Below are 72,089 nucleotides of genomic sequence, written 5' to 3'. Positions count from 1 at the left end.
CCAGGCTAAACTTTGCCAGCCCTTCCCTGCTCCAACCTGATCTGACTGCTCTGTAATGCTAAAAAGCTTCTGTGTATTATACATTAGACACACTGGAAAATCTAAATAGCAAAAAAATGGTGCAACTGCGCTCTCTGGGCTATAACAAAATTGTGTAGAGATTTCTGGATATTAATTTCAATAATGTTATAATACAACGTATAAAACATCCAATAAAACATAAACATCAATTGTCATATGAGCTCATATAGTCTAAAAACCATTTATCGAAATTATCCAAATGACCCAAACACATGATGTGCAAATATAAGTCAGAGCAAACAAACCTCTACTACATGTACTGTAATATATTAACCACTTCAATGCTTCTATTTAGTCAGTGTCCATCTGACTCAAAGCTTGGGGGAAATCTGTGTTTTCAAGTTCAATCCGTAATTGTTTCCAAATGTTGAATATTGATCCACAGAAAAATATTGTTTCACATTGCTGATAACAAATAAGAAAATGGTCCCTAGGGGACTTAGATTATTCAAAACGTTCTTGTTTTATGTTACTGAAGTTGGAGATTATTTACACTGCCAAATCTGCCTGTCTTCAGCCATTGAAGTTAATTAGAATAATATCATTTCATTTGTGCAAGGATTGAAGCTCTTTACTGCGGATACCCTGCATCCTTATCCGCTCATCATACGGGTTCTTGCCACACAATTTCATGCACATATGGGGCCTGATTATGTTACTTGCCCTATGTGGACAGACACAACAGACTACTGGATAGGCAGATGCATATGTGCAAAATATAAAGTCCCTTCGAGAATGCATGCATGCAAAAAAAAAAAAAGTTTAATAAAATAAATTTACAACTATTAATACTATTATCTTTAATAAAATTATATGTAAAAAATGATTATTTTTTTCAATTTTTTTTTTTTATGTGAAATCCATAAATCAGGATGTTCTTAATGCGTACTGTACATAAAATGCATTTTTATAGCTTTCTTACTTAAAACATATGTTATGGCAGTTTGCACTGACACCTGCCCTCTAGCTGGTGCAAATTATACAGCTACAAAACTCGCACCAAAGAGATGCCCAGAGCTCAAAGCGGATGAATGTGTGTGTGCTCAACCTCAGTACGCCCTTACTGTACATTGTCTATGTGCCTTCCACCTCTTCACACCCCCGTTACACCCTTCAAGTCGTAGGCAGATGGAAATGTAATTTGCATTTGAACTTGAATTGGATGCATTTGCGTTCACTGGCGTAAAGTCCATTTCTAAATTTCTGAGCATGTTCAGAGCAATTTCATGCAAGATACGACAGGCAACGGGAAGGTGAATCACATCCATTGTGTATAATACATGCTCTGTGCAGAGAAATAGACATATGAAATCATTATCGAAAGAATATATATTCAATTGCTCACAATCCTTTCTTCCTTTATGTGATTGACCCCGGAATGACACTGTCTGCTATAAGAAAATAGATTTCAGCCAAGGAATGTTTTCTTTACATCCTAATAATGAAATAAAGCCCTATTTCTACTCCTGTTTATCTTCATATAACAACTGACATCCTATGCAAGAACCCATTATGTTCCGGATGTATCCCTTATATCAGTAGTGTGGTAAAGTGCAGAAAACGTGTTTATTATTTTGTTATTCTGGTAAAGTAATGGCTGAACTTTCAGCTGTGACAACGTGGACTCTTGATAAATGACCAGAATATGTTACTTCTAACATGTGTGTGTTTGTGTTTAGCCTGGAAAATTGGGCATGAAAGCCTGCTTTTAAAAACTTTTAAAATACTGCTTTTAAAATACCTCTTACATCTGGTAAAGGAATGCATCATTTAGCACAAGTTTCCGGCCTGTAAAGACAAGTGCTGTAGAGGTAAAAATAAATTGAATAATATTTTTTATGTAGCTTTATTTGTGGGGTGCAGTAAGTGTATATTATCTGGTGTATACCTCTGGATAACTTCCTAGTTGAAGTGGCTAGTTACAAGGATAGGTGATTCTACTATTCCATTTTTATACTCCCCTTTTTGTGTAGTCATTTTCCTCACATTTACCCTAAAGCTGCTACCATCTAGGTTTAGTGCATGTCCTCACATTCTTATATTACTGTTTCTCTGTAGAATGCACCCATCATGTTCCTTGTTAAACCTTTCATATATTTGAGAGCTTCTTTCATATATCCTCTACCCTTTCTCAGCTGCAAGCTATAAAGCGTGTTGACATTTAGCCTTTCCTGGTAAGTTTTGTGGTTTAGACAATTTTAGTTACCCTTCTTTGTGCAATCTCAAATTTATTTATATCCTCCTGGAGATATGGCCTCCCTTTCCTCCACAGTAGTTGAGATTTTTGCACCATTAATACTATATTCAGCCTATGTGTAAATTTGCAATTTTTCAAATTATAGTTCCATAATCTTGACTATTTCTCTAGTCTACCTAGAGCATCAATTATTTTTTTTTACCCTGCTGCATATCTATGTATCATCAAAAGACAGACTTAACTTTCAAAACCATTAATTAACTGCTTTACCATTTACAAACCTGTGTTGCAGCTGCCTTGTCAAAAAAGCCTGGAAACTACAACTTTTGGGTTTGGTGAATGCTGGGGTTCCCATTAGCCTCCATGCCCATGGTTAGCTAGCAGCATCGCATTATAACAAACCTTGTGTACCCACCAAACCATTAACTGTACTCCTCTCTGTCTCCTTTGCATGCTCTTGATTCTGTTCTCTTATGACCCTGACTTTGGCTTGTTATACATTTCTGAACCATTTCTACCTAATGGGTTCCCATTAGACTATGCGACTGATCCAATCAGTAGCAGCCCCTTGGGTCCATTCGAGTGGAGATGCAGCAAAATTAATTAGACCCAATAATCTATTTTCTGTGGGCACGTCACGCCCAATTCTTCTTGTATGGTACTAATTCAGTTTCTGCATCCGCCTTACCTAATGCTGCATCAGCTGCAGTCAACTTGTGGATTTATTTGCCTCCTGGCTTCAGTGGAGATCCACAGGTCTGTACAGGCTTTTCAAATAAGTGGTCTATTTACTTATGCCTGGAAATGTTGTTTCTAAATGTACCAAATTAGTGTGCAAAATATCCTTGCTTTATTGTGAGGCCCTTGCTTGTTTTTGTTAGGGAATTTAGACCTTAAGCCCCAATGAGGCAGGGACTGATGTGAGTGAGTTCTCTGTACAGTGCTGCAGAATTAGTGGTGCTATATAAACAAATGGTAATAATAATAATAAATAATAATATTTAAGCTAGGATGTAGCCCCACATTGGCATTTGTCTAAAAATGGGATTGCAATTCTTGCAGGAGACAGCACTTACCCTATGATGCCATGTGTTCTCACTTCTCTCCAGCAGCCACAGAGCAAAAATTTGCATACAGTTCAGCACATGTCTCCACTAGATTGTTTGTAGAACAACCATTTGGTTTGCTTAAAGCCTGTTTTTGGTGCCTTAATTGGTCTGGTGGACCCCTCATGTAAGCACCTAAAGTAGTGTGTGTCCTACCTGCTCTGTCTGCGATTTTTCATAACATCTTTAGGGGGGTATTCAATTGTCCGTGGGTTCGAGCGCAGAAAAAATATTACCGTTAATACGGTAATCTCTTGCTGGATTTCAGCTCGCAGCTCTCTGAGCTGTTAGCTGAAATCCAGCGAGTAAATTACCGTATTAACGTTTTTTCCGCACAGGATTACTCCTGCGCGGGCCGTGGGATATTCGGCAATCCCGCGGACAATTGAATATGCCCCTTATTATGAAAATGGTGCCTTTATAGGAGAATATAGAGATCGTGTTGAGGGAATCAAGAGATCATGATCCTGAACGCTCACCCATAGAAGAAGGCCAGAGTTATCCAACAATATTTCTCTTGTACAGTACAGGAATGCTCACCAGTTTATAGTAAAAACATCATCCTGCTGAGACCATAGTATCATATGTAGCAATACAAGGAGAAACAATGTGAAAAATAACAAATAAAACACATAACCCATAAAATGAATGCTACCTACAGAAACTGCTCCGTTGTTCTTTGTTACTTAACAGCTTAATAGATTTAGATGACTCCACCTTCCAAAGTTTTAAAGGACACCCCAAATTTTGCTCCCTATACCTTTAATTCAATATGTACTCTATACCTTTTTTTTTAAAATTTAACCAGACATTTTTTGGCTTTACAAAGTTTTTTTGAAAAAAAAGAAATGCAATACATTTGTGTCTTTGGCTCTTTATGATAGTAAGCTAATAAATTCCCACAGAAAAAATTAGAATCTTAATGTTCCTTTTAAAACGGCTGTGAACTACCACGACAAGGTAAGCACAAATAGATGGATACCAACAGGAATTTTATCTGGAAACTGAATTGTTAGTGTAGGTAATCGGACCCCCTCGTCATAGAAGACGAACAGTAAAAACACTTTTTTCAAATGGGCACTAGGAGCTTCTTGTTTTATTATTAAATAGCAGTATTCCAGAGTCTAAAACAGAAATAGATGTGTATTGTAATTAGTATCACTTTAGCTTCCAAAGCGTGCCTTGCCATTCTTGTTCCACATAAAGGGTTTAATATTACAAAATACTACCAAAAAAATCAAAAAACACATATGACACAAAAAGTATATGGTCATGAATTATGTATCACAGAACAGGTTCCCCAAAGGAGGAGAAACCAGCCCCGGCTTTGGTAAAGTCAGCCCTGTTGATTTCAGTGCAGGAGGAGTCAGCACTGACTCTGGGGGAAGGAGGAAAAGCCAGGCTGAAAGTTTGGAGCATGTCCACCAAGGCCAATATTCTATATTCTGTATAACAAAAAAAGATAAATGTTAGATATTACGAGAATGACACCGCATGCATATAGTGGCATGATGTTGCCCACTATGTCTAACATCAGACATTATCTAGTGTGTTATAGTTTCTTGGATACACAGTAATTTCAAAAGGATTTGACTTGGGAGGAAAAAAAAGTCAACCAAGTAATTTGAACAGTTGGCATCTTAAGATTCATGCAGGTTTGCACCAGTAGCATATGTGTGTTGTTTACCAGGTACAGACACCTCTGTACACATTGGCTATTAGGCATTAATAAAACTTTAAAATCCTCTCTAATACACGAGAAGCAACTCCCCATCTTGTATCCAAAAATTTCTCAGGTAACACAAACATGGATGCTAAACAACGTCTGGCATACATCACAAGATAGGGTTCACCCTGGCAAAAACTATGTACATTAAATATCTGTCTATATATATAGATAGATAGATAGATAGATAGATAGATAGATATAGATATAGATATATGTATAGATATATATGTGTATATATAGATATATATATCTATATATATATCTATAACAATTTACCGCTGATCCCACTTTTTTACAAGTGAATATATATTTATTGTCTTGTTAAAATAAAGATTTATGGTTATTTAAAACTGCTTGTTTTATTGTACTTAGATTACTAGATGTCAGGCACCGTCCCCGCAGTCTTCTTTCTGCTCTGGGATGGCCGTCTGTCTATTCCGTCTCACAGGAACGTGTTTTGGCTCTATTCTGCTTCATTGGTTTTGACCTTGGCCCGTCTGACTATCCTCTGGTTCTGATTTGGTACTGTATTCTTCGGCTGGTATCGATCCAGGCTCATCTGACTACTCTCATGTTCACTACGCTTAGCCGGTGACTGGTTTGGAGAACCGCGACCTGCGTGTCTATAGCAGCTACGACCAAACCTCCTTGTGGGGTCCCTGGTGAAGACCAGGGGCGCATTAGACTCTGCACCTCCAAGTTCAGCAGAGCTAACCCCGGCAAGTGTACTCCATCCTATACCCGACCGTGACAGTAAAAGATGTACTTAAATCTCCTAAAAGATCCTTTCAACAGAGAAGAAAGAACCCATTTGTGATTGTGTTCTCCTTCTGGAGGAAAGGAAAAACATTTTGGAGGTGACATCTCACCCCACCACCATCTATTCTGACCAGATAGTTAACTGTACCTTCAAACCGCTCAATGACTGAATCTTCATCAAGCCAACTGGGCAATCTTTTTGTCTCACTTTGACTTTTTGCTGGTGTTTCATCCTGGGTCCGATTCAAAATCTGCCTGCACCTTCCATCTCTCCTCTTAAATACCTTTGTGTCTCAACACCTTCATCATAGATTGCTCTGTTTGGTCCATGACTCTAAACAGGAGTAAAGACAACTTGGAAGGTTTCCTTCTGGTGGCCTGGTCATGGTAATTATGTGAAGGAGTTTGTTTCAGCTATATGTGCACAACATAAAAACTTTTGTTAGTCACCTACAACCTTCTTGCAGCTCCTTTGTGTGCCCACAAAACCATGAACTCATATTTCAATGCATATTGTTCTAAAGGCTTTACTACCATATGGGTAATAGTAAAAAAAGTCCAACTTTATTGGACTTTATATTTAAAAAATATTGTTTTTTAACATGGCTTACCCCTTGTGATTGTTTAGTTTTGTGATGTGCAATTTTTGGAGATGTTTTTGCAAGAGAATTGGAGTGAAATATAATTTGTCTTCCAATGGACAATCTAATGAACCAGATCTGGATATGTTCTCCTGGGCAGATGGACATTAGGATTAGATTTAGGATAGAATGTTTTGACTCCACTTATTTGCTTCACCTAATTTGTAAATCAGGAGGAGATTAAAAAAACATACTGCTAAATTAATTGGCTTGATGAAGAAATTAACCTTGGTGTGTGTACATATGAGTGTGTGTGCATTTGTGTGGTAGATAAATTAGATTGGAAACTGAGACAGGGACTGATGTATATAAATATTCATTCTCTATAATATGTTGGTGCTATATAAATAAAGGATATTAATAATAATAATAATAATAATAATAATAATAATAATAATAGCAGCAATTGTATCTAAGGGTGAGATTATTTGATTGCTACTTTTTGTAGTAGTTTGCAGGTAGCATGCATGGCATAGTCTAAATTCAGTGTTTCAATAGATTATTTTTATTATTATTTGAATTGTTTGGTGGTCAATTAGATGTTAACAGGTGGGCTTTGTTTGCATATGTGTTGTCCTTATAGTGCTGAGAACATAACCTGCATAAACAGGGCTGATCTGAAAGGTCCGCTTCCTCTATCACATTCTGGTCACCATGTGGCTTGGTTTAGACTTTGCTATTATATGATTAAACTTCACTGCAGCAGGTGGTAAGTTGGTGGTTTTCGCCTCAGGCACGCATACAAATGTAAGACTGAGACAAGGCTACATTTATTGACTTTTTTTTAAAAATATAATTAATTATTTCAAAACCTAACTAGGTCACTAATATATTAATTAACAAAAATGGTGACATGTACAACAAAATATACTGCATTTTGAGAATAAAAAATCCTTTTTAACTGTTTGCAAAAAATGTCTGAATCAAGCAAAAAAGCCTTACCATAGCCACCGTAGCTCTAACACAAGTAATATCTAGAGAAGGTACTTGGTAAGTCATGGGAATTAGGTTGAGTGAAGTTCTGTGGTCTGGGCATGGCTACCTGTGCTTTATTGTAAGTGGCACTTCACAACATAATTACATAAACATTTAGGAAACTCCAAAAACATATTTATAGTTTAAACATTTTAAAAATAAAAAATTTTTTTTTAGTATTGACGTAAGGGAAAAAGAAGAAAACAAATGGTAAATTGTATTTCTAAATGTGCACTAAGGACCTCATTTAGAGTTGGGCAAATTAATTCAGCACAGGTACCTGCATTAAGAATATAAGTGGAAAGTTGAAGAGCAGAGCATTTAGCACTGAGTGATCATGTGGGAGTGTCTGTAGTGGTATAATTAGGATTGTGATAAGTGAAATAGAGGCTGGGGGAGAGAAGACAGAGGGGTGGATGGCAAGTCTCACAATAACTCATGCTAAACATCATATATCCTTCTAAAATATATATTTTTCTTATTCTTATTAGTACTTTTAATAAGTATAGTACTACTTTTTTTTGCTTAACTAAATTGAAGAAAAATGTAAGGCTATCTGGTCTCAGTGTGGTGTTCCCCAATCATAATGTGCTAGAGCATCTGCCTGTTCGGCATGGGGTAGAACCCCCTCCCAGGGACTCAGGCCAGTAATGTGTGCGTCCCTCTCAGATGAAACCAGCCCTCGCTGAATAACACTCAGGCTGTTTCCGCCCACTCTTCGCTGTGGGGGCTGGGGTAATGTGTAACATGTAGAGAATATTAGGTTTAGAACTATGAGCACTAGTATGCCCAAAAAGTTAATCTCTCGGAATGTCCGGGAGACTCCGGAATTCCGGATAGGTCTCGCAGACTCCTGGCAGAATAGGGCATTCTCCCACATCTTCCTAGTGAAGTGGGCGGAATTAAAGTTGCAATGATGCGATTCTCAGGGAATCGCGTCATATTGGCCCCATCCCCTGATGTAAAATGTCACATGTGCGTCATTACGTCACGGGAGTGGGGTCTAAATGATGTGATTCATCAAGCCCCGCCCCCTTTTCCCATAACCCCTCTGGGAACTCTGGGATGGGCATTTAAAAAGTTGACAAATATGTTGTATTGTGTGCAAAATTACCAAGCTAAACTGCATTTACCCTTCTAAAATATGCATTCTCATTATCATTATTATCATTATTATTATTACTTTTAATAGGTATAAATGTTTTAACGTTACGGTGTGCCTATATACATATATCCATATCTATATCTATAAATATATATATATATATCACAGAATAGCCTACACCTAGTAGGACAACCAACAAGGGAACGGATGACACCACAACTTTGCAAGAAATATGCTTTAAACTAGGTCACAGTGCTGAAGGGCTTGGGCTGCTGATACCAGTTTATAAGATGTGAATACAATAAACCACTGCTGTCTAAAAATAGTCTCATCAGTTCTCATCTGCACTCTGAGCCTGTGTCTTTGTCTATTCTTTACTGGCTGTCATTCAGCGTACACCTGTAAGAGTTCTTTTAACAATGATCAATGCACGTTTGTGACCTAATTTTTTACCATAGGTCATTTTAGCGGCGCACCACAGCTCTGTACTGCACACCGGCTCTGTACACCGGCTCCACACTGCTTAAACATCCTAGCACAGGATTCACAAAAATACTGTCTTAATAATGCCTTAATAATGTACATTTAAACCCATTATAACCAGAAGAATGCTATTGTTATGCATTTATATATTTGTCTTGGTGTTATGACATTAGTAGAATCTATGAGTTGCTCTAGGAATAATTTTTTGTTTTTTATGTGAATTTTATGTTGCTGTTCTGAGACGAATTGGGCTTGTTATTGGTTGTACATTGAAATAAATAGAATTGTAAACATATATGGGAAAGAAACAGCAGAAATTAGCATACATTGCAATTTATCAGGATTCGTGTCTTTGTTATTTTTATTGCCTTAATTGTTTTCTATGTACTATGTTAGATCTGTGATTTGGTGTTGGACTAGTATAATATGAGTGTATGTGTGTTATTTTTTTATTAAACTTATTGGAGCATATTCAATTGTCGGCGGAAATGCCGAAAATCTCGTGCTCCGAAAAACGTTATTATGTTAGTTTTCTCACTGGATTTCAGCTCATAGCTCCGTGGGCCGCGAGCTGAAATCCGACTAACTACTACCGTAATAACGAATATTTTATTTTTTAACCATTAAGAGATTTGAAAATGAGATGACTACCACTAATTTACACTTCTGCATCATGAAAATTGTCATTTTTAAATTAATTACCTTCATTTTGCTGTCTCCTTAGGTTCCCTCTCATAGACACACCCCTGCTGGTTAGTTGGAATTAGAAGACTTGATAGAGAGGATAAATTAAAAATTATAAACTAGTTCCTGTAGTTTTAACAATGAAAGATTATTTTTGATTTCCTTTACTGTTTTACAATAGATGGAAACAAAAACTTGGTGGTAACACAACCCGAGGTCCACAAAGCTGCAGCTGGAGAGTCAGTGACCATCACCTGCTCCTTTGTGACTAGTTATCTCTCTTATACTGTGAGATGGACTTTAGGCTGTGATAATAGAGTGTTTGTCAGCGATCAACCATATTACAGAAACAGAATTCGTGTATCCTCTCTGGAATCTAACCAGACAAAGCATGGCTTGGGCATGTCAGAGGTGTGGACTATTATCACTATTTCCAACCTGACAGAGAACGACTCAGGAACGTTCTGTTGTCATGTGGAGCTTGCTCGAGGGGAGAAGGGAACTGGAAATGGAACCCTACTGGAAGTGACTCCGACTTCATGTCCTGCAGGTATTGTATTACAAATTACTTTTTTATAACCAAAACAGGGATATAGAAATAACTTCTATAATGTCCTTCCATTTTACTATTGACCACCTAGGGGTAAATGTATCAAGCTCAGAGTTTTCCAGCGGATTTGAAAAGTGGAGATATTGTCTATAGCAACCAATCAGATTCTAGCTGTCATTCTGTAGAATGTACTAAATAAATGATAGCTAGAATCTGATTGGTTTTTCAAACCCGCCGAAAAACTCTCAGCTTGATACATTCACCCCCTAATAATTACATCTATTTGACTTCATTGCTTCCTCCACATTCTTTTACTTCTACTGGATTTTACTTCTCAAAAGTCACCTAGAATGAGACATAACCGGCCACATTTATACATGTATGAAGAAATTGTCAATATTATATTTAATGTTGAAAAATATATTCATCTGAACTAACCCATGAAGTTCACATATACATCCTGGATATCTTTGTCTATATTTTTGTTTTTAGAGCTTTATATTTTCTCTGTTTTACTTACAGACCCAAGTCGAGATAAGGAACTGTTTATTCGCTATGCCATTGTAGGGATTGAAACTTGTCTTATAATGATCCTGTTTGCAATGGTTATTAAGTATCGCCACTAAGGTGCGTATCTGTCTCTGGATTTAGTTCAAACCTTAGTAGCCGTGTGATGACCACCTAATAAGACATTGACTGACCTCTGTTCTATGCTATGGGTGGCAACTGGATTTCCAGTTTCACTCAAAACTCCATAGATTAAGTTCTGTAAATGATATTAGTTAAATAACAAATTAGTAATTTTTTTAGGACCCATCAATTGGTAATATTGCAATATAAATTGTCTTCATTCACTTTGAAACCAGCCGCACAAGACCATCGTCGTCTGTTTATAATTTTCAAGTTTTAAACTCTAAAACATGCAGCAGTGTTGCCAGTGATATTAGAGATTGGCCTGATATAGCTGCAAATGTGGATTTAAAGCTGAAATACCACCTAATATCTAAATGTCCTCCATTTCTGTAACATTAAACTGTCAACACTTTAAGGATTACCTCTTTAAAATGTGGAGAGGAGGGGTTGAGCAGGATGGCCAATCAGAAGCCGCAATCTCTATAATTGCGAGATTTTTATTGAGTTCTATTTTAAAAAAAACATGGTGGCCGATAATGATCTAATATACAGTATATCTAATATAAAATTAATAAACACACGTTGAGTGCATTATTTATTTATAAATGTCCAGGAACCAGCGTAAAATTTTATGCTCATTGTCGAATTTATTTCTCTCTCAGGATTTATTTCTGATTATATTGAAATACGTAATACAATCGTCATCATCATCATCATTTATTTATATAGCGCCACTAATTCCACAGCGCTGTACAGAGAACTCATTCACATCAGTCCCTGCCCCATTGGAGCTTACAATCTAAATCCCCTAACATACACACACACAACACACAGACAGAGAGACTAGGGTCAATTTTGATAGCAACCAATTAACCTACTAGAATGTTTTTGGAGTGTGGGAGGAGGAAACCCACGCTAACACAAGGAGAACATACAAATTCCACACAGATAAGGCCATGGTCGGGGATTGAACTCATGACCCCAGTGCTGAGTGGCAGAAGTGCTAACCACTAAGTCACCGATACATAATACAATGAAGCTCCTGCAATTGTGTACCCACAGTTTTCTAACATTCTAGAACCTTTTTCTGCATTCCCCTGTGAGTCCAATGCGTTTCTATGGAATTATTTATTGCAGATTGCAATGTGCACCACAAAGGTTAGATGTCCTTAGAGCCCATTTCAGCTCTGAAATCACAGTAACTGCAAACCTTGACCTCTATAAAGTGGATCAACTTGTCGTTCCCGAATCTTCAACCTGTTCCTGGATGGCTGCTTACAAAGCCAGAGATGATAGGCCAATTACTGCATCTGCCACACACTTTGTCCAAATAGGAATGCTCGGCTGGTGGCTCAATCTGTGTGTACATATATAGGTTTAATGCACTTTCCCACAAGCATTTTCAGTCTGGTGAAAAGTCTTCTATAGAATTTTATTTCTGAGATAGTTGATATAGCTGACATAGAATAAATAGACCTTTCTAACATCAAACATTTTATAAGTATATTTGCAGAAGTCATTCTACATTAACAGGAAACCTCCAAACTTAAGATGGGTAAACACTACAGATTTTTAATCCAATTATTGTACCAGTCCCACAATAAACAACTGTTCGGTCTGATAACGCATTAGTGTGTACGCTCCCACGATCATGTTTTGTAGTATCAAAGTACATCGTGAGGTTTGATTAGATTTTATAAACTGACTAAAAATCACTATCAATTATGAAACAATGTCGGCAAATGTGGAAGTGTGTACTCACTCACAACCAGCAGTGTAGATAGATCTCTATAGAGTTTACAGAGTCGTGATTTTTTCAGCAGACGGTTATGTCAGATGAAGAGGATGGATCTGAAAATAAATCGTTTATAGTGTGTACACATGAATCTGCATGCTCATCGGGACTTTCAGTCGTTGGTAAAATCGTTACAGATATCGCATTGGGAGAAATTTTCTGTACTGTGCACCCAGTTTTCAATGTTTCTGTGTCCATGATGACAACATTTGGAATGTATATCACCATTTAAAAACATTATTTGTATCATTTTATCAAGAGAAAAATGAGGGCAATCCATGAAGCAACAGCTTCAATTCCATTTTGTTACAATGGGCAATCCATTGTTTATTAATCCAGATAAAATTACAATTTCCTTATCTCATCCAATTTCCTCATCTCATCACATTTATTACTCACATATATAGTGGGTAACTGTATTTGTATAATACTGTGCTTCTTCTCAGCAATCTATTACAGCCCTTACATAATACTTTTGATTTGTGACTCTCTGACATTACAGGACAATGAAGAAACAATGCAACCTGAATTTAGAGTTCTCTGCGCAGAGATCTGTAAGACGAGTCAGTCTCAACATCCAATGGATAAAGAACAGAATCACCTACGCACCCTACAGGATGCAACAATCAGCACATCTGCTTTAATGCTTTTTTGTTTAATAAAGGAATATAAACATTTAAAATATAATTGACCAAAGTACTTAGTACTGAATACGCATGTATCAAATACTATTCTTGTTACCTGTAAATATTCTACGTATGAACTATTGCATTTGGGTTTTTACTCATCTGATTCTTGTATATTATGTCTTATCTGTTTAACAAAATTATAATAAAGATACACGGAATTATGACTATATTAAAATTGTGGTCAAAATAAAACAGAAAAATCTTCTACCTGTGCAGTAACTTAGATGTTAGTGCTATCAAATGTTCCATAGAAATAGGTACATGCTTTCTAAATGTTGCACAATACTCCAGGGATTATGGGCCAGGTTTCTCTATGATATTACGGGTAGCTCATACTAATAGCCATGTCCTAGCCTACAGAGAGCCAGAGGAGGCAGCTGCCTAAGGAGCACCTGCTTCTACCATGTACACTGGTATAACATGCTCCTTCGCTCCAAGCTGTTTCCACCTCTTCCATTGTTTAAGATCTCACACTCAAGGATAGTCTGAGCACCCTAATCAGCTATGTTTCCTCCCCTGTAATGAACACTCAAAGCCAATCAGTGTTCAGTACTGGACATGAAACGCAGTCTGTTTTATTGTTAACAGGAGTTTTCTGTCCTATGTTGAACTGTGATTGTATTTTATAGTTCAATACAGGAGAGCAAATTGTGCTACTATCAGCCAATGGGCTGGTAACAACTCTGTAATCCAACAGGCTCACTTGTCAGTACAGGCTTAATGTTTGGATCTGCCACAGGACCCATTCCTTGACCCAATAGTTTGTTTCACAGTTATTGAAAGACTCTGCCCCCCTTAAAAGTTTGTATCTTCTTGGGACTGCTGAGTTGGACGTATACACAGTTGCATAGTGTAAAATCTGCAAATTATATAATCCACAAATTTGTTTTCTGCATGCCCATAAAACAAGCTGAACAGCGAGTATGAAGATATTCTCCCACGTGACACTGTCTGTGACTGGAGAGATGGGACAGGGAAGGGAAGGGGTGGTCTAAGTACAGATAGGGTGCGTTTACTTAATTGGAGTTGCAGACCTACAATAAGACACACATATCTGTCAGTAGCCATATCAATCGTGGTTGCCTGAGTGCAGGTGCAAATACACAGCAACACTAGCTAGCCAATTCTGATTGGCTGATTGCGGATTCATGTTCTTTATTGATTGTACATATATTTAATGATTTATTTCTTTTTTATTAGTATATGTTGCATATCTGTGAAATTGAGTTTCTTTTTAACACGTCTTGCATCTGTGTTTTTTGTGCAGAAATGTGTTAAAACTCAGCATCAGTCCCCATAGTTTCAGTATCTGTTCCTGTTATTTAGTACTGACCCTGGCTTGTTGGATTACCTACACTGGGTTCAGAATCTCCCGACTGGCTGATTTTGCACTAACTTCTAACTTTGGCTGTCACTAATCTCCATCTTTCACACTGCAGCTACAAGTTATGTGTGTTGCTCCTTAAAACCAGCTACAATTTATATTCTCCAGCTGCTTGTCAATGACTTTGCATTCATTTTCTTCAGTGTGCTTTTCCCTCACCGTATTAATTAAATATTACTACAATTTGTAAGTGCTGCTTCTGGGTGCCTCACACAAATCCTAAATACAAAACAAAACCAACCAAATAAAATCACAAATGCATACATTTAGGGGTAAATATAAGAGTAAACTGTGAAATTCTTTCCTAGTAGGATACCTGTAAAGGGCAGGGGTCCAGAGACCGGCATACACTTTACCCACGGCTTTAGTGTGTCAAGGTGCAGGAACAGGAAAAACAGCAACACAGGAGTGAAGAGTGTTAGATATATACAAGTAGACGTTACCCAGAGATGAGGGTAGAATAGAGTGAGCTATCAGACTACACTTCTTTATCTTAGTAGGCGACTTTACACTGAGCCTATTTGGTCTTATAAAGAGTATACACTGGGCCAGTGTGAGAAAGGGGTGGAGCATTCCTATAATTTTGGAGAAATTAACCCCTTCCTCATATGTGACAGACCTCCACCCTTCCACAAGCCTAACTTATTTTGAGGATGTTCTCGGACCAGCCAAGGAGGAAGCCTGCCACTCCAACCCTGTACAGACACAAAATCTGAATTGAGGTACAGGCATCCAGAATGAAGATGAATCTCAAAAGGTAAGGGCTGGAGCACCAGAAACCCCTTTGTCAGGCATGGTTTGGCATCCTGCATGGAGTACAACTATCTTAGAGGTGCATGGACATTGACGACAACAAAATGAAACCCTCAAGTTAGTAATGGAGTATTTTGACTGCACCTTAGAAGCAAGGTATTTCTTCTCCATAGAGAAGTGTGAAGATTCATGGGTCAGAGTTTGCACCTTATATACAACACCCGGTACTCTACTGTCCTGACACAAGACTGTCCAAAGCCACACCTCAGTGGCAGCCTTTTGAAGAAATTCAGGAACCAAAGATAGATTCCTCATAGAGTACCTTGCATAGTACCTCACAGTGATCTTGAAAATCGCTGCCCAACACTATGGAGTCTATTGAATGAGGTTAGGGGTTGAGTCTTTTTTAAACAAACCTGTTAGTGGGACTTCAAAGAGGAAAAACTGGGTATAAATATCCTATAATATTCAGCCAATTTCATAAATTAATGCATTCCCTTTTTCATTTGGAGCATTGTGCCTTGATCAAAGCAGGGAGCTTATTAATAAATAGCTTAAGACAGTTGTTTCCTACCATGTACGCTAGATACTTTGTTTTATATTTCTCCAAGGCATATTTCTTCATGTTGACATTAAAGTCTGTATTACAAATGGACTGGAGGATTTCACATTTTTTAGTAAGATGAGCTCACCAATGGACATTAAATATGGCTAGCAGGTATGCTACTAAATGATTTTCGTGAGGATAAGGCACTGGATCCATGAGATATTAGAAGGATGCAGAGGCTCCATGAAGTCCATAGGCCATTGATATGAATTATTACAGCCCCTTGGGAATAGCAAATGCAGTTTTGTGCTTTGTCTTCGCAGCCATCTTGATCTTCCAATAGCCCCTTGTGAGATCCATGGTGGAAATATGTCATGGAGATGTGAGACAGTCGAGGAGTTCAGCCATCCATGGTATAGGATATGCATCAAATGTGGAAATATTGTTCATCTTGCAAAAATTCACAAAGTGGGTACATCTGTTCGGTTTTGGGACAAGTACACTGAGGCTATATTATTTGCTAGACTCCGTAATGACTCTTAGCGTATCTTGAAATACTCTGATTACTACCTCCTTTTTCCCTTCAGGAAGTCTACGAGAGAGTTTTAGCTTAACAATATTATGCGTACCACGTAGATTCTTCCAGGTGCTATTGCCAGGTTTTACCAAGCAACCTGAAGAAAACAATTGTAAGTCAGAGATCCAAATATGAGCTTCTTTATTCAGGCGTGGAATCATGGGTGCAGTACTCTGACAAGAGTCTGAACAACAATTGCATCTACACAGTATATATATATATATATATATATATATATATATATATATATATATATATATATACCTTTCTAAGTGCTGGGCAGATTTTACTTACACACCCTCTCTGGGACTTCCCCAATACAGGGTTTGATCTTGCAGGGGTCCACATTTCATGGGGTTCCCTTGTAACTTCATACAACCAGGTACAAGAATGTGTCTTATCTCCCTGTTAGCTAGACATCAGCTTGAGGAGACTATTCCTCTGCAGACTATTAATATATTAACTTTTATTAACTATTTAAGCATAAGCATATGTACACACTTATTATTTGAATTCATCCAAGTTCCATAAACACTGCATTTAAAACACATTCTACTCAGAGGTAAGGGATGGCTCATAATGTTTCCTGGGTTCTGATAATAAGGTAACCTGAGGACCAAGATAAATGTCACCTACAAGTGTCTGTACAAATAAAGGTCCATGGATACCCCAAATCCTTCTGCCATATAGCAGCTCATACAGCAAAAAGCCAGTTGAAGCCTGGGGACCACAGCAGAAGGAGTTTTTCTCTATTTGAACAAATGTTATTAATATGGCCTTTAACATATAATTAAACAGTTCTACTAGATAGTCAGCCTGCAGACTTTAGATCACATCCCTAACTGAGAGAACTTTCAGTAGCTTTAGAACCTCTTGCACTAGGAAAGACATAAAGTTTTTTCCTGGGTCCATGAGGACAACTTTCATCAGACCTTCTCTGGAAAACAAATTCTATTAATTTGTTGGCCACTTGCCTGTCTTGTAACAGAAAGTCCCCTGGGTATCTGGTGGCATAATCTACACCTACCAGTATGAATTTGTATCCCTTATAAGAAGGTTCTATCCGACTCACCAAATCTACTCCTATCTTTTTAAAAGGAACCATTAATGTAAGAAGGTGAACAAGAGGAGCTGAAGGCTGGTGCTGGGCTGTTATCATCTGATAGTCAAGATACAAAGTGCATTAGATTGTTAGATTGTTGGTTATATAACTAAGCTGAATTGGAACTAAGGATCATCAATATCACAAAGTGCCTAAATAGTCTTAATAAATCTATATTGCCTTAAATGGACTGTCTTATATGCACTATGTAAGATGCTCCGTGATGTCTAGTTCAGATATCAAGCCCTAAGATGGTCGTTATATATTCTGGTTCCTACACTAGCTCATGCTCTCATGGTGAAGAGTCAAGATTTCCCTGTCTATCTCCTCTCTTATCTATAAGTTATAAGCTTCCCTAATAGTGAATAAAGTATTTAGAGAGACAGCAGCGCAGAAACGCCGATGCGCGTTTCGCTACTGAGCTTAATCAAAAGCCTTTTGACAATAGAGTGTATATAATGTTATAAAAAATCCACCATGTCTCAAACTTTGTTTGTATCCTTAAAAAAAATAATAGTAGAGACATACGGTGATGTGTTTTTTTCACTAATAAATTGTTACAATGAGATCGGCAGAGTTCAGGCAGAGATGGAATCTTTAAAGGTTCCTTCGGTATAGAGAGAACAAAAAGGCCTTGGCCTTCAAACTGACCAGAAACACAAAGTCACCCATTTTAAGGCCAATGACACATTGGCAGTGGTAAGACCAGTGATTTAGCATACAAGGAGCGAAAGAGTCGCTACTATCAGCAGGAAAGAGGAGAGAAGGAAGGAAGCAAAAGCACAGGCCTGGGAACGAGATTTGAGGACTTACAAAAATATTAACCTATAGCAACAAGAACACAGCTTTATACAAACCCACTGAATTGTGCTTACAAAATATAGAAAAAATGGCCCTTAATCGGAGGTATAGAAAGTATCTCACTTGTAGTTAATAATAATATATACATCTATTTTATTCTAATCATCATTGAGTTGGTCATAAGGTTCCATAAGAAAACAACAACCATACCTATTTATACAGGTAGTTAAATTAGATAACATTAAATGAGAAATTTAATGAGACTAGCGAGATAGACCTATCATATGTCTAAAGCTAGCTCACCTAAATGTCTACCAAGTATTCTCTCTCCAACTGCAGGACCCTGATGAAAGCTCGTCTGTTTAAGGAAACTTTCAAATAGTGCTGGTGACTATGGACATACAGTATTACTAAACTGACATTTATTAATTAAGGCTTTTGATCCCATTCCAAAGTTAAAACTTTAAACTGCCTTCAGAGTGATATGTGGAAGATAAGTACGGTGTGAATTGAAATTGAGCTCTACCTAAGTTACATTGCTTATACTGTAATATATATGTTGTATTATAATGTATGCCAACTAATTTATCATCCATCAGTCACAACTGCCATGCAAATTTAAACTTTCTATTTATTTTGTATACTTAGGGCAAGATTTACTTAACTGCGGGTTTGGAAAAGTGGAGATGTTGCCTATAGCAAACAATCAGATTCTAGCTGTCATTTATTTAGTACATTCTACAGAATGACAGCTAGAATCTGATTGGTTGCTATAGGCAACATCTCCACTTTTTTCAAACCCGCAGTTTAGTAAATAGATCCCCATAGGTGTCTCTTTTGTTCTTTTCGATCAAACAATTCATTATATTTATGCATTGCACCCACAACTGCTCGTTTCAGCCTGGTGAATTATCTTATTGCACGTCTGGACCATATGAGCTGGCTCTGCAGAGAGGGAACATGTCGCAATGTTCTCACTGGTGAACCTGCTGGCAGTGACTTTGATGGTTGTCATGATACTCTTAACCACATTTGTGTTTTGTGAAGTGCAACTGTCTAAGTCAGAGAGGGTGGTGCTGAGGTGGGGGCTGTAAGAGGCAGCGTTCCACCAGTGAATTAATCATTTTATCTTCACCGCTCTGTTCCACAGAATGAGTCCGTATCTGCAACTCTGCAAGTTGTCTCTTGTTTTTCTACTACTTCATTCAGTTGCACAAACTGGTAAGGAGACGACCTCAACGATCAATTGGAAAAAGTCATATAATTAGATTTAGAATGTTCTGTAACTAAAAGTTATTCTGTTAACATGTTTGTGTCCTGTGCAAAAGAATGCTCAGTGTAACACGAATAGTAGTTAATGAGAACACTTCTTGGGCTATTTAATGATCAATTATTTTGATTTCCTCATCCATCTCAGTAATTATGAGGACTGATATATTTTGCAGAAATATATTTATATACTATCCTAATTTACTAGAATCGTGTGTTTGGGGTCCTGGGCATAGTCCTGCCAGAGACAAGTAAATAAAATATTTAAATAGTTTCAGCAATAACTATGTTATTTGGGTTAGATTCGTTTTGTTGTTCAAGCTTTTCAGTAATTACAGTTTCCAAAATATAAAAAAACAACCCTACAAAATAGTTTTTAAAATAATGTTTTTTAGCATTTTGTTGGACAGTAGAGCTCATATCTATGGAGTTATTTTATTTATATTTTATTTGCAATTATGCCACAAGACTTTTCAAACATAAAGTCATATAAATAGTTTTGCAATATTTGTTATTTAAATATACTGATTTAATTAGTATATTAATGTGCTGGGCACATAAGCTGACAATCCAGATGGAAAAATAATTGGAAAGTTTTGCCGTTTGGTGTTGAAAGATATAATATTATTATTATAGTTGTGCCATCGGAACAATTTTTGAGGATATTGAATTTATTGCTAACATAGATAAAACAATGGGAGATATTTACAGTCTTGGTAAATGTGGGTGAGCAGTTAATTGTGTCTGATGTGGTTGCTTGATCACATTGATCATATTTAGGTGCGAGCTTCAATTCTATATTCTCATTGTCAAGTGTTTTGTGCAACAGTTTTCGTTTTTTTGATTTTTTTTGTTGTTTTTTTTTTTTTTTTTTTTTTTTTTAAAACCGCTTACCTCAAAGCGCTGGACGATATTAACTTTGGGCCATCACATTACTTAATTTGAACTTTTTTTTTCTCGTAAAATACTGCATATTTGTCCTTATTTTATGCTAAGTATTACAATTTTAGATATTGAATTATTGAAAACATGATTTGTCTGTGCCAGTTGGTGAGTTTCTTCTATAAACTGATCTATACAATGATCAAAGAGTGAACAAGAGGCGTTGGAAATAGTGGTTAAACTCTTATAACCGCCACCTCCGAGGTGTCCAACTGCTTTGTGTGTTTAAAAAGTCTCTGCGGACTATACATGGACTATAAATTAGAGACTATTCCATTCTCCAGTCATTAAAGTTCATTTGAGTATCTCATCCCTTAAAACTAATTTTTGTTCTTATTTGTATATAGAATTATAATTATTATTTTTTTACAGCCCTTCTGCAACCTAATCTGTTAAACATCATTTACAGTTTGGGAATAACCCCAGAATAGCACTGTATGCTATCTTCTTGAAGAAAGTATTTTTTTTTATCCTAAAAATGAAAGCATTCTCACCCCAATTTCTATTCATATGATAGCTGACATTCTCTACACTAATCCACTATGTTTATGTATTCCCCTTTATAGTAGTTGAGATATAAAGTATGTTGAATATTAGATGTGTTTATCAATTATTTAGTGACAACATGGATTCATTGACAAATGACCCAAAATTGTTATTTCCAATGTGTGTGTCTGTGTGTGCCTAGTAACACGTTCACACTGACCTAAAAACCCAGGATATTGCTGGGGTGGCAGAGTGAACGTGGTATAACCTAGAAAATAGGTCACTTAAATCTGCTTCAGAAATATTCTGTAATTTGTAACCAATTTGGTGAATTTGTTAAAACTTAATATACCTAGAAAAATAAAGCATAATAATGTGCCAATTACCAATCTATAGACCAACACTGAATATCTTAAGAGAATGTGTCCTAAAATAAAATCCAAATATTTATGCTGCCGTCTGTCAAACTCTCCCGCAGCTTGGCACTGCTGCGGAACGTACATCAGTTACTGTTTCATTTGTCTGATTAGAGAGTATAGATTGAGTTTTGGGGTGAAATAGGTTCTATGTTCCAGGGTTATAATCTTTAAACTTTGCAATTCTGTGACATGACATTGTGCACCATATTTGTACATTTGTATTTTTTATGGAATGAATAGAACTGAGATGACGAGGGTAAATTATTCTGTTATGTGGTGTGGAGTAGGACTGAGAACCGTTATTCTGCAGCCGAAACGCACAACATTTTACAGCCATATGCACATTTCTACATTTGACCTGCCTTTTAATTCTGTACCCTGGCTACGCAAACACATAAGCTTTAGCCCTTTAAGACAAATGTTCAATGAAGATGAAAATACAAATTGAACATATTTGAAAACCTTCTGACCTATTAGCTGGTTTGCTAAAGATGTATTTTCAATCCTATTTTTGATATTTGCACACTTGCTAAAAGCTTCATGACCGCACCCAAATTTTGGCTCCTAATCATATACACTTTTCAGATAGTTTACATGAATTTCTCAAGCCGCATTTACATTGCAAAGTCCCCTTATTACATATTGATAATTTAAAAGCCTGTCAAGCATGTTTTTAAATATGTTCAATTACATTAGAATTATTGAGATCTGTGGTCCTCATTTTAGTTGGACATAATCAATGGACTTAATTTATTAAGGAAAGTAATGCAAAAAAAGGAGTAACTTTGCACCTTGGCAAAACCATGTTGCATTGGAGGGGGAGATAAATTTAAATTGTGGAGACAGTTTATAGTTGGAGATAGTAAAAATAAAGCTATCAAGTATTTGTGGGCTACATGAAAAAAAAAATAGCCAGTATTTAACTTATGTCCAAAATAATATGCTAATTTGCACCCCTTGCATTGTAACATGGTTTGTCCAGGAGAAAACTTACTCCTTTCTTTGCTTTACTTTCCTTAATGACTCAGGCCCACGTTCTTTTGCAGAACAGAAAAATATGTTATGCTGCATTGCACATGGGCCAAAACTTATGTTTATATTTAGGGTTAAATGTATCTTGTACTTGTGGCTCCTTGCACCCGGAGAGGAGGATTTGAGGTGTTCACGGGTCTCTAGAGTACAGCTAGGGCATGCATATGCAATTTAAGTACGCCTCATAGTCATGCATCTTATTTCAAGTTGAAAGTGTCTTTAGAAGAGACTTTTTTGAGGTGTATATTTTATGCATCAATAAACAAGGTACAAGTTTACTTGATTCTGATGTAGATTTGGATACCTTTTATTGCCCTAAAAGAAATAAATAAATACTGCAAAAAAAATTCCTCTCTAAAACAGTAGCATGGGGTCCCACTTCTAAATTAGAAACTAGCATCAGACTAGATAGGTTGATGTGGTCATGACCAATCAGTTTATTGTTCACACATTACTAAAGCTAGCTCTGCAACAACCGTAGATAGACCAGGATGTTATCTCAAATGTTATGCTCCAAAGGGATCTAATTTTGAAATTGGGGGTAGCCTGAAAACTAAACACAGTACTGTATAAAGATGTAAGTAAATACTATACTACATTTATTTTATTATGTGTATGATGTTGCATGTTAGCTCATTATGAAATCTTATTGTAATATATCAAAAGTTATACATATTTTGTAGAAAGCTATAACATTTAATAACAAAAAACAAAAGTATAACTAACAAAAATAATTACAAATATAAAAGCAATAGAAGTGCAATTATAACTTAATTTATTCTTAATAGAGCATTCAGCTCCAGTGGGGCAGGGACTGATGTGAGTGGGTTCTCTGTACAGCGCTGCGGAATTAGTAGCGCTATATAAATAAATGATGATGATGATGATGATATGGCATAAAAACCGAGTTTGTCCAGCACTGTTTCAAAACTGCCTGTGTATTAGAATAGATCATTTTTAATTTGATTAATTGTTCTTTGTATGTTATGCACTGATGTTTTTTTCAGCATTGCTAATTAAAATGCTTATTTAGAAGGTACAAATTGAACATGTTCTACTACAAAAAGAAACAAGTAGAAGTATAACGCTGTGTTTCCACATGTGCCTTAGTTATTTTTATAAAGTTTATTTTAAATAAATATTTTTTCTTTTAGCAACAAGAAATATAGGATACAAACAATGTAAACATAGTTACAAATCACAAACCTGAAAATATAAAAGTTATAATAGAGATCTTATATCTATATAAATTTTAAAATCAATAAAATCTTATATCTTAGTAAATAACTGTAAAAATAAATGAAAAGTAAAATGCCTTATAATCTCCTGTTGCTGAAAATGTTTTATTTTTAAAAAGGTTAGAGGGAGATGGGGGACAGAAGAGGGAATTTTTAATTCTCTGATTGGCTTACCAGGCATGAAAACAAATAAAGTTCAGGGAGAGGGATAGAGAACACACACACAATTACAATTAGGATATAATAAAAGATGTTTTGAAATGTAGAGAGACCTCGGAATGGGAGAATTATGATAGGAGTATCAGGGTTTCCGTATTTTTGGGAAGCTATTAATACATGAAGTAAAGTTGTAATGTATTCCAATGAAATGGATATTCCGTAGGTAGAAAAAATGACAAGCTTGAAAAAGTCCGCCTGGACGGACGAAACGCGTCGCTGCTTGTCATTTTTTCTACCTACGGAATATCCACTACTGAGTATTAGCTCTGTTGAGCCTCATCTACTGGGAAGACGTTTGATACAATTTGATACACTGTCTTCAGAGGCTCTTACGTACATTGTGTCCTTAAGAGGAATATATCCACAATCAACTGTGTTTCAATCCGGACGGATTTAGGTGGTGCGCACCACAGAAGACACATCGTGGAGTCTCCACTCATCTGAACCGCTTGTGTGGCGGGACGGGAACTTGGATCTATATTTCCCTTCACGGGTAAGATCTGGATGTTTCATTTATATACTAGCCTGACTCATATATTGGCATAATGAACACCACCAACAGCGGATTGCTCCACTACTAATGTATTTCAGCTACTTACTACGGAGCTTTATATTTGAACATACCGCTTAACTTGTGGGAACTTGTCATCTCATTTCACAGCCAGTATCGGGCGAAACCAAGTTGCTTCATTTATATCGGTATACAGAGCTCTTACTCTTATGGTCATTTGGACAATCCGTTATATATTAGCCTCTGGCTCTTTGTTGAGATATCTTTTACATCCTCAATATAGATGCATATTAGCTATAGTTACATGAGTAATTTGGGAATCTATCTGTTGTTATAATATATTATATAACCTTATTATATATTTTTTTATACATTGTGTATTCATCTACTGTTGGAGTAAACATATATATATTTACCCATTGAGCCAATTTGTTTGTTTGCTTTTATATATAAGTTTTTTCAATGGAACATCTTATGCGCAATCTGCTTTTTGGTTGATATGTTTGTTTATTAGAGGATTGCACCCCCTCTATTGATTTGCTGCAATTGATGTTCATTTTGAATTTTTTGCTTTTTGTGCTACCTATTAGCGCCGGAGATCTAATATATTGTTTATAAGCACCAAGGGCAGGATTTTTGCATTTTGCAATAGAACATGTTCAATGTGTACCTTTATAAATGAGTATATAAATTGCCAAAGCTGAAAGACGGAACATCAACGCTCATGAAGAAAAGCAATATTGTCCGATTTACAAATGATATATAATAATACACAGAAACTTTAGAAACAGTGCTGGAAGAACTTTAGACTTATGCGATTAGGAAAAGAAAGGAATAATACACTATCACATGACATATTATTATAGTGTACTTGGCACCTTCTCATAGTGGCAGTCAAGTGGCGCAGAGGAAGAGGACAGAAGAATGAGATGTATTCATCTCTTGGCCTCTAGGAGGGAGGTTTCCGCCATGAGATCTGTTCTCAGGACGAATGAAAGGACTCTGGATTGCACAGATTCCATGTTTTATGTTTAATTTTTTTAGCTTATTCGTGATTGTTTTTTATTTTGTAGTTTTAAGTGATTTAATTTAATGTAATTCAGTTTTACATTTCTTAATACAGTACACTTTTTTTTCATAATGACCTAACATTACTGTAATATATTGTCAGGCATACTGTAGAGAGAAATATGCGTCATAAACCTAACAAAAGCGCAAACAAGCCCCCAATGTAAAGATAAGACCAATGTTGGTACATGGCATTTGAGATAACATCATGTTTCAGCCACAGTTGTTGCAGAGCTACTATGTGGAGGTAGGGGGCAGTAGAGGGAGGCTGGGAACTACAACAGGTTAATGGGCTTTTGGGTACACTGCTAAACACCATAGGGGAAGGGTTCCGACATTAATTCTACAGCACTGCTGTAATAGTGATGTATACTGAAAAGAGCATAACTGAACTGATGCCCTCTATAAAGGGAATTCCTAAGACCTCTGTTCATAATTACAAAATATTAAAAGGAAAATACAAAAAACAACATAGACACCATATTCAAATATGGTTTATTTGATTGAAACACTCCCCAAATCCCCATTTACTACTTTATATATAAAATAAAATCATGTTTCTTTGTTCTTCGCCCATCATAATCCAATGCAAAATGCAGAGAGCAGAATTATTTCTCATTATATTATGATTAAGAACAAAAGATATATTTTATTTTATAGTAAAGTGGTAAATGAGAGGTTTCTCTGATTGTTGTATTCAATGAAATTGTATTTTAAAATGTGTCTGTGGGAATTATTTAGAGAAAGTTATAAAAATGCAGGGTGAATGCAGATGCAAAAATGCTTTAGAACATTTGCAGTTATAGTTGCCATTAAGAAGCGTTCAACTTAAATTTTAGGGGCCTGAGTCATTATGGAAAGTAGGGCAAAAATGGAGTAAATATTCTCTGGGACAAACCATGTTACAATGCAAGGGGTGCATATTAGTTTATTATTTTGCACATAAGGTAAATGCTGGCTGTATTTTCATCTAGCACACAAATACTTGATAGCTTTATTTTTACACTGCATTGTAAAACTGATCTAGGACATGTCCTACCCAAGCGATAAATCTGTCCCCATATTTTAAATTTACCCCCCCTCCCCCCTCCAATGCAACATGGTTTTGCCCAGGTACAGAGTTACTCCTCTTTTATGATTTGCTCTCCTTAATGATTCAGAACCTAGATGTATAAATGCGTCTGGAGCAAAGATACGTCAGTCATCATCATCAACTGACTTGTGTACCTTTATTGTGTAAAACAAATAGACAAAAACTTTAAAAGGAGAAAAAAAAACTATTCCTTTGCCGAGAAAAAAAAATATAAAATGAAAAAAAAAATAAATAAAAAATAAATAAATAAATATATATATATATATATATATATATATATATATATATACACACACTTACCAACCAATACCCATTCTAGGCAATTAATAAATATTCAAGAGAATTGATTAATATATAAATCATATCATATTAAAGTATGCAATAAAAAAGAAAATGGTCTTATTTAACAGTATTGGTGCTTGATCCAAAGGAAGCATAGAAAGATATTAATATATACGCATAAAGATAAAAAACATACTGCAATATAGGCTTACATATTAAAAGTAATATGTAGTCAAAAATTCAATTCACTGCAATAAAAACAAACATACAAATTACTATGAAGAATTTGCTGATTCAAATAAGATCTAAAACAAATAACCTAAAAAAATTCTACGAATGAAATAACATTGATAATGTTATTTGCATGTTTGGTTTTATTGCAATGAATTGGATTTTGTGTTTTTTTTTTATATATTAGGACATAAATAACAATCATCTAATCCTCACCGAGTCCTACAATTTGATAAATCTAACCTCATGTGACAAATAGCCCATACCAGATTTTTCTTTGTTCTTAGTAAGTAAACACAAAGAAGTTTATTAACACAGAAAGTAAGTACACCCTTACTTCCATATCACTCCTTTATGTGACATTCAAGGAGAGCTACTATGTCTATATTAAAGCAGAACCTTGGGCAATCTAGTCAGGTTGCTTTTAGGTTTGCCATTGAGAAAATGCATCTGCAATGATCTCAAAGAAGCAATTTCTGCTGCTCTGGAAAGAGTAAAGAATAAAATACTTTCCAAATGTTAGGGGCACGGCTATTAGATAAAGCTTTAGAACCGGGCTGAGAGAGGTCTTCACCTTTTCCGTAGAACCAACATTATGTGTCAGAGGGCAGTTCTTGTGTGCAGATGCTGATGTACATTGTCATGGACAGGTCACTGACCATCTGTGACAAGTGTGGAAATGAAGAGTTTAATGCAACTAACCTTCTGTCTTGTTACTCTCCTCCCAGAACATCACACGACTGTGCTCAAGCAACTCTTCACTCTCTGTACATTTATAACTATCTCATATCTATTATATCTATCTATCTATCTGTCTATCTATCTATCTATCTGTCACGAACACGCTCCCAGCTGCCGTGACTTTTGGTGATTTGCTGTATGAGGTCACACGATTCCCGCCCGCAGTCTCTCACTACCTATCACACAGGTTATAGACCTACGGAATCACCCCCAAACAGCGCTCACACCTCACACACTTCAGGTTTGCCACCACCTGTTGAATACGGGCAATGGGACCCCAATATACTGCCCCACACTTACACCCAAGGCTTCTAGCTATCCACAGACTAGCAGGACCCACACCAGCAAGCAAAGGGTTAACTCTTCACACCTCCAGACTGTCACACAAATGTTAATCAAATGTATCAACAAATCACACACCGGCATTCAAAGGGTTTACTTGACCGAGCTATTTCCTTCTTAACAGGCTAATGGATTTGTTAGAATATCATGAACGCAACATATTCAATTATAGATTTAATATGCAAAAAGTACAGGACATACAGATATAAAAAAATAATTAATACACAATTAATATATTGACATACACAAGCAATACAGTTTAAAATAAAAGGGGTTACATTCAGAATAGCACTTATTTGAGTTGTATAATCTGTGCCATGGGAAAAAGTCTGACAATTTGCTATAACACGTCCACACCTCCTTCTACCCTGAGGGGTTTGTGGCCTGTGACACTTTTTTCAATCACCATTTGCATGTTGCCTGATTTACTGACCAATTCTACTATGTGACCTAACTTTTCTGTGGAGAGTCACACAGAAACAATTTTATCATTAATAAATCCCCTATGACTCTGTCCATCTTTTGATACCAAACATGATGACATTTTGACACTGTGACATACCTTTTCCAAGATATGTGATTTTAGCTGTTCCCGGATACCACCCATACCTGTCATTCACAACCCTGGTGTGATTTCTGCTCCTCAGTATGGAGTGACACCCAAATTTCCCAAAATATGAACTATGAAAGCATTTTCCTTGGAAGCTCATATTTCTATATACCTGTATAGGCCTTCAAAATGCTGCCCTGTGCTGCAAGGATGTCCAGCTGTGACCGGCCCCACAAAGTCTATTCGGGAGTCCAAAAACTAATTTGTGTCAGGATATATCTCACAGCAAGAGATCTTTGAAGCTGCCACAGGTGACACTCCTATCTTCTCACACTAGAATGTGCAAATACGCAGACCACAGACTTTCTGTCTTCACATTTTACATTTTCGTACCTGAACTTATCAATGGATTCATTTGATATAACATATTTACACTGCAGTTATGATTAATCTCTTATAAATAACTGTAAGTTCCCTATGTTCACTATCTATCTATCTATCTAATTTAGTTCTTGTAGAAATAAAAGAAGCTAACTACATGGTGGATAGATGAAATAAATACTTTATTAAGCCCATTTGTACCAAGCAGTGAAATCAAGCCAACTACTGTTCTTTCAATCATACACACGGGATCTTTATCATATCATATAGAGTTACATACAACAAATATTTAAATATATTATTCCATTAACTTGGTTTGGGCTGAGCGTGTGTGATGTGATTCCATCTTGTTGGGTGTATTCAATATTTCTTCATATTGAATATACCCAATGGTGGGACCAGGGCACACAGCCGGATACCAGTGATCCAGTGCCTGACACCGCACAGTACAAAGCACTTTTATTTTCTTATTCCAGTTTCTTGAGCTGAATTAATAAACTGATCAAAATGGTGTTTTTCATTGTTAATAATTCTGCAGTGGTACCTGTAATAGGAAAATAAGTGGGAGTTTGAGAACAGGGCATTTAGTACAGGCTGAACTAAAGGGTAGGGGAAGTTGAGTTCTTAAGTATGTCAGCAGTACAAAGTCTCACAATAACCAATTGATGATGATCATGATGATGATGAAGATAATGATGATAATGATTTTTAGCATTATTTTGATTTATGAATGTTAAAATTTCACATAAATGTAAATATTAATATGCTAGGAGTTCTGTAAATATGTTTTTCACCATAATTTAGCCTACACACAACAGGACATCAAGTGAACAATTGAAACCAGGTTGTAGTTGGTTTCAACTGTTGAATGGTGTATCTAGGTCGTAGTCTGGGCTGACTGGTGGTAGTTGGTGATACCAGTTTATTAGATACATATATAACAAACAGACTTCCCTTCTAATAATAGTACCAGATCATTAGGGCTCTTCCAGTTTTCTTTACTGGCTGTCATTCAACTTATACCAGTAAGAGTTCTTTCCCATGGGTGACCCCATTTTTACCATAGGTAATCAGCTGTGCATCAAAGCTTGGTGAGTCACCTCATAATGCTTAAACATCATTTATGAGGATTAACAAAACTAGTGCATCAACCCCATCAATAAAAACAATGTAAATGTTATAGCTTTACATATATTTTATGCAATAATTGTAGTCCCACAAATAGATATCTAAAATGATTTTGCTATTTCTATAGCAAAGGTACAGTTCTTAGTGTGGCTGAGAACAAGAGCCTATATGTAAACTATTAAAATGTAGAAAGCGTAAAAGAGAATCTCAGAATATGGGAACCAGGATAGTTAATGTCCTGGGGCCTGATTCATTAAGGATCTTAACTGAAGAAACTTCTTGCACATAAGTTAAATACTGACTGTTTTTTCATGTAGCACACAAATATCAACTTTAAATTTCAGTGTACAAATAAGCTATCAAGTATTTGTGTGCTACATGAAAAAACAGTCAGTATTTAACTTTAATGAATCAGGCCCCAGGACATTAACTATCCTGGTTCCCATATTCTGAGATTCTCTTTTGTGCAAAACAGAATACTAATTTGCACCCCTTACATTGTAACATGGTTTTGTCCAGGAGACTGAAATAAGAAGTTTCTTCAGTTAAGATCCTTAATAAATCAGGCCCCAGAAGGATTTAATCCCCTGACAGTCCTAGAAAATATGCAATAGTTCCTGAAGATCTTCTACAGTTCCACAACTACCATGAAACCAAAAGGAATATTTTTTTGGATTTTGTTGGTTATTGCATCCTTATATTATAGGAGAAAGGCATTTTTGCATTGTTTTAGTCATAACTAAACCAATTATACATAATAAAAACAGCAGAGAAACACATGGGAGACGACTTTCAGCTCAAGCCTATAAAAAGAGGGGTTGCTTTAACTTTCACCCTGCTATGAAGAGCCAAATTGGGAGACGTTGTATCCATAGATAAATATGATCTCTGCTTAGTTTCCACTCTAACCATGACTAATGTCACACGTTATTGTTAATAGGATAAGGTCACTCCAGTATAAATGTTTAATCTTTTACTTTTTTGAAAAAGCAGGAAACAATCTGTTTCACTGTAGAGGCTGCCAGAGTAAAACTCATTCATTAAATTGCATAAATAGCTTTACCCTCTCCCGGAGCAGTCTCTACATGTGGCGTGTCTGTCATGACCAATCACAAACAAAGGAGGGAGGATACAGTGGAGAACTTACACACAAACATGCAGATCTACGAGTCTTAATGTTAGCATTCAGTCCCTCTGTAAGCAGCCGCTATCATGGCTCAGTCGTTTCTATATATTGCTATATGCTTTAAGAGTCTGGTAGGAGTAGATCCTGACGAGGCCTCGATCTTCTGAGGTATGGATAAAAAAGTCCATCTTGGCACCTCAACTTGTCTCATGGGTTTTGAGTAGCACTGGCAGCTCCTCTGGGGTCTTTGATGTGAATGTTTTGCCATCATTTCTTAACAATAATTAGAAGGAGAAGTCCACCAGACCGAGGTTCTACTCACAGGGTGTAGGGTGGTATCCCCATCGATTTCAAAATTGATGTAATCTTTTCCTTTTTCTTTACATCTATGATTAAGTCAGTGTTCTGTCTGATATTGTCCATTATTGTTTACATCTCCGCCTCAGAAGTAATCTAATTTCTGCCCGTAAAGGTCCACAGTTCTTGTTTGGTAACCAGGTGAGGGCCCAGTTATCTTCTAGATCACCATGGCTCAAAGTGGACTCAGAACGCGGCTTTGGTCAAGATGATATTTGTACATTATAATGACCCTGGTAAGCAGGGGTCTGCCTGGCTATTCTGCTGCCTGAGACAGTGAGGGATAGGGTGCCCTTCTGATCCCTTATATAAGGTACCATAAGCATTTGAAGATTAACAATTTGCTCTTTAAAAGACAAATATAGTCATTTTAAGCAAAAAATCAACAAACAAGATGACTAGCACTAATTTAGAGTTCTGCAAGAAGAAAATCGGCATTTTTAATGAATTTCTATTATGTTGATGTCCAAAAAACTTGCTGCCTGAAACAGCTGCCTCTGGTTGCCTCATAGACACAACTCTGCTGGTAAATTGGAAAACCTTTGACTATATATTATCTCGTGACGTTTCAACATTGAAAGATGATTTCTGATTTCTCACTTTACTTTTTGAAATAGACGGGAAGATAAACCTGGTGGTGACACAACTCGAGGTCCACAAAGCTGTAACTGGAGAGTCAGTGACCATCAGCTGCTCCTTTGTGAGTCGTTCTCCCCCTTACATTGTCAGATGGAGTTTAGGCTGTGATAAGAGTGTGCTTCTCTGTGATCTGCCATATTATAAAAACAGAATAAATGTCTCTACTCCCATCGACACCAAGAATGACTTGACCTCCTATGAGGTGCAGATTTCTATCACCATCGCCAACCTGACAGAGAATGACTCAGGAACGTTCTGTTGTCATGTTCACAACCACGGGGAGGAGGGAACTGGAAATGGAACCAGACTGGAGGTGACCACGAGGCTTTATCCTTCAGGTATTGTGTTAATAATTAGTATTTTAGAACCAAACTGCGATAAATAGAGCTTGATTTGTTAAGGCACATATAACGAGCACAACATGCCTTTATTTTAAAATGCAGGTAGGTCGGGTGTACGTACGCCCGAACTCAACAAGAAAGGAATCTAAAGATAGGTGTGGTGATGAATATGGGTAAATGTCTGCTCTGATCTATTGCACAAGACACTGAAGGATAGGTCCAATAAAAAAAAAAAATCAATTAATGTCACCTGGTAATAATATGGGCATTAAGGATAAAATGTTAGAAAATGTTAAAAAAAAAAAGGTTTTTTTTTTCCATGAAATACATTTATTAGGATGTTATGAATGTCTTCTGTACATAACATAAATTTATCACTGTTGCTACTGATAACAAACACATGTTATAGCATGCATACTTAGCCATCATCAGCACTTAGACCAGCACTGTAGCTGGCGCAAGAAACACAGCTGAAAAACAAGTACCTTAGAAATGCCTATAGCCTGAATCAGCCGTGGCTGCGTGGCACACCCTTACTGTACATGTACTACAGCCAAATAATTATTCCCTGCTCCATCCCCTCCCTGAAATCGTAGGCTGTAGTAAGTGGCCTATGCTTTCGAAGATGAATTGAACGTTGATGCGTTCTGTAGTGTATGGTTCGGTTCTGGGCCTGAGCAGATTAATTTTGCGGATTATATGCAAAAAAATTGCCTTTTACATTCCTTGATGAATCAGGCTCTGTATTTTAAATCTATGTCACCATATGGCATCTTCCTTTAGCACCTATTCTAGCTACATGTCCTCCAAAAATGGCATCTGTTTATACCTCATTGCTTGCTCCAAGTCCTTTTGTTTCTCTTGAAAATTACTTCCCCGTCCTCCAGAATGAGACAGTGTTGATCACATCATTTGCCTTCTGCTTTCCGGATACTGCCACCTACCTCTGTGCTTCAGTACTGCACATAAACTTCTACTACTCTAGAGTTAAGACCTGGGGGTAAATGTATCAAGCTGAGAGCTTTCCGGTGAGTTTGAAAAGTGGAGATGTTGCCTATAACAACCAATCATTATCTAGCTATAATTTTGTAGAATGTACTAAATAAATGATAGCTTGAATTTGATTGGTTTTTCAAACCCTCCTGAAAACTCTCAGCTTGATACATTTACTCCCTGAGGGCATCCAAGTGAGCACAACTATCTCTATAGGAAAGGCGGCTGCTATAGGTGACGACCTCTTATCTTCTGTTCTCGAAGCTTACATCAGTAGCCATTAGCCGGAACAGCATTATTGTCCTCTGTTAGTGATATTTAATTATATCTCACTTCATTTTCATAAATCCAAAGAACATTTGTTTTTAGAGGAGTAAATAGCAATATTTTATAGCTGCAGATTCAGAATTTTAAATAGGTTGAAGTTGGATTTTTTGCCACAAAGTATTGAGGACCATGTTGAATCAAAATAAATATTTCAAAGCCTTCCCAGAAAGTAAAATTGTTATGGTCCTCATTGTAATAGCAAACTCACAGTTGCTCAGGTTCAATACATTGCCTCTTAAGTCAGTCTGCTCATGAACACCACCTATATAAGAAAAGCAATTTACTTCCCAGTCTTCCAGATTGAAACATTGTTTACCACATTTATACATCATTGTATATACTTTCCCCCTCTCTGCGCCTCCTTACACTGGCTCCCCATCCCCTACAGAATCCTCTTCAAACTCCTCATAACCACTTACAAGGCTCTCTCCCAGTCTACTGCTCCCTATATCTCCAACCTCCTCACCATTCACACTCCTGTCCGATCCCTGCGCTCTGCTAATGACCGTCGCCTCTCCTCCACTCTAATTACCACTTCCCATGCCAGAATCCAAGACTTCGCCCGAGCTGCCCCCTGCACTGGAATGACCTCCCTCGTTCCATCCGTCTCGCTCCCAATCTGTGCTCCTTCAAACGTGCACTTAAAACTCACCTGTTCCTCATAGCTTATCAGCCATCCACTTAACCCTCATCTACTCTGCTCGCCATTCCCTCTCTCCCCTGGCCCCTTCTTCTCTCCCCTGGCATCACCAGCTCCCTCTCATACCTGATTTGTCCACCCTCCCTTAGGATGTAAGCTCATATGAGCAGGGCTCGTCTTCCCTCGTGTCTCCATACCTGTTCTTCTTCTCTGTCCTTACTCCATAGGTCTGTCCCGGAGTTACTGAAGCATTGGTACTTTGTGTTTATCGTTCTGTACTGTTTAACCCTGTATGGTCTACTGTTTGTACTATGTACGGCGCTGCGGAAACCTTGTGGCGCCCAACAAATAAATGATAATAATAATAATATTAATATACACCCTGGAAATCTTTGCCTATATTTCTATGCCCATATTTACATATTTTCTCTGTTTTACAGTACAACAAGATCTGGTTCTGAAAAGGTTTATTCTCTACATCATAGTAGGGATTGAAACTTGTCTGATGTTGATCCTGTCTGCATTGGTTATTAAGTATTGCCTCCAAGGTACGTGTCTCTCCCTGGAACTAGCTGTGGGAGATGTATAAAGCTCAATAGCTGTATGGACAACCGCTATTAGTGTCCCCATGTATGATATGACTGTGAATGGATTACAATTTTACTGATAGGCTAAACTAAAAGCCACAGAAAAAGTTAATAGAATAATATCTGCAAATTTTACTTATCAGATAACAATCTGCACTTATGTTGAGTGTTTTCTTTCTGATAAGTGTCCTGGTGCCAACATAAACTTCAGTTTCCATGTAGCTTTTTTCCTTCTTCAGGATTTATATATGAATATTGTAAAATATTTCTTATAGCTAAACACCCTCCTTTACATACCTTTAATTTACAACTTTTCTCTGTCCGTTTCAAGTCCGAGTGCAACTTGCACGCATGTTGCGTTTTAAAAAAGAGCACGAGACGTGAACGTAGTCCCGACCATATTCAAATCCAAGCGTATATATATCAAGATATGCTTCAATTTCACTATGGGTGTAAGTCAGAGGTGGAACTAGTGAGCTGTAGGCCTTGGTGAAGGGAGGAGGGGAGGAGAGAACCGGGCCCCCCGACCCTCTGCATCTGCAATGCAGCTGGGCCCGGGTGCACGGCACCTGCAGCACAAATGGTAGTTCCACCACAGGTGTTAGTACTTCCCGCACGTAGGCACACACAGCAAACTGCAGTGTACGCAAAAGCAAATGTACAATCAGAACACTGTGTCACGCTGACCGTGAGAAAGACCCACCTTCTGGTATTGGCACCGCTACTCTGGGAGGCGCGGAGTCTAAATGTGCCCCTTGTTTTCACCAGGGATTCCCGCAAGGAGGTTTGGATTTTGCGGCAGAAGCACGCAGGTAACAGCCCTCCCAGGTAGCCAGCAGAGAGGTGAAGGGGTAGTCATACAATCCGGGTTGGCACCGTACAGGCAAGTAGTACAAGGGAGAAGGCAGAGACAGAGTCAGGAGAGCCGAGGTCAAACCAGGAAGTCGACAGAAGTCCACAAGGATATACCAAAGAGGAGTCAGGGAAGGCGGGTCAGAACCAAGTGGGAGTCAGGAGTAGAGAGTACAGGGCTGGAGCACAGGGCCCTCTTAACCACATTATGGGCCCCCGGGCAAAGCAGTGCTCCGGGGCCCCTATATATATATATATATATATATATATATATACACGTAAAAAAAAAGTGATATATATATATATATATATATATATATATATATATATAAATATATATATATATAGATAGATAGATAGATAGATAGATAGATAGATAGATAGATATATCACTTTTATTTACTTTTTTATTATACTAACCTTGCGGTCAGCTGGCGATCCGGCTCCCTTCCTGCTCTTCTCCTCCATGCTGCGCTCCGCAATGGATGTCGGGCGGGCGTGATGACGTCACGCCCGACATGCACTGCGAGCGCCTCACGGAAGAGGAGACCAGGGAGGGAGCCGGATCGCCAGCTGACCGCAAGGTAAGTATTTTCTGGGGGTGTTTTTGCAGGATTTTTTCTTCAGTGCTGCCTCGGACGGGCCCCCTGGCCGGCAGGGCCCCCGGGCACCTGCCCATTGTGCCCAATGGAAGAGATGGCCCTGCTGGAGCACTAGGGAGACCAAGATACTCTGGAACCCTACAGGTGCCAGAGTCTCCATAAACTAGAGGGGAGAGAAGCCTCATTGGTGGCAGCGGGGTCGGCGGTCAGAATAAGCTGACCGCTGACAGGAAGCGGAGCCGGGCATCCCATTGCCTAGCAACGAGGGCGCAGAGGCTCAGCACATGCTGCCGGGCATAGACGCGTCCCGTTTCTTAGCAACTGGAAGCAAGGAGGCAGGACGAGAAGGCGCCCGTACCCAGCACTTCCTGAAAGTGCGGGTACGGCGCCTGACACACCGGAAGTGTGCGCAAAGGATGCAGCTGAAAACAGGTGTACGTATGAGACGTACACCTTAAATTGGTCACACCGCACAAATGGATGAACGTCCGAACATGAGTAAGGCCTCAAGTTCCTAAAACTTGCCACACAGACCATAGATATTTACTTTCCTGGCTAGTTCATTTCATGACTGTCATCGCAGTGATCTTTAGGAAGTGTCCATATACTTGTTTATTATTAACTCTTCACCTATCACGTATTGGCTGATTACACCGCCTGAAGCACAGACATGGTTATAATGTCACTGACATTTGTAAGAAGTGCAAAGTACGGTATAAATGTGATATGACAATCGTAGATCCTTGGTGGAAGTCCGTAAACTTATAAAAACATGAGGATGTGGGCTGAATGCTTATATATAAGCCACAGAAATCCAAGGTGACTATTAAAATCTGTATATAAGTGCTGATATCAGGGGGTAAATGTATTATGCTGCGACTTTTGCAAGTCACCGATATTCGGTGACTTTGCAGGGCAAATTTAAAATGGCAATGTCTTTCAAGGCAAATTTTGCCTTTAAAACCATTGCCGTTTTAAATTTGCCTTGCAAAGTCGCCGGCTAGCTTCCACTTACAAAAATCGCAGCATAATACATTTACCCCTAGAACTCTTTATTTATACAGATATTACTTACAGGAGTTTATACATATCGGGGCACTTTTAAAGTTGACAGAAATTGGCGGCCCATATGTAGAGGAATGAAATGCAGGTCTCAAAATTGTGTTTTTACTTGGTTATATTGCGTTATCTTATCTTATCTTAATATACGTGCAACTCAAAATAACGTGTTAGATTTCGGCTACATCGAGATACGTTTAAAGCTGAGCACAGTAGTTATGCCAGACATCATCTTCAACTTGATGATGAGGATGACTGTGTGGGTTACAGTGAATGCTGGGGGACCAAAAAGCCGGGAGTCCCCGAGCAAAAGCCACAGCCAGGACCAGGTTGCATAGTATGTGATGGTCCCCTATATTAGCGGGACTCAGCCAAACCTCAGCCAGGGTGAAAGTTCTAGCATGCCTTGCCCGCTTTCGGCTGGCTATCTATTGGCAAAGCATGCTGGGACTTGTAGTTTCGCAACACCTGGAGAGCCGCAGGTTGACCATGCCTGACTTAGGTGAATCTGCCCCACCAATAAAGTGCACCCCCTCCCAAAAAAAAATAGCCCCATCCTGATAGCATCGGGGCTCATCCCAGCATCAATGAGCAATGGTTGTTGGGTGATAAGAGTTAGAAAAAATAAAAAAGTAATTTTATCATGTGCAACTACTGCTCCCAGCAAGCCCTGACAGCCATAAGTAATATTATTAATTGATAGATATGAATTAAAAATTAAAATGTGGGTGGAGACCTTGATTAAAAAGCTTTTCCATTGTATAACTACATATTACTACAGGCCCCTCACTTCCCAATAATAATACTTTATGTTTAGCATGGACCCCACCAAACTGTTATTACTGGGAAGGGAGGGTTGTTAGTAATTTGTAGTGTTAATTAAAATATAGCACTGCACTTCGAGACAATAAAGTAGGGTATCCAGAAAATAACTAAACTAATAATCATTATTAAATATCTGAACAATGTAGGATTGAACAGTTTATATAATATACCAGATGACATGCCATTATGGTATGAGCTACATGGGGAAAACTATTCTACATATGAGAGAACAGGGGCCATCTCTATTAATGACATGAGAGAGTATCATAACAAAGATTTTAAAAAACATGATTGAAATAGGAGTCTTAGTACAATTCTCAGAAAGCACCATTAGAGGACACAGAGTCCTCCAAGAAGATCTGTGAACGGCCAACTTCATGGCTAGACTCTTATAATACCCACAAGTCAACACTGTGCATTTGAATAGAACTTTAAGAACATACTTGTGGATGAGAAACAACATTTAAATTCAAACAGAAGAAGATAACTGTTTATAAAAGTATCCACAGTCAGATACATCTCCTGCCTTCGAAGGTCTTTTGTAGTAAATAAGAGATGACAGAAGGGGTGGGGGTGGGGGGGGGGGATAGCTCAGTCTAACTGGGTCATCTGGATTCTTGTGCAGACAAGTAGAGAACTTCATAATGTGTTTTATTATTATTTTATTACTACAAGAATGCAGCAGAAACATTAATAACAGTGATCTGTAAAGTATCCAACAGGCAGATATAAATTATAGCATAAAAATAATATCTCGGTAAAGTTCAAACAATGAATACATCAAATAAACTTCCCTTTTTCCGTTCATTTTACAGGTTCATCTAGAGCTAAGGACCAGGTGGGTGAATCATTTATAGGAAAAACAACAGACAGAGAATGTTACTTAATTTGTATTGTCCGACTGTGTGTACATGAAAGTGTTAATATTTACAGATAAAATCTACATAACAGTGGTAATATCTTCCTAAAAGTGAGTATAGTTATGCACAAGTGAGTGTGTCTGCATACAAGTGTTAATGTTTATGGATAAGATCTTAATAACAGTGGTAATTTCTCCCTTAAAGGGACCCCATCTATGCGCAAGTGAGTGTGTCTACATAAAAGTATTTGTGTTAGGTGTTTGCGGCATAAAGCCCGAAATTAAGATAAATCATGCCAGACCTTTTTCTACCTTTAAAGTGACCTTGCAAACAACGACATTCAAGTGAAAAACAAATAGACAATTTTTAGGAACAATAAGTAAAAATAAAAATCCTACAATATTCTGGTTGCATAAATGTGCACACCCTTTCATAATGGGACTGTAGCTGTGTTCAGAGTTAGTCAATCACATTTATAATCATGTTCAAAGGTTATCAGCATACACCTGCCAGGAATTAAACTGATTGTCATTAACCCCAAATAAAGGTCAACTGTTCCTGTAGGATGTCTTTGCCGATTTCTTGGTTGCATTGTACCTGGACAATCATGGTCTGCAAGGAGCTTTCAAAACATCTACAGGATCTCATTGTTGAAAGGTCCCAAACAGGAGAGGGGTATAAAAGAATTTCAAAGGTATTACAGGTACCGTGGGACACTTGAAGACTATCATCAATAAGTAGAGAAAATGTGGCACAAAAGGCACATTGCCAAGATCAGGATGTTCCTTCTTGTACCTGATGACCGAACAAGAAGGTAACTCATCAGAGAGGTTACCAAGAGGTCTACAGGAAAATTAAAGGAACTGAAGGAATTTCTGTCAGGAACTGGTCACACCCTGCGTGTGACAACAATCTCCCATATTCTGCACGTCTGGGCTATGGGGTAGTGTGGCAAGACGGAAACCATTTCTCACAAAAAAGAGCATCCAAGCCTGTCTAAATTTAGCAAAAAAAATATATTCAACTATGTGGGAAAATGTTTTATAGTCTGATGACACCGAGGTTGAACTTTTTAGTCTTAATTTTAATAGACATGTTTGACGCAAAATCAACAAAGCTCATCACCCAATGAACACCAAACCTACTGTGAAGCATGGTGGTGGCAAAGTCATACTTTGGGGCTGCTGTCCTTCAGCTGGGACAGACACTAGTCAGGATAAAGGGCTCAATGAAAAGCACCAAATATCAAAATATTTTAGCATGGATCTTTCAGGCTTCTGTCAGAAAGCTGAACATGAAGAGGAATTTCACCTTCAAACATGAAGATAAAGATTTAAGGCACACATCTAAGTCAACCAAGGAATGGCTTCTGAAAAGTCTTCCAAGTCTTGGAATGACCCAGTCAGAGTCCAGACCTCAAGCCCGTTGGCAACCCGTGGAATGGCCTAAAAAGGTCTGTCTACAAGAGATCCCTTCGAAATTTGATGAACCTTAAGTCTAGGTAGGCAAAGTTGATGAAAACTCATTTAAAAAGATGCGCTGCTTTAATTAAAGCAAAGGATGTCTACAAAAAGTATCAGTTTAGGGCTGTGTCCACTTATGCAACTGGGGTCTTTTAGATGTTTAATTTTCACTTCTTTTTCCTAAGCATTGTGCATTGGTTTTTAACTTGAATTTTGCTCTTTGTTGTTGGTCTGACATCCGTAATCTTGACTTCAGGCTTTATACCACAAACACCTGCAATCTCAGTAAGGATCTGTAGATTTATTATATCCCCTGTCTACGGCTTTGTGAAGGGTGGATGTTCTTCCAACCTGCAAACTCTGCAACGAAGGATAGACAATTCCCCATGACAACCAGGACAATTTCCCACAACCACGTATGGCTACAGTGTATTCTAGGATTTCTGTGTATTAGACAGCTGGCCATTACATTCTATACATAATCATTTCTGTATTGTGACTCTCTGACATTGCAGGATAATGAGGAAGAGCTGGAATATGAACCTGGACTTCACTACGCTGAAATCTGTAAGAAGAATCCGTCTCAAGTTAGGGATAGACGCAGTGAGCAACGGGTCACCTACGCACCTGTCAGACTGCACAAATAGGCAGATCTGATCGTCTTTTAATTTTGTTTTAGATATATCTGAAAAAGCGCTCAATATGCATGTATTATATACTATGCTTGTTATCTGTAAGAATCGCATGTATGATCTACTAGGGTGTGAATTTTACTCATCTGATTCTATTACATCTGTTTCACAAAATTGTATTGTATGTACCGGGCAACATGGCCACAATAAACATTGCAGTGACAATAAAACAAAACCTTCCACCTGCGCAGTAACTTTGATATTACTGGTTTCAAAAAATAAGCAGCATCAAACTGTTTTATTTTTGGCCAATAGCCTTTAGTTACTTGTCATATGCTGAACTCTGATTGGTTGTTGAACTTCACTGCAGGTGAGCAATTAGAGATGGTAACCAACAATAGCCATTCACACCAGGGAATGGGCTCTATTGCACGCTGGGTCCCCAATGCAATGTTCTCTGTACTGAATAATGCTTAATAGACAGTAGGCTTTACATTTCATATAATCAGTCTATATATATGTATTGTATACTGATGACAAAGCAATGGGCTCTGTATTTTACACTAACCACCAGAGAATTGGGTCTGCATTGCACACTAGCCAGTAACTATCCTAGAGTTCTTTAATATATTATAAATGTAGTTGCAAAGGACCGATGACTTTTTCTTGCAACATGTGGCCACACTCTCATTGCACCCCAGGTTTAATTTAATGCTTAAGGTGACCCCAATATATTTCTATGTGTGTTATTAGAGGCACTTCTCTATTATGTTTGTCAGTGAGTGGTTGTCTCAATAAATGAGTTACAGTAAAGTGATAAAGGTTATTTTTATTTATATTATTATTATTATTATTATTATTATCATTATTATTTATCACGTGCTGATATATTGTGTAGAGCTGTACATTGAGCGGATCATAATCCAAACAACGGCCTTGCCCAAACCAGTTTAACATCTAAGAGGCATGTGGGACAACTGGTACATAAGGTAGCAGAATAGCAATTTAAACTGGTGGTGGGGAAAGTTACAAGGCAGTATTATCAGCCACAAATATTAAAGCAGCCAATGACGACTGGTATTTCTGTGCCACAACAGACGGTGGTGTTGTATGGTTGGAATCAGGAGAAACACTGTAAGATGGAGACATGATGAATTAATTAGTGGTTGTAAAAATCTTACGAGTGTCAGCTGCTGGCAATCATAACTGTTCTTCACCATTTCAAATAAGCAAACCTACTTCTTCTTCTACTCCTGGAAAAGGTTTTCACGTGTGCTGCTGCTGTGCGCTTGTGGTTATCTGCAAGCTTTAAGTTCCAGGCTGCCTGGTATTTTTTCATCGGCATCATGCTCAATGCGTGAAACACATCTGGGACACTTGATTCTCCTGTTGGTAGAAGTTGTGGTGGCCACTGCTACTGCCGAGGAGGTCATAGAGATCACCAAAGGAGGAACAGAGATGGCAGCTACAATGACAGATAAACTTACTAGTCCCGGCAGCTGAACAGAGATGGTAGTCTAATAGTTCCTTGAAACAACCCCATCCTTGGTGTGAGGACACATCTCAGCTCTACACTGTAATTGTCCACTGACTTCAGAAATGTTTAAATGTTTAACATTTGTGAGAAGATGATTATATGGGAGGTAGGACACAGACAGGGGCGGATTTGGAACTTAAAGTGGCCCTGAAAAAAAGACTGAAAGTGGACTCATGTGGGGGGGGGGGATAAATGGTAGGCGGGGCCCAGTATGCCTGTGCACCCACTGTGTCTGCCCCTGTATGTGCCTCCCTCCAGACCCAACATTAAGATAATAATATTCACATTTGATAAATAGATCTATTTCCCTCCAACCAGCACTGACATTAAATTAATAGCATATACATTTAATAAATAGCCCTCCTCCCAAACTCAGCACCACATTCAATTAATAGCCCCCAAACCACCCCCACTCTTAAATGAATAGGCCCCTGCAAATATATTAAATTGCCCCACCATCACCCCACAAATAAAATATCACCCACCCAAACACCACCATTAATTTAATAGCCTACCTCCCACCCACATTATATTAAGAACCCCCCTCACATCCATCCCTCACACATTATATTGAGAACCCCCCTCCCATCCAGACCTCACACATTATATTAAGAACCCCCCTTCCATCTATCCCTCACACATTATATTAAGAACCCCCCTCCCATTCTTCCCTTACACATTATATTAAGAACCCCCTCCCTTCCATCCCTCACACATTATATTGAGAACCCCCTCTCCCTTTCATCCCTTACACATTATATTGAGAACCCCCCTCCCATCCATCCCTCACACATTATATTAAGAACCCCCTCCCATCCATCCCTCACACATTATATTAAGAACCCCCTCCCATCCATCCCTCACACATTATATTAAGAACCCCCCTCCCATCCATCCCTCACACAAAATATAAAAAAAAACCCTCCCATGCATCCCTTACACATTATATTAAGAACCCCCCTGCCATCCATCCCTTACACATTATATTAAGAACCCCCCTCCCAACCATCCCGCTCACATTATATTAAGAACCCCCCTCCCTTCCATCCTTTGCACAGTATAATAAGAATGCCCCCTCCCTTCCATCCCTTGCACATTATATTAAACCCTCCCTCTCCCTTCCATCCCTCACACACTATATTACGACCCTACCTCCCCCCTGGAGTGGCTCCTTATATCTAGGGTCAAATTTCCACAGTGCTTTCCCCTCCCTCGGTAAACCCTGGGTCTCTCCCTCTTTAAACATTGGTAGGTCCTGGATCTGGGGGTTGGAGGGGGGAGTGGAGGTGAGCTGTGCTGATCCTGCCACATTTCAGTGTTAGTCCTTGTCGCCATACCTTGTCCTCTGCTTCTTCAAAACTCTGTTGCAGAGATTGCATTTGTTCCCAGAGAGGTATGTGGGGACCTAAAGTGAGCAACCATTTTCTATAAACACTAAACGCATTGATGGGATTCTCCTGATCTTTTAAAAGACGTTTGAGGATATCCCTGTGCGTGCAGTACAGGTACGGTACACCCTGGATCTGGCATTCCACTATCAGCTCCTCCATACTCATTGTCTCTAGTAAATCTGTAGAATCTGCTAATGGGACAGATTCTATTAGTACATTTGCAGGGGATTCATCAGGCATGTCCCTGTGCTGTCACAGTCCATTTCCGTCTTGTTTTTACTGCTTATTATTGTTGTAACTGGATTTTCCCTGTGACCAGATTCTGTATAGTACAAACAACTTAATTTTTAAAATCATCCCATTCTGGTTCATCCTGAAAATTCCAGGCACTTGCTCCCTCTTTAAACATTAGGAACACATCCAACAGGTTCTCCAGTTTCTCCTGTACACTGGCTCCATTCCACATAATAATCTTTGGGCACTCCTCATCCCACTAATCCAAAATGTGCTGCATTGTGGTGGGGTGGTGCAACACATCCATATGCCCATCCTGCACACACTGCCACAGTCCTTCAGCCCAGTAAACTTTTCTCCTGGTTGCACTGGATTGCTTCATCTCTTCCTTTGGGAACTTTTTCAACACTGGGCTGTGATCTGCTCTCTTGTTCCCAGAGCTCACACCAATTTTACTTCCAGGGATCACCTCACTGTTATTTCCCCCCTTGAGACACGGTTTCATCTTCCGATCTCCACTGGTGGGGTGCACCTCCCCTTATCAAATCGGCACTTAGGAGGCATCTCCCCTCGCCTAACGCCCACAATGCTTTTGTGACACTTTCTACCTTAAAGCCTTTAGGAGTAAGTTCAGGATAATGTGGTAACTGGTTTCTAGTGCTAACTGCTTTGCAGAACGCCGGAATGTATCATGATACAATTCCCCTGCAGCTCTATCCAGAGAGGACCTGGGACTGAGCGATCCCACTTCTACCAAACTAAAAATGTGAAGATACCAGGTTCTCTTGCCCAATGCTACCCACTTCACCCTGGCTGGCCACCCACGGGTGCCTTACTATGCCAGGAAAGTCTACCCAGTACCTTCTAGGATACTTTGTAACTTCAAATGCAGTTAGAAAGTACAACAATACATTTATAGTAACACAACCAATCACTAGACTATTATGTAAACACAGTAAATAAATGCAAGGCAGGTTTACCACATCATCTGTCCCTTACCCCACTAGCTTAAGGAGCTACAGTCACCTCGATGTCTTGACCTGACGACCCACGGATCTCTCTCAGCTGCATATGTAGACTCTAGTAGAAAATGACAACTCAAAACCAGATCTTGCACCTTCTATGAATGAAATCCCAGAAAGAACACCACCTCCCCCTTGGAGTGGCTCTTTATATCCACATTGCTTTCCCCTCCCTCGGCAAACCCCTGGATCTCTCTCTCTCTTTAAACATTGGTAGGTCCTGGATCAGAGGGATTGGAGGGGGGAGTGGAAATGAGCTGTGGATCCACAGAAGCCCCTTGCTGGGACGCAGACAAAACGTCTGGACTAGTCCTATAGAGAACAATGATGTAATTGGCTTTCCCGCCCTCCAAAGATAGGGTAGCAGTCTGCCCCTCCTAAAATTAACACCTTACACTACTTTGTGATGTCGCAGGGTCCCCAGCTGTTGCATGCTTGCTGTAGAGGAAGGAGGGGGAGAATGAATGCAGCGCCAGCCCCAACTCCAAGCATTGATAAGGTAAAAATGGGTGGCCATCAGTCAGTATGTGGCCCAGAAGTTGATTGACAGTATGCCAGGGCAAAGAGTCAACACTAAAAAATATTGGGCCTGATTCATTAAGGAAAGTAAAGCAAAAAAATGAGTTTTCTCCTGGACAAAACCATGTTACAATGCAAGGGGTGCATATTAGTTTATTATTTTGCACATAAATTAAATACTGGCTGTTTTTACATGTAGCACACAAATACATTATACCTTCATTTTTACACTGAAATTTAAAGCTGATCTATGCCCTTCCCCAACTATAAATCCATCCCTACATTTTAAATTTACATCCCCATCCATGGTTTTGCCAAGGTGCAAAGTTACTCATTTTTTTTACTTTCCTTTCCTTAATGAATCAGGCCCATTGACTCTTTGCATAAACTTAATGTAATTGTCAATAAAAGCCTTTGACACTTATGGAATGCTTGTAATGTTACTTCATTATACCATAGCAACATCTGACAAAAAGGTCTAAAAACACTTAAGCAGCAAACTTTGTGAAAGCCAATACTTGTGTCAGTCTCAAAACTTTTGGCATATATATATCTATAATATAAATGTCTAGTGGCGTGTGTTAGTCTGTCTGTGTGTGTGTGTGTGTGTGTGTGTAAAAATAAAACCAAGCTGCTGTGCCACCTGCTGGGCGGAGTTATACACTGACCTACTAAATTCTTAGTGTGTGTGGAAAAAAAAATTCAGAAAGGGCTGAAATTTGGTATACTAAGATGTTTTTAATTTGTTAATTGTTAAAAGTGTTTATAAACATTTAAAAAAAATATATATATATTTCTTGAAGGAGAAGTGACAGTTGGGAGTGGTTGGTGGTTGCCGGGGGTGACAGTGGGGAGTGGTTGGTGGTTGCCGGGGGTGACAGTGGGGAGTGGTTGGTGGTTGAGGCCTGGGCTATGGCCCAAATGCATGACAAGAACCTTTTTAACACCTTAAGTAGCTTGATCTGACTAGAATGCATGAGTATCATGCACGGGTTAACTTGTATATATATATATATATATATATATGTATATATATCACCGGTTACAGAACCTGTTAGTAATGGAAGAAAACCAACAACTTGGCTAAGTCTAAAACTTCTTGTGGTTTAATATCTAGCACCAATCACCAATGCCTCTGACACCTATAACATATAGCAGCACAAGTGCCCTGATAATAGGTTTCTGCTAATAGGTTATGGACCCAGGACCCTACATAGATACTATGGCACAATAGCTGAAGAAGCACGGACTATGCTAAGTGATGCACGCTTAGATAAAAGTTTTTGGGCAGAAGCAGTGTCCACTGCAGTTTACCTCAAAAAATGATCACCCACAATAGCTGTAAAAGGAAAAATGCCACTAGAGGTGTGGTCTTGGAGAACGCCAAGTGACAGTCATCTCTGTGTCTTCGGCTGTAAAGCGTGTGCGCATATTCCCAAAGAAAAAAGGTGAACGTTAGATCCAAAGTCAGCAGAATGTATCATGCTTGAATACTATCAAGAAAGCAGAGGATATAGACGTTGGGTGTGCCCACACCAATGGGGGCGTGCTTGTGCATCATTGTGGGTGTGTCTAGCAGGTGAAAAGCACTAGGCCACTCTCGTACAGAAAAATGCACTACTCACACATGCCCCCTCTCTGCCCAGCACTTTTAGTTACACATGACCCCCTCTCTGCCCAGCACCTTTATTCACACATGCCCCCTCTCTGCCTAGCACTTTTAGTCACACATGCCCCCTCTCTCTGCCCAGCAGCTTTAGTCACACATGCCCCCCCTCTCTGCCCAGCAGCTTTAGTCACACATGCCCCCTCTCTGCCCAGCAGCTCTAGTTACACATGCCCCCTCTGCCCAGCAGCTCTAGTTAAACATGCCCCCTCTCTGCTCAGCAAATATAGTCACACATGCCCCCTCTCTGCCCAGCAACTCTAGTCACACATGCCCCTTTCTGCCCAGCAGCTCTAGTCACACATGCCGCTTCTCTGGCCAGCAGCTCTAGTCACACATGCCCCCTCTCTGGCTAGCAGCTCTAGTCACACATGCCCCCATCTCTGGCCAGCAGCTCTAGTCACACATGCCCCCTCTCTGCCCAGCAGCTCTAGTCACACATGCCCCCTCTCTGCCTAGCAGCTCTAGTCACACATGCCCCCTCTCTGGCTAGCAGCTCAAGTCACACATGCCCCCTCTCTGGCCAGCAGCTCTAGTCACACATGCCCCCTCTCTGCCCAGCAGTTTTAGTCACACATGCACCCTCTCTGCCCAGCAGCTCTAGTCACACATGCCCCCTCTCTGCCCAGCAGCTCTAGTCACACATGCCCCCTCTCTGGCCAGCAGCTCTAGTCACACATGCCCCCTCTCTGCCTAGCAGCTCTAGTCACACATGCCCCCTCTCTGCCTAGCAGCTCTAGTCACACATGCCCCCTCTCTGGCCAGCAGCTCTAGTCACACATGCCCCCTCTCTGCCCAGCAGCTCTAGTCACACATGCCGCTTCTCTGCCCAGCAGCTCTAGTCACACATGCCCCCTCTCTGGCCAGCAGCTCTAGTCACACATGCCCCCTCTCTGCCCAGCAGCTCTAGTCACACATGCCCCCTCTCTGCCCAGCAGCTCTAGTCACACATGCCCCCTCTCTGGCCAGAAGCTCTAGTCACACATGCCCCCTCTCTGGCCAGCAGCTCTAGTCACACATGCCCCCTCTCTGCCCAGCAGCTCTAGTCACACATGCACCCTCTCTGGCCAGCAGCTCTAGTCACACATGCCCCCTCTCTGCCCAGCAGCTCTAGTCACACATGCCCCCTCTCTGGCCAGAAGCTCTAGTCACACATGCCCCCTCTCTGGCCAGCAGCTCTAGTCACACATGCCCCCTCTCTGCCCAGCAGCTCTAGTCACACATGCACCCTCTCTGGCCAGCAGCTCTAGTCACACATGCCCCCTCTCTGCCCAGCAGCTCTAGTCACACATGCCCCCTCTCTGGCCAGCAGCTCTAGTCACACATGCCCCCTCTCTGGCCAGCAGCTCTAGTCACACATGCCCCCTCTCTGGCCAGCAGCTCTAGTCACACATGCCGCTTCTCTGGCCAGCAGCTCTAGTCACACATGCCCCCTCTCTGCCCGGGAGCTCTAGTCACACATGCCCCCTCTCTGCCCAGCAGCTTTAGTCACACATGCCCCCTCTCTGCCCCACAGCTTTAGTCACACATGCCGCTTCTCTGCCCAATAATTAACGTAAGAGGACATTGCTGATTGTTGTTATGTGGGGGGTATTGCTGATTGCTCTAATGTGTGTGGGGGTATTGATGTAGTATGTTTGTGGGTGGTATTTATTGATGTAATTGGAGGCTAATAATGTAATGTTTAGTGTCATTAGGGCTGTTAAATGTGGATGATATTGATTTAATGCTGGAGCCTAGAGTGTTTATTAGTTTATTAGCGGCCCGTCTCCTCTTGATTTGACCCTACCTACTGTCAGGCTGGAAGAGCCACTGGACTCAGAACGCTCAGACCACCAACTGGTATTAGCGCCACAGAACTAGGAGGTGCGGAGTCTAGCGTACCCCTGGTGTTGACCAGGGACTCCCGCAAGGAGGATTGGGCTTGGTTGCATAAAGTATGCAGGTCGCGGTCCACCTAGACAGTTACCAGAATAGTGATAGGCAGTGCCGTAACTAGGCAGGTGCGGGCGGTGCCATCGCCCAGGGCGCAAGCCCAAGGGGGCGCAGCAGCTGCCCGCTACTTGCTTATGTACCCTGGCTCAATGACAACCATATATAGCTGGTGATATAGCCAGCTATATCGCCAGCTTCCCATATACAAAAACTCATTACCGGCATTAGAAGCAGTGGAACGCATATGCTTTCCACTGAAAGCAGGAAGTTCAGCATTTGGAACGCATATGCGTTACAAATGCCGGAAGTTCGCCAAGTTTCCTGCACAAGAACCGTAGCTCCCAATTACACCTGCCACACAGAATACCTGCGCTGGGATGGGAGACCGCACAGGATATAAATTAAATACAGGAGCCACGCAGCGTGAGATTTATACTGTGCCCTGCAGAAAATAAATAATACCAGCTCCTATGATGCAGAAGAAACAAGGTACAGAAGAAATTGCAAACTAAAGGACTGCAAGATTTCTTTGCAGAGAGGCAGATATCACTAAAAGGGGCAGATTCCTGCAGAGGGTGACAGCCGTACTCTCATGATTCTGACTCTGAAGAGTCATCTCTGCCAGATTTAATCACCCAAGTAGATCTAGCAGCATCGGACACAAGAGAATTAAAAAAGCTGTCACTGAATTGCAGACAAGTTTTGCTGGATTGTAATTTACGTTTTAGTCACCAGTTGACAGCATGTGGCTTTCTTCGGATAGGGCCAACATTCGTTATGGTTCCAAACATACAAGCACCCCAACACCTTAATGATCTTCTAGTCTAAAGATGCAATATCCTAAGGCAATTGAGATAAAGCACCAATCTCCATTTAGGACCACAATCTCCAATGTTATTAGGACCTAGTCTCTTTAATTCTACAGAGAAGAGTTACCTCAATTCATAGGGAGTATAATATAATCCATAAATTGGTATTTCCTTTTATCTGAAATAGAACTAAAACTACTGTACTAAATATATAATCATACATATGGTTTTCATGCAATTGCAAATATGTGTTACGGAATTCGTTCAGTAAAGTGCCAACCACACCCCCAAATTAGGTTGGCCACACCCATTCAGCAAATGTCACTCCCACTTAGATGGGGGGCGCCGGTGCCCTGTCTCGCCCAGGGCACTAAAATGTCTAGTTACGGCACTGGTGATAGGGAATGGTCAGGATGGTCCGGATCAAATCAAACGGAGACAGGCAGTACAGAAGGGAAATCCACAGCGAAGTCAAACAGGCCGTGGTCAAAGTTCACGAGAAAACCTGGAGAATAGTCAGCAAGCCGGGGTCACAACGGAAGCAATTGGCATGAACCAGGAGAGGAGTCAGAGGAAGCCAGGTCAAATCAATATATGAGCAGAAACAGTAACAATACTGTAGAACAGGAGACCTGATACTCTGGCACCCTAATGGTGCCAGAGCAGGATTTAAATAGAGGCTGCTGCCGGTAATTGGAAGAGAACAGGGGCGGTCAGACACGTTGACCGCCAGAACAGAAGAGCGTCCCGTTGCCTAGCAATGGGATGAGACAGAGAGCATGCGCCCGACAGCGCAGAGATGGCCGGGGACGCTGCATGCCTAGCAACAGGCCTGACCCGTCAGTCGACCGTCCCCGCTTCAAGGAGGAACAGCGGGGACGGCTCCTGACAGCTACTAAAAATTTGGCCACACCTACCACATGAATTTCCGATCCCCCCCTGCTCCCTCCACCCATATGACTGAAAAATTTCAAGTATAGTAAGACAAAGTTGCTGGTTTAGTAGATGGTGGCAGATATATTTTACCTAGGTTCCTAACTGACTGCTTTTAAAAAACCCCAGGAAAATGTCTGTGTTGTGCAAGATGCTTGCTGAGGGTCTGTAGGCTTGATTGAAAAGCTGGAAAGGGTCCTGGGGTTTATGGAAGGAGAGAGAGAGGATGGGCTCCATCCATTAGACCTATAAACTTCAAGTTACAAGTGATTCTGCTGGTAATCAGGAGTTGCACCTGAGTGGCGCTAGTAAAAGGCTGCAAGGCTGCTCAGTCAGTCTGTCACTGCCTGGGGACAGGGGCTGCAGAGTCTCTGTGAGAGAGAGCCTGATATTTGCCTGTAAGTTACTGTGCTGAAACCTCCTAGTCAGGAGTGACAAGTGTTTAGTTAGCCGGACGAAAAGGTGTTTATTTTGGAGTTCTCTTTGGTTTTTTTTCATTGAATAAAACTGGCTGTGGCCAGTTGCACGCAACCTGTAACTTGTATGGAACCTCTCGGCTGCTATAAACACCATATACCCCAGGAAATGTTACCGGGCCCCCCTACCCGCTCACAATAGAGTAATGGCTCTTTGAGCACAAATATTGGGTGTGCCTCATAACTCCAATGCAGATGCTGAAATGCAAATTGAAACTATTGTTTTTATATACTTGGTTATTTTTATTGCACTCTCTGTCCATTGTTCTATATAGTCAATGCTGACACAACTACTTCTTTTAACTTCCTGATAAATCTTATCTGCATTGCTGGACCTCATGAAGTGGCTCTGCAGGGAAGGAACATGTCACAATGTTCTTACTGGTGACCCTAGTGGTGGTGGTTTGATGGCTATCACCATCCACTCGACCACATTTTCCATGATGTATAAAGTACAACGTCCTAAGTCAGAGAGGGTGGTGCTGAGGTGGGGGCTGTAAGAGGCAGCATTCCACCAGTGAATTAATCATTTTGTATTCATCGCTCTGGTCCACAGAATGAGCCCGTATCTGCAACTCTGCAAGTTGTCTTTTGTTTTTCTACTACTTCATTCAGGTCTACACACTGGTAAGGAGACGACCGCCACGATCAATTGGAAAATGTTATATATTTAGATTGAGAATGTTGTGCAACTAAGAGTTATTCTGTCAACATGACTGTAAAGTACAGCCCAGTGTAACAGAATAAAAAACAGTTAATCAGAAACTTCTTGGGTGATGTAATAGTTAATTATCTTGGATTCTTCTTAAAAATTATTTAGATGAGTTTTACTTTTAAATCTAAGCGTTTGCCAGGACTCTGTTGTAATTTCCAAAAATAACTCTTCAGACCGATTTTATTTGGATTATGTGTTTGGACAAGGACATAGTCCTGACAGAGTTCAATAATGAAAAGATTTAAATATTAACAATGACAATTGCGTTAAACTGCTTAGATTTGTTTAATTGTCTAAACTTTTCCGTATTAGTCCAAAATCTTAAAATCACAAAACAATAAATATTAATGACTTTAATCATCTTGTTGGAAAGTGACAATTCTCATATTTATTATTACAATCCAGGTGATACAATATTTAGAAAGTTTAGATTCCTTCTGTATGATATTATTATTATTATTATTATTATTATTATTATTATTATTATTGCAGTAGTTATGCTATATATCTTATACTGTACTTATTACTGGCAAAGATAAGAAGGGGGGGCATTTGCAAGCTATAAAATTGTGGGTGATCATCGCGCTGTTTCAGCTGTGCTCTATTCCAATGTCTGTTTGAGCAGATGGTTTCTGTGACAGTTGTAGATTTGTGCTCTGTCTGCTGTCAACTTTGGGCAAATATCTTGATTCATTTATTTTTTTTCTTGCTAAAATATCACTGTTTTATGTTAATTTCACAATTTAGCATTTTGAGTTTTTAAATACATGTAATGAGTTTAATCTATAAAATGGTAGTGTCTGAACATATCAGATAGATAGGAGAGCAATAGATACATAGATAGATATTAGATAGATAGGAGAGATAAATAGATATGAGATAGAAAGATAGATGTATAGATAAATATTAGGTAGAGTGATAGCTATGAGATAGATAGATAGATAGATAGATAGATAGAAGATAGAAATATATGAGATAGATAGATGTATAGATAGATAGGTAGATAGATATGAGGTAGAAAGATCTGAGATAGATGTATAGATAGATAGATTAGATAGATATGAGAGACAGATAGATATGAGAGACAGATAGATATGAGATAGATGTTTAGATAGATAAAGAGATAGATATTAGATAGAAAGACAGATGTATAGATAAATAGACAGATATTAGGTAGAGCAATAGATACATAGATAGATAGCTAATAGATAGATAAATATTAGTTAGATAGATATGAGATAGATAGATAGATAGATAGATAGATAGAAAAATATGAGGTAGTAAGATCTGAGATAGATGTATAGATAGATATGAGATAGATAGATAGATAGATAGATATGAGAGACAGATAGATACGAGATAGATGTTTAGATAGATAAAGAGATAGATATTAGATAGAAAGACAGATGTATAGATAAATAGACAGATATTAGGTAGAGCAATAGATACATAGATAGATAGCTAATAGATAGATAAATATGAGTTAGATAGATATGAGATAGATCGATAGATAGATAGATATGAGATAATTAGATGTATAGATATGAGATATATAGATAGATAGATAGATAGATAGATAGATAGGAGACAGAAAGATCTGAGATAGATGGATAGATAGATATGGGATAGAAAGATATGAGATGGATAGATAGATATGAAATAGATAGATAGATAGATAGATAGATAGATAGATAGAAAAATATGAGGTAGTAAGATCTGAGATAGATGTATAGATAGATATGAGATAGATAGATAGATAGATAGATAGATATGAGAGACAGATAGATACGAGATAGATGTTTAGATAGATAAAGAGATAGATATTAGATAGAAAGACAGATGTATAGATAAATAGACAGATATTAGGTAGAGCAATAGATACATAGATAGATAGCTAATAGATAGATAAATATGAGTTAGATAGATATGAGATAGATAGATAGATAGATAGATAGAAAAATATGAGGTAGTAAGATCTGAGATAGATGTATAGATAGATATGAGATAGATCGATAGATAGATAGATATGAGATAATTAGATGTATAGATATGAGATATATAGATAGATAGATAGATAGATAGATAGATAGATAGATAGATAGATAGGAGACAGAAAGATCTGAGATAGATGGATAGATAGATATGGGATAGAAAGATATGAGATGGATAGATAGATATGAAATAGATAGATAGATAGATAGATAAATGGATAGATAGGAGATAGACAGTATAGATGTCAATATCTCGAATACTAATCTGACAATCCTTTCTGTGGCTTGTAAATGGCAGTATATGTTATTTCCCCTAAAGAAATATATTTTCAAGTAGTTTTTTTTATCCTAGAAATTATTTTTTTCCTTTTCCTGCTTTGCGATGTTTGGGTGGTACGGTGACACATTGGTGGCATTATTGCCTGGAAAGCTGGGGCCTTGGGTTCTATTCCCACCAGGGTGGTATCTGTATTTAGATTGTACCTTCTCCCTATGTTTGTGGGGGTTTCTTGCCACTGTCCGAAAACACAGTGGTAACTTCATTTTTGTGTGGTAGAAAATTTGGACTGTTGGGGCAGGAACTGTTGTGAATGATTAAACATGAATGGTTAAGCGCTGCATAATATGTTGGCGCAATATAATTAAAGGTTAACAATTCATTTCATAACTGACATTCAGGTTTTCCACCGTCATGGCAGCTGACGGGTATAGTGCAGAGAGTATGACTGGTGTTTCATCAGTGACAACAGCTTTATATATATAAATATATATAGTGTAACCAACCAAATTGGTAAAACTTACTACACCTACACCAGATACACTATAGATATAGAAAATTACTCTATATCTAAATTTATACATGTCCTAAAGTGCAAGGGGAACATTTCTGTTGCCGTAACTTCGAAAACTCTCCTTTTTGCTGCGGCAGAACGTAGATTTTTTGCTGTTTCATCCAGAGATGAGCAAATTCACCGTGAAATTTCAGGTAGGTTTCATGGCGGAATAGGCTGCTTTGCAAAGGTGCGAAATTCCGACAATAGAATCTTCCAGTTCTACATTTGCACTTAATTTGTAAATTTGCACTTTGTGCAATAGATACAGCGGGGAAAATGACAGTGAGAGTCATTTAGAGTTATGAGCAAAGCAAAAAAAAGGGAGCAAATTTGCTTCTGGACAAACCAAGTTGCAATGTAAGGGGTACAAATGTTAATATTTTTTGCTTTCAGAGAAATTGCTGGCTGCATTTGCATGTAGCATATAAATACTGGACAGTGTTATTTTTACACTGCAATTTAGAGTTGAGCTAGGATACTCCCAACTCTAAATCTGTCTGCACTTTTCAAATATGTTCGCCCTTCCCCCCCATGGCGTGCAACATGGTTTTGCCAAGGTGCAAATGTACTCTGCTATTTTTTTGCAGTTAACGATTAATGTAGCCTGGTAACTTAATCCAGCTGTGTAGTGTGGTTAGGGATGGATCACTACATCTGCAGGCTCCATAGTAAAACCTGGAGGGGGGAGGGAGCGACAGTGCAGTTCATCCTACTGCGGCCCCCGCTCTGCTTCTCTCCTGTTTCGGCTTCCTTGCTTTTGCTCTCAGGTGGATCCAGGGTGGAACCACTCCTAGGATTCGTGGCTACAGCCAGCACCCCCTCTAATGTTGATAGTTCCAAATGCAGAGGCAAAACTAGCGAGCAGTGGGCTCCGGTGCAGGGAAACAGGGCGTGACTCACTAGTTACCTGTGCATCGGGCCCCATTATCTTCATGGGCCCCCGTGCACTGCACCTGCTGTGCCAATGGTAGTTCCGCCACTACCACCAAGGCTAGGAACACTTACGCCCGATGTCTGCCAGCAATACGTGCAGCATTTGGGGGCCAGATGCAAAACGAGGCAAATATTTTGTAGAACAGTTTTGAAAATTTTGCACATAACTATATCCAATCTGATATTTTAAACCTACGCCACATCTACTCAAACTGATTAGCATTAACCATTTATTAAGGCAACTGTTAAATTAAATTGAAAAAGTGAACACATTGAAAATCCAACATTATTATACTGCCATTCAAGCTGGTTTACTAAAGACGTGTTTTGAACTTCTCATCACAGGTTTCCTGTTTGGTAAATATGCCTATGTCCTAAAACCTTATTGTTCTCCCCTACATTCTGGCACCTAGTCATATCCCCTTTTCAAGTAGTTCATCAACATGACATTTCCATGGCAAAGCCCTCACTAACGTCAGCCCGTGTTTCAGGCTGCTAGTATAACTAGATAGCCCTTTACCAGTAAAGAATATTCGGACACAGGCTTTAAATTTTTTTCTTAAAATAAATACTAATAGGTGATATATACTAATGTGGTGCTTTAGCGCTGGGATTCTTCGTCATTTGTCAGTGTCAGGCGGCAGTTATCCACAGACAGGATACCGAGCCATCCGTGATAAATATGAAGGGGTTAATGTAACTAGGCCGTAGTTTGCCAGTTGGCACAGGGCACTGCATGACTGTACCCCACTGACTACTCTTTACCTCTTGCGCTCTACGGGGCCAATTCAGTTAGCTGCACAGAAAACATTGGTACGTAATAGTGCCCCTTTATATTTGATAATAGTGTCCCCTAATATGTAATAAGTTATATTTAATTTATCTGCCTGTTATATACCATTTTCCTCTTTTCGTATATAAGGGGTATTATTATGTATTATCAAATATAAGGGGCACTGCTATATATTTAGTGATACAGTCTTATAGGTTTTAACACAAAGTGGGCACAAGACTTATTTTTTTTCCATGGAACCCACCATAGAGGGGTACCAGGAGGGGCAGCTCTAGGTGCAGGGGGCCGGAATGTTTGCTACCCCCCCCCCCCCCCTTGACATTGGTAATGATGGTTTTCCCTAAACCACCTGCAATTTAGGGGATTTGAAACCACCACACATCGCAAGCGATTTGACTTCTCAGCCTCCAAATGCAGCGGCTTAAAGGCAAAATCTCCAGCAGTGTGCAGTGGTTTCAAACCCACATTTAAAAAGTAGCATTAGTAATTTTAGCCCAAACAGTTAATAATTGGAACACAAAAACATAATTGATGAAATAAATGTTTATTCTGATAAGATATCTCAGTATTCAAAGTGCTAACAACAATGACTTATAGTACATAGGAGCAGACAGCATAAAACGAAATAGAGAACACTAGAAACCACTTCTGCACACATACATATATATATAAATACATACACACATACATACACACACATACATACACACACACACACACACACACACACACACACACACACACACATACAGTAACAGCCGTTAAGAAGACTACCGGTAGAACAGCGTATGAAAAAAGATGTTTCATCTAGTTTTCTATGATGAGACCTAACTCTACTCGCATTATTTTTACCAACTTTTATAGTACAAAAATCGTTTTACCTACAGCTGAAATAAAGGATGCAAAGATGACATCTAGATAACACTATCCAAAGGGCGCTACTTGGTCCTTGTTCACCTTGGCTTGAAATATAAAAACTGTCATAACTTCTATTTTGTCTTTGTAATGTTTTTAGTAGAAATGCAGGAAGTCAGAAGAACTTGAATGCTGCTAAGGGGTCTATTTATGAAATAGGAAAAAATCCCTAAAATCTCTTTTCTCTATTTATCAAAGCCTCATGGTGGTGAAGGCTATCACAGGGTATCGCCAGCGAAGTTCCCCCATGCAAAGATTATTTAAGAAGGGCAGCAATGGTACTTGTACTGTGTCCTCCTATTGCATTATTAGTAAAATTAAGCATTTTCAGGTTTTTAATAAAGTTTTATATAAAAAAATATATTTTTTTTTTCAATATTTTTCTTTAACTTTATTATTTATTTTTGAACGAAACTGGAAGCCAAACAATGGCGTCCAGTTCCAGTGGCCACCAAGATGGTTCGTACATTTGCAGAAGGTGCCTACACTGGCCTGGTGTGCAGTAAGAACGTTCCTTCCACTGACAGCCAACACTGTTGCCGCAATGACAATTCATACATAAATACTTTCTATCTTCATTGTGTACGGGTCTTGATAAATAGACATGAAAATACTTTGGATATAAATGAATAATTATAATCATTGATTAGATTCAAAATAAAAACGTTTTGTTCCTAGATTACATGTAGGTTTGGGCTACATTACCTGTACTGTAAATTATCCTATAAGAAGTGAATATGAGACTTAATGGAATTAGTTACACTGAATTCCAGCCATAAAAATAATTAACTTAACTTTGAGTATCTGTCATCTTCCACATTGCAGAAAGTGTATGTTGAACTCTTCCATATACTGTATCTCCCAGCACAAAGGAGGCATTTTTAGGGATGTGTACTAAATATAGACATATGCTGACCTGAAACACTATTTATTTCACTTGTACATATACTGAAACCTTATGGAATAAGGTCATTCATTTTATAAACGTGTTTTTCATGATACAACACAGAGAAATTTTACAGCAATGTTGTTTGGTAATTTGGATCCCTGGGAGTTTATTCCAAACATACCAGTTATATAACTGTCACAAAGGGGCATATTCAATTCCGATCCCGATCCACGGGATCGCGCCGGAACGGCCGCTAACCTAATCCGCGGTACCGCAATAACGTGGATTTTCGTTCGCAGCCCATAGAGCTGCGTACGAAAATCCGCGTTATTGCGGTACCGTATTACCGGCAGTACTGCGCATTTTTGCGCGGTAACGCGCGTTATCGCGGATCGGATCTGAAATGAATATGCCCCAAAGTGTCGCATTCTAAAGCAATGAATTGAAAACAAAACCCCAGAACATCTTGAATTAACATATTTTGGACCTAAAGACGCCTTATTCGATCCCAATAAGAGAGAGTATCCGGCTTTACGTGTAACGTGGTAGAAGCTAGAGCATTATTAGTGTTACATCAAGGGGGGTGTCTATTATTTATTTATCGATTTTATTATTTTAAAGGAAAAAAAACATCCATCATCATCAGGTTGATGGGTGATGAATGGCGTTATGTGACTACCGACAAATGTTGATATGCTTAAAGCGGACCGTAATACGTTAAAAAGGTATCTATGTGATTACTTTCATTTGCATCGTGAAATTTGAGTAACTCGAAATCTATATGTAATTGCACTATGTTTGCGCAGCGTATATTACGCCTGCGCTTTTGCTACAATTGTGCCCAGCTCTAAATGAGCCTCTTGACGTTCACTATCTCAGTGGAGAATCCAAAGTTTTCATTCTTTTCCCCAATGCAAACTAAAAAGTGCCCCTGTAAATTTTCCTCTCTGACCCCTTTATCTCATTTGAATAATCTCACTTTGCCAACTGGAATCTTGATTTTTTTTTTCTTGTACCTAAAAAGTGTCTGCACAAGGTCACCCAAAGCCCCCAATTTCTCCCCTCGGCCATTACTGAGAGTCCCTCTACAACACTCACTGATTTAATGAGCACAAGTTTAGAAGCTGCTTCCACATTCCTACTTTTTAAAATTCTATTGCAAATATTATTTAAAAAGGACAGTGATGGTACAAGTACCACCTGTGTCCCACTATTGCATTATTATTATTATTATTGTTATTAGGGATGTGCACCGGCCACTTTTGGTGTCTCGTGTTTTGTGTTTTGGATTCGGATTTGCTTGAGGTTTTGGGTTCGGATTTGTTTCGCAAAACACCTGACGAAAGGTTTTGGTTCGGATTTAAGGTTTTGGATTCAGATTTATTTTGAAAAAAACATAAAAAGTGCTAAAAAACAGTTTTGTGGGTTTTTTTTTTCACTCCTACGCTATTATTAACCTCAATAACATTCAATAACAATTATTTCCACTAATTTCCAGTCTATTCCGAACACCTCACAATATTGTTTTTAGGCCAAAAGGTTGCACCGAGGTAGCTTGAGCACATAATGCCAAAAAAAGAGGTACAAGATGGAATTGTTCGCGAGATTCGACGCGAGACTTGGACGACAGAGCCTCGTTTTCAATTTTTTGCCCGCCGGACATATCCGAACAGTGCTCGGATCCCGTTCAGATCCGCACTGTTCGGGTGGGCTCGGATTAGCGGAATCCGAGCCCGCTCATCTCTAATTATTATTATTGTTATTATTATTGTTATTATTTTTAAAATATAACATTTTACCTTAGTTTTTTTTTTATTAAAAGTTTTTTTTTTTTTCTATGACTAAATTATTTTCTAATTTTGTTTTATTTAACTGTATTACTTATTTTTGTAATGAATCTGGAGCTGGAGGTCCCAGTGCAGGTGAGCGAGCAGGATGGCTTATGCATCCGCAGTAGGTTCCTACACTGGCCTGGTGAGCAGTAAGACTGCTCTCACCGCTGACGGCCAGCATCGTTTAGCTGACGCGGTGACAATTTACGCATAAATGCCGCTCATTACCCTTAACCTCAGTAATAAGTAAAAAAAACCAAAACATTTAATCAAAGAAAGAGACGCATAGAAATAAGTGTTACAAGCTCTAACAAACAAACCTGTCCATAAAGAAAGAAGGATCTGGGGGCCGCAGGTGAAGGCTCGAGGGAAGGGGGTGTCTGATGCCCGTCACTTGCTATATGATGTGTGAGAGATAGATATAATCAAGGAAACAACTTTTGTTTGTCATTCTACACTAAAATTTCCTAAGTCCTATGACCTCTAATGTTGTTTTTCTGCGATTTACATGTTTCTTATATGCTGTGTAGTTTAACACTTCTAAAGATTTACTAAAGGAAACTGTGTCTCTCAACATAAAAAAAATTCTGCACAGGTGACTCCCAAAGGACAATAAGGGAAAGTTGGAGAATAGGGTACTTAGTACAAGCTGAAATAATGGTCAGAGAATGCTGTGATTTAACAATCACTATGTGCCAGCATGTACAGGAAGAAGAATTTTGTGCACAATATAGCTATATTGGGGCTAAGCTCACCTGCCAGCATCAAGGCATCTCCTATAGGTGAGTCCCTAAGCCAGTGATACAAATTAATATTTGGGGTGTTTCATTTAAAACCTTTCCCTGAACCTACAACTTATAAAGCCTGCAGTACCTGGAGGGAGTGGTCAACTCCAGAAAAACAAACTAGAATATATATATATATGTGTGTGTGTATAGATATATAGATGTATATATATGTATTTTTATTATTGTTATTATTATTATTATTATTATTATTATTATTATCATCTATTTGCATGTGTAGTAGTAGTAGTGTGGCCTGCTTGACTCCTACTCCATTCTACCCTTAGGTCAATCATCCAGCTGTAACTCAGTCCCTCATGATCCTTTGGGTTAGTCAAACAGATGATACGCAGGTTTGACAACTGTAGGACAGATGTGATGCAGTTGCAGCAGGTGAAATGATTCACGTGAACTTGTACACAGCTGTATTTTTCAGTGTCCTTTGCTATTCCACCCATCATCAGGCTTATCAAGTTCACTTGGCTGAGGAGCTAACACTCACCAGTGGGACTGTCACTCTCTAATTAAATTCTCTTCTCCTGCATTATATATTTGGAGACTGATTATTATAACTCCACTTCCAGAACCCATTTCTGCAACTTCTCCAGGTTGACCCTATTGACTAAGGAATCTTGATTTTTTTTTCTCCTCGCTGATACATATTCTTCTGATACATATTCTTCTATTGTTTTCAGCCTCTCAGCAGTTATAGTTTACCTATTTTACTTATGTTCAGTACATTGACCCAGCTTTGGACTTTGACTATTCTGTTTTCTCACCTCTCTGACCCCGGCTTCCATTAATGTCCATGTTATTTGCTGCCTGACCCTGGCCTTTGATCAGTCTGACTCCTTTGCTCTTTCATTTGCTGAATGTGTCAATCTGCAGGTACACTGTCATAACCAATGTCAAGTCTCCTGCTCCTCAACCAACAATCGCTGGTTAGCTGTGAGGACTTCTACCAGTGATATGTCACTTAGCTGGGTGGTCTTGTTCATCGCTAAAGAGTTACGTTACCCATTTCCTCTACTCTGCCCGAGTCCCTGGCAATAGCGCTCGACTTGTCTCGCTGCATCTAACTGGAACTCGGGAACTTTGCACGTTCCTATCCATCTCTGCGCTTCCCTCTCAGCTCTTACCCGGAGCTTCTCTTGGAGCTTAGAACATCGTCACTCTTATTTTGTTCTGCTCTCCTATTCCTGAGACTCTATCTCATTATTATTATTATTATTATTATTATTATTATTATTATTATTATTATTTTTAAGTATAAACATAAAATTTTGACTTAACTGTAAAAATTAAATGTAGGTGCGCCTGTTTCCAGCTCAGTTTGCGGTATTTCTACACCAAAATTTTAATCTGCCTAAAATATTTCATTTGTTTTCATCACACAATAGCCTACACACTACAAAACATAAAACAAATAGTTGAAACCACAACTTTGCAAGAAAAATCCCTAAACTAGGTCATTGTGCTGAAGAGCCTGTGCTGACTGATTGTAGCTGATAATACTTCTTTATAAGGTGCAAATGCAATAAACCGCTGCTGTCTAAAAATAGCATCATATCATTAGGTCTCATTCACACTTTGAAACTTTTTTTGTGTTCTCATTACTGGCTGTCAATCAACCTAAGAGATCCGTTAACACTCACTTAATGCACATTGGTGTCCTAATTTTTACCATACTAGTAGGTCATTAGTCGTGCGTCACAGCTCAGTAACTCACCTCAAACTGCTTAAGCATCCTATAAAAGGGTTCACACATATACTGTCTTAATTATGTAATTATTTAACCCCATCATAACCAAAATCCTTGAATGAATTGTATTAATAGAATATATAATAATTATTCTAGAAATAATTATCTATCTATCTATCTATCAAAACACAAACCACAGGGAGTTAGATTTACTAAAATGTCTAAGAAACAAAGGGGAGATGTTGCCCATAGCAACCAATCAGATTCTAGCTATCATTTATATAGTACATTCTAGAATATGATTGGCTGCTATGGGCAACACCTTCACTTTTCCTTTTTTAGAAGCTTAATAAATCTACCCCCAAGTTTCTGCTCCACTATACACCGAAACCAATATTCAGCCTTCATTCCGACAATAGTTTGTAATAACTAGGGATGTTCATTGACCCCCATGTATTGGTGTTGGATCTGTATTAACTTCTGGCTTTGTATTTGGTCTTGGATCTGTAGTTTTTTTTGTTTTTTTTTTAAATTGCTAAAAAATGCTAAAATCACATAATTTGGCTCTTTTTTCACTCCTACATTATTATTAACCTCAAAAACATTAATTTCCAGTCATTTCCAGTCAATTTATGTCAAGTGACAAGAACACTGCTACCACTCCTGTTTCTGTGTGAGCAATGGCACTGAGCAATGGCATTGGAGACTGGAGAGTGAGAAGAACACTGCTACCACTCCTGTTTCTGTGTGAGCAATGGCACTGATGAATGGCACTGGAGAGTGACAAGAACACTGCTACCTCTGTTTCTGTGAGAACAACGGGGCTGCATCCCCTGGGGGGGGAAGCACTTACGAAATCCAAAACCTGCAAGATCCATTGACGTTATGCCTCAATTCAGATCCGAGGAAGTGGGAAAGTACAGAGCCAGCTCGGCTCGGTACTCGGATTGGCAATGTTAGGAGGGTTTGGTTTTCGGAACACCGAGCCTGAGCATCTCTAGTAATAACAAATGCAGCTTCTCCTGTGAAGCCTCAATCAGATAAAGGACCAAATATAGTCAAAAAACAGGAGAGCAGAAATAGTGCAATCTTGTTTGTGCACCAAATAAATTTTATCAATGAAATGCAAAGAAGGGCCTCATCTAATAACCACAACGTGTACTTCAGTTCCTTCAACTCTATAAAGGGAAACTGTCTTCCCATCCAACTCAGATGTGAAATGTAGACTTCTCCAGGTGTCAATTACACCTGGGTCCAGCCCAGAGATAACCACCAAAACAGGGAACATATGGCCCCAATAGGCCTCTTATGTGTAGTAAATCTTTTTTTGGTAGATAAAACAGAATTAAAATTTCAATAGCAAATAATAAACTTCTCTGGAGTGGGAGAATCTCAAACATTCTAACCTTAAATCTTGGCATTAGTGTTTTGTTTTGTCAGGCCAATTGTTCACCCATATGAATCTGTTAAGTCTGAATTGTAGTGAAGTTTAAAAAAAATTGGGTATGTGAGTAGACAGGATGAGGAAAAGACAAAACAGGGCTGGCGGAACATGGTAATCCTAGTAAGAGCAACAGGAGGGCCCTGGGACGCCCTGCCAACACGCCCATGCCGTAAAAATATCATTTTTGCGACACAGGAGTCTTCTCTCTTAACCTCTGAGTCTCCACTCTGAACAGATCATAGTTTAGAATAGGCACCTCGGCAGATGGGCACTGGAAATGCTAGTTGAGTTGTAGTATGGGTATAATATCTAAAGGCTTTAATATCTAAAGTAAAAGAATGCAAGTTCTAATCACAATTCAAATCTGTAGGTTTTGGTGTTTGTATTGTGCAGAAAGCTTCTCTTTTCTAAAGGATCTTAATGCTGTGTTTACTAGCTCCTAAGTTTCCAAAGCAGTCTCTGGTTGTATTAAGTCTGTCATGACAAACAAAGGAGAGGGGAATACAGTCGAGAACATACAAGCTGCGGAATTAGCGGCGCTTTATAAATCGATAATGGTGATGATGAAGCAAACTAGCAGCTCTGTGAATATTTTTGGTTGCTTTGGGCTCCACTCTAGATAGTGGCCCTCTGCTGACACCCCAAAATATGGGGATAACTGTTTCTTTCCAGTGCAAAAGGCAAACATTAGATCCATCCAGGGCATTGCCCATCAACATCAATAGGTTTAGTAAAATAATCACAAGGATATTAGTGCTCAGTAGAATGATTCCTTCGCAATGGCACCTGAGATTACTTAAGTGACTGTATACTTTAAGCATCTAGTAGGAATTGATCTTGATGAGGTCTGGTTCTTCTCACTTGCACCAATCATTCTCTCCTCAGAAAGGCAACCTGGGGGATGGGTAGAAGATTCCATCTTGGCACCTGAACTGAAGGTCTTGCAATGATTTTGATAACCACTAGCAGCTCCTTCGGATTCTTTAGTGTGAAAAGTTTGCCAACTTTCTACCGATAGTTGGAACTGGAAGACCCATTTGTAAGAAGATCCCTTGTCCCACAGAGTATCTAAGAGCAGATAGAGTGTATTTTGCTTTTCAAGGCAGCCCTGGACAGATGTTCTCACAGATACAGAAAAACCTCATCAAAATTGATAGTACCTTTTAGGAAGGACCTAATAATATCGTACATCTCTAGGGACACAGAACTCAACTTTATGTCAGCAGGTGTAGCGAAGTTTAAATACCCTGTAGGGACTTGGAAGTAGGTCTCCTTGGTGCGTGGCTTCCATGAGGCCTTGCACCCTGATATTATTTCTCAAGCTGTGATTTTTGAGATTGTTGAGCTGAGAATTTAAGGTGGACATGAATAATGATTTATCTCTTTGCACCTTTTGTAGAGACTGTCTTGCAGGTAGTTTGAACTCAGCCCTCAAAGGCCTAGAGATCTTGTTTGGTTGGTATCTAGTTGATAAGGGCCCACGTGTCCTCCAGGATTGAGGTGGACCCAAGTAACATTGAGCAAGATGATATTTTTACATTTTAATGGCTCTGGTAAGTATGTCTAGCTATTCTCCTGCCTCAGGCAGCAAGTATAATGATGACCTTCTCATCACCTTATATAAACTACCGTCAACATTTGTATAAGAGACGTTCTCTTTAAAAGTCAAAAAATAAATTTTTCAACCTTAACAGATCTACAAGCAAAATAACTACCACTAATTTAGCCTTTCATCTCAAGTAAATTAACATTTTTTAACGAATTCCCCTCATTTTGCTGCCTCCTAAAACTTGCTGCCTGAGACAGCTGCCTTGGGTTGGCTCATAGACACACTCTTGCTGGTTAGTTGAAACTGGAAACCTTGAGAGAAGTACTTAACTATAACTAAGCTATAAACTAGTTCTTGTAGTTTTAGCACTGAAAGATGATTTCTGATTTCTCACTTTACTCTTTTAAAATAGATGGAAACAAAAACCTGGTGGTGACACAAACCAAGGTCCACAAAGCTGCAGCTGGAGAGTCAGTGACCACCACCTGCTCCTTTGTGACTAGTTATCCCTCTTACACTGTGAGATGGACTTTAGGCTGTGATAATAGAGTGTATCTCAGCGATCAACCATATTACAAGCACAGAATACGTGTATCCTCTCTGGAATCTAACCAGACAAAGCATGGCTTGGGAATGTCAGAGGTGCAGACTAGTATCACCATCGCCAACCTGACAGAGAACGACTCAGGAACGTTCTGTTGTCATGTGGAGCTTGCTCGAGGGGAGAAGGGAACTGGAGATGGAACCCGACTGGAGGTGACCCCGAGATCATATACTGAAGGTATTGTGTTAGTAATTAGTATTTTATAGCCAAGAGCAGGACCTATAAATAGCTTCTATAATGTCCTTCTATGTTCTGTAGCACCTTATAGTCTACATGTCCCCCAAGCAGGGCAGGGCTGGCAAATTTTAGCCCAGGGGGGCAAGAGTCGACTCAGCAGCCTATTATGAACATGTTAAAGGAAATAAAATGCAGGTGGCCAAGTGACCCAGCCCATGGTAGTCCACTATGGGCCAGACCCGAGGGGAAGATGCCCCCCTGCCCCCCAGGCCAGCTAGTTCGTGTCTCCAAGAATTATATATATATTAGTACATCACTGCTTCTTCCAGATGGTTTTACTTCTATGAAAATTTGTTTCTCACAAGTCACCGAAAATGAGACATTTTATACATAATAGAAAATATACAGTACATTACAATCCTTATGCCTGACCCAATTGGCAGTAATATATTTAATGTCCCAACGTTATTAAACTAACCCATTGAAGTTCACATATATATCCCAGATTTCATTGCCTTTATTTTGATGTCCATAATTGCATATATTCTCTGTTCCAGACCCAAATCGACGTCTGGAAATGGAAAAGGAAATATTTATACTGTACATCATTGCAGGGATTGAAGCTTTTCTTATAGTGATCCTGTTTGCAGCGGTTATTAAGTATCGTCTCCAAGGTATGAGTCTTATTGTGCTCTCAGTGCTATTTGAACCTTAAAAACTGTGGGCCTGATTCATTAAGGAACTTAGGCAAGAAATTTCTTACTTAAGTCTCCTGGGCAAAGCCATGTTACAATGCAAGGGGTGAAAATTAGTTTTCTATTTTGCACATAAGTTAAATAATGACTGTTTTTTCATGTAGCACACAAATATCAACTTTAAATTTCAGTGTACAAATAAGTTATCAAGTATTTGTGTGCTACATGAAAAAACAGACAGTAGTTAACTTATGTGCAAAATTTGAACATGGTTTTGTCCAGGAGACTTAAGTAAGAATTGTATTGCCTAAGTTCCTTAATGAATCAGGCCCTGTGTGATGACATCCTTTGAAGGTGAGCAACAATTTTTTTTATAACTATCACATTGACAGATCTCTGTTCCCGAGTATGCTATGACTATTTACTAAGTTTTATAAGTTATAAATGTCCTGGTACCAATATAAAACAACCAATCGCATGGATGAAGGGGCACCCAAAGTTTTTAGGGAGGTGCACCTTTACCTCTCCTTCCCTCTCCTCACATCCTTGGTAGGGCCCCTGCTAAATTGCACAAAGTGTTATTATTGGGAAGTGAGGGGGCTACTAATATCAAGTTTTAAGATGGGAAAAGCCCTTTAATCAAGGTCTCCAAAAAAATTGTTTTTAATTCATTTCCCTCAGTTAATAAGATTATGATTGCTACATTTTTATTCTTCCATATTGTAAAGAAAAAAATAAATGAATCAGAAATAAATATTAAATTTGTTTAAAAATATCCATAGTCAGTCACAGCACGAGGGAGCTCAGACTAAATGGGTCATCTGGATTATTTTTCAGACGAAGAAAACAGCTTTAGAAAGTGATCTATTACCACCAGAAGACAGCAGAACCGTTAACATTAACAGTGATTGGTTAATTATTTTACTAACAACAGTGGGATATGAATTATAAAAAAAATGATATTTGGAAAGAGTTCCTTTTTACATTTTCTGATATATTATCTGCTTTTATTCCATAAGTTATATAGAATTAAATGATGACAACTTGCATTGGCCCAGGTTGATGATTCCATAAAGACTTGCTGGACACACTGGTTTGAATCCAAAGTTTGAACTCCTTGGATGTGTCACTTTGTTATCTCACGTCCCAGAGCCACATATTAGATTGCAAGCTCCATGGGGCAGGCATTGCTCCTTAAAAATTCAATGTATGGTGCAGTATAAAATTGTAAAAACAACGAATACATAAAATTAAATTCCTCTTTGTTGTTCATTTTACAGGTTCACCTGGATCTGAGGATAAGGTGGGTAAATAGGCTACATGAATAAATCAGAGTAAGAATGTGACTTAATTAGTGTAGTCATGAGTGTGTGTACATTAAAGCATTAACGTTTATTGATAAAATATACATACAAGTTGTGATGTCTACAGGAACGTGAGTCCACCTATGTACAACTGATTGTGACCACATAAAAATAAGAGTGAATGGCTCTGAGTTCCAATTGGAAGAGTTTCACTGTGGGAATTAAATTTTAGGATTCTATATTAGGTTTTGAAGATGTTCAAGCCTTTAAATTTCCTGACTAGCGATAGACAATGTCCTATGACAATCAGGAGAAGCTATTGCAGGAGTTTCTATATTTCAGCTACAATAGGCAGCTTTATTGTATAGTAATGATATATTTCTGTGTAGTAGACATTCTTTACATAATACTTTCTGCATTCTGACATTGCAGGATAATGAGGAGGAGCTGGAACCTGAACTGCGGCTTCACTACGCTGAGATCTGTAAAACGAGGCAGGCTCGACGACCAAGGGATAGGCAAACTGAGAACAAGGTCACCTACGCACCTGTCAGGACTCGCCAATAAACACATCCGACCATCTCTCCATTGTTTTTGTTTAGTAAAATATCTGTGAACAAAGCTCTCAGTGCTCAGTACGAATGTATCATAGATATCCTATAAGTTTGTGTGATCTACTAGAATAGGGGGTTAAGTTTGCTCATCTAATTCTAGTTTATCATGTCTCACTTTTATAACTTTTGCTGTAGATGCAAGGAAACAATAGACCTTACAGCCAAAATAAACAAAACAGGATCCTTCCACCTGTGCAGTGTTAGACGTTAGTGGTTTCCAATGTACCATAGGTACATAAATCTATTTCCCAAGTCTTGTAGAGTAGTCCTGTGATCATGGGTGAAGATGTCATTGAGGCATCCCAGCTATCTCATACTGATAACTTGGGATGGACAACACAGAAGCAGGAGGTAACTATTCCCTCAGGTCCATCCCCTTCAACTTCTTTTTCTGTTTAAGACCTGGTAGCAACACTCAGGCACAACCTGAGTGCTCCACACAGGTCACAGAGCTGCTACCAGCCTGCTGAGCGAGAGCAGCTCTGTAACCGGACTGGGATGCTCAAGAAGAATCATCTACCTGAACAGTCCCTTCATGAGATCTTTTGTACACTGAGTCACCAGGAAGTGGAGTATATTGTACACTGAGCCACCAGGAAGTGGAGTCTATTGTACACTGAGCCACCAGGAAGTGGAGTCTATTGTACACTGAGCCACCAGTAGGTGGAGTCCATTGTACACTGAGCCACTAGGAAGTAGGGTCTATTGAACACTGGGCAACTAGAGAATGGCCACTATTAAACACTGGGCCACAATGGAGTGAGGTCCATTGTAAACTACACTGCAAGGAAAGGGTCTCTATTGTATACTCAGCCATAATAGAATAAGCTTTGTATTCTACACAGGGTCACCTAAAATGTCTTTTGTACAGCATTGTACACTGAGTCACCAGGGAATGGGGTCTCTATTATACTCTAGCCACCAGGATTGGCCACTATTATGTGTGTTAGCCATCACGCAATAGACTCTGTATTGAGTACTACTCACCAGGTAATGTTTTATTTTATTTAATATTAATCATTAGGTAATGGGCTTTGTAATGTACACTAACCAACTGGGAATTGGCTCTGTATTGTTCACTAGCTACCAGAGAATTGGTTCTGTAGTGTACACTTGCCACTAAAGAAAGAATGTCTGCACTGTATACTCCTTACAGAAATGAGCTATGTGGTCAGTAGTATTATTATTGTAGTTGATTTGTAATGCACCACTGTGGTCTGTAGCACCAGACAGTGGGGAACACAGAGTATACATAAAACCGGGATCTACGAGGATGAACCAATAAATGAAGACATGAAAATAAAGGGTTGGGAGTGCTGAATTATTAATGTATTTTGTGAGTTCACTGATCTGGAATAATGTGTGTGGTACCAGCTGAGTGTAGTGTGTGGGGACACTGTTAGGTAATGTGTATATAATAGCAGCTGGAATGGTAAATGGGGCTGGTTCAAGGGGGTAGATAATTTTGTGTTTCCCCTTTGAACTTTGTTATTTTCCTATGGGTGCCAATATAGCTTATTTATATTATTATCTTTTATTTATGAGGCGCCAGAAAGGGTCCACAGCTACGTACATAGAGCTTGGGATAATAGTACAGGGTAATAGATCACAGAGCTTATCGTGTGACTGGTAATAAATCACTTCCATTGTATTGGATGACAAATACAACATCTTTCCAGACATATTAAATAAAGTTTCTTTGTGGCTTGATTCTCTATTGTGAAATATTTGCTGCATTTTAACTTATGTAAATGATTATTGATGTATTGCATTGGACTACATGTTTGTAACATTGAGGATCATATCTTTGTATGTTGAAAAACTTAAGCATAGACTCCGTGATCTGTACTGCCGCTCCTTTGTAGATGAGGTGGGAGGGTGGGTAGATGGACAATGTTTTTTTTATTTGTTTAAAATAGTTTGGGTGAATTGTGCATGATGTAAACTGGGTTTGAATTGCCCTATA

The 72,089-nt window shown here is 38.9% G+C and overlaps 2 protein-coding genes across 2 annotated transcripts; both read left to right on the top strand.

Moving 5' to 3' along the window:
• Positions 1-19,643: 19,643 nt before the first annotated feature.
• On the top strand, positions 19,644-42,072 carry LOC142101447 (uncharacterized). The gene is made up of 5 exons (XM_075185912.1): positions 19,644-19,812; positions 32,624-32,983; positions 35,387-35,494; positions 39,687-39,709; positions 41,710-42,072. Exons 1-5 carry the CDS (start codon positions 19,743-19,745, stop codon positions 41,839-41,841), a joined length of 693 nt encoding a protein of 230 aa, XP_075042013.1. The 5' UTR covers positions 19,644-19,742; the 3' UTR covers positions 41,842-42,072.
• A 25,032-nt stretch (positions 42,073-67,104) lies between these two features.
• On the top strand, positions 67,105-71,427 carry LOC142101484 (uncharacterized). The gene is made up of 4 exons (XM_075185937.1): positions 67,105-67,510; positions 68,068-68,184; positions 69,486-69,508; positions 69,942-71,427. The coding sequence occupies exons 1-4, from the start codon at positions 67,105-67,107 to the stop codon at positions 70,074-70,076; spliced, it is 681 nt and encodes a 226-aa protein (XP_075042038.1). The 3' UTR covers positions 70,077-71,427.
• Positions 71,428-72,089: the final 662 nt, after the last annotated feature.

This window comes from Mixophyes fleayi, chromosome 9 (assembly GCF_038048845.1).
Source record: "Mixophyes fleayi isolate aMixFle1 chromosome 9, aMixFle1.hap1, whole genome shotgun sequence".
In the NCBI taxonomy this organism is placed as follows: Eukaryota; Metazoa; Chordata; class Amphibia; order Anura; family Limnodynastidae; genus Mixophyes; species Mixophyes fleayi.
This window is presented reverse-complemented; position numbering and strand designations above follow the sequence as displayed.

Bases quoted from the DNA above. Each gene is read 5' to 3' on its own strand.
- LOC142101484 (XM_075185937.1), top strand. From the start codon at position 67,105: ATGATTTCTGATTTCTCACTTTACTCTTTTAAAATAGATGGAAACAAA. The intron at 67,511-68,067 runs GTATTGTGTTAG...TCTCTGTTCCAG, and splicing joins CCCGAGATCATATACTGAAG to ACCCAAATCGACGTCTGGAA. The intron at 69,509-69,941 runs GTGGGTAAATAG...CTGACATTGCAG, and splicing joins CACCTGGATCTGAGGATAAG to GATAATGAGGAGGAGCTGGA.
- LOC142101447 (XM_075185912.1), top strand. From the start codon at position 19,743: ATGAGTCCGTATCTGCAACTCTGCAAGTTGTCTCTTGTTTTTCTACTA. The intron at 19,813-32,623 runs GTAAGGAGACGA...TTTTTGAAATAG, and splicing joins TCATTCAGTTGCACAAACTG to ACGGGAAGATAAACCTGGTG. The intron at 32,984-35,386 runs GTATTGTGTTAA...TCTGTTTTACAG, and splicing joins CACGAGGCTTTATCCTTCAG to TACAACAAGATCTGGTTCTG.